A 72,089-nucleotide genomic window follows, 5' to 3' on the forward strand; every position below is an offset into this window, starting at 1 on the left:
AATATTTTTAAAAACCCAACCCGATCGGGTCGGGTCAGAACCCGTCGGGTTCAGGTCCCATGCCCATCCCTGCCACAAACCTTGTTGAGGCGATTATTCATTACTAAAAGGTACACATCATCTCCCAATAGCGAGTGTGTGAATGAGACTATTTTAGGTTGGCTAAGGTTTGGTCCGATAAATGTAAGGAGATTGAGTGTCTCATAAATAGAGGTCAAACTTGGGCTCTTACAGTGGTCCAAGCAATGGAAGCAAACGAGCGATTGACAACTTCAATGCTTGTTCATAATTTCGACCGAGTTGGTCATACTTTTGTTGTGTCATGCATACGCCGTAACGAATTAAGAGAATGTCAAACATTTAGAATTGATTTACGACACAAATGGTGTGATTGTGGTCGCTTTCAGACATAGAGATATCCATGTGCTCATGCAGTCGCTGCATGTATGTATGTTGGTGTGAGCGCATATAGTTATGTTGATGAGTGCTTTCACTACATAGGTATTAAATGTGTACATCTATGCATTTAGACAGATCCAAAATGAATCATATTGACCGAAAAGGGATCATGACGAATGGATGCCAAAATCCAATTTTCGTAAAAATCCAAAGGGTCGACCTGAGTCCAGTCATATTCATACTAATATGGATTTCTATGCTAGAGAGAAAGCTCAACCAAAGAGATTTGAATTATGTAGGGGTGAAAGTCATTCAAAAAATAAATGTCCAAATCTACCAAGATATAGGTCTCATCAGTAATTATATATGTAATTGTATGTACGTATATATTTGAATTTTTATAATAATTAACTTGATTTTATAATATGCTTACATGGGTTGATTTTTTTAGATAATACATTTGGTTTTTTTTAATTCGTAAAATAATGCTTACATGTATTAATATATTTGATTTTATAATATTAACTTAATTAACTTGATTTTATAATAATTTATGTATAGTACTAGTAATTAACTAGGATCTAACTTTATTTATAATAATATATGTATTTTTTGTATAAATTAACTAGTAATTAAGGCAAAATGCTTTTGGACTTGATTGAATTTGTTCAAAGTTTTCAAAATTAATTCAAAGTCTATTAAACTAGAATTTGAACACAAAACAGTTTTCTGGTACGTAGTATCGATATGTTCTTACGTATCGATATTGTTCACGAGGTATCGATACCAAAGGTAAGAGAAATATTAATATTCTCAGGTAGTATCGATACTACCAGTTGTTTTCCAAATTGCTCAATTCCAGAATGCAAAATAGGTACCGATACTACTTTACACAGTGGTACGATACCATGAAGCATAGTATCGATATTGTACAAGCCCAATGGTCTCCACGGCTAGTTTATTTAAATATTACAAAAGGTAGTATCGATACCACACTACAGCAAAATGGGTTTATAGCGGCATTTTAGCGGCGTTTTTTGAACAAACGCCGTAAAAAAACCTAACTTTGGCGTTTGTATACAAACGCCGCAAAAGATCTTACTTTAGTGGCATTTGTATACAACGCTGCTAAAGATTAGTATTTTAGTGGCGTTTTACACAAACGCCGGTATAGAATCGTTCTTTAGTGGCGTTTTTATACAAACGCCGCTAAAGACTCATACTTTAGTGGCGTTTTTATAAAAGCGCTGCTATAACTCATACTTTAGTGGCATTTTTATAAAAACACTGCTATAACTCATACTTTAGTGGCGTTTTTGTTTACAAACGCCGCTATAGACTTGTACTTTAGTGGCGTTTTTGTTTACAAACGTCGCTATAGACTTGTACTTTAGTGGCGTTTTTATAAAAATGCCGCAAAAGACTCGTACTTTAGTGGCGTTTGTATCACAAATTTATAGTTTTAAGACCCCTTTAACCCTTTTTCATTTTTTTCCCTTCACCTATTTTTTCATTCCCGCCGTTTACTAAAACCCATCTGCTGCTTCTTCTCCAATGGGGGGCTCTTCTTCTCAACGCTTCGTTCAAACAAATTCTCACTACAAAAAGGTTGCAAATGCAAGTCTTCAGTCTAGAACTGTTTGGCATGACGTTATCGAAAAACATTGCCCCATTTTTGTTGTTAATCGCGAGGTATTTGGCATGATATTCACTGTTTCTCTCCCTCACTGTCGAAGAAAGAAACCAAAAAAAAAACTTGTTAGATATTTTCTTTTTTCTTTAGCAAATCACAGTGTATTCGAGGACTCTCATATTTATCTGCAGAAATCAGGTTTAAGTTAAACCTCTCTTCCATATAATTTTTCTTCGCCTCTCATTATTGCCCTTTTCATTTGTATTCAATGTTTAGATTCAGATCCACGCAGTTTTATCTGACTATCTATTATGTTATAAATTATTATTTGATTTCTCCTTTAGATTATTGAGTTTTGCGTTTAGCTTCTGGATAGCGGTGATGTTGGGCGCTTTATGGAGAAAAGTTACGACCGGAGGTTCATCAGCTTCGGTTAAAACTGTTAACCTCTTTTTATTTTAATTGTGGTTTGTTCAGCTAAAGGATAAAGCACTTGGATTTTATTGAATTGTTTTTTTCCATTTCTTTTACATGTATTAGGGAAGTCCTTGCAGGTGATTCGGCCGAGCGTTTCAGCATCTAGAGTGTCTTCAAATGTTGGAAAAGAGGTAAATAGTTCAGTTGAAATTGAATATGATTCGATAACCATGCTAGTGGTTCGGTTTCTCTTGAATTTTTATTGATGTTGTTATTTGTTGCTATTAAACCTTTAATTTATGTAGAAGATGTTTGGATTTTTATCATACATTGGTAACCATTCTCACGAGAATTAAATTTAAGTGTTTGAACAGATTATGTTTCTTCAGCCGAGGGGAATTGTCCATGTCCGCAACTTCTCTCATCTTGTTCTACCAGGTAAATCGTTGGCTTTGTTTTGTTCTCATTTTGGTAAAATTCTATTGATTGTCGTTGTTATTAATTGAAATTATTTCTTCATTATTTCAGGCTCTTCTGCTGGCTTGACAAAGACAAGGTTAGTTGGTAGTGAACTTTTGTAACCCACATCAATTTTTGGAATTGTACTGTCACTTGTTTGTCATTTCTTATCACGGTGAGGATATGAGTGAACTGCAAGAGTGATATGATTTATGTAGGGTGATTAGCATATCTATCATTACCAGAAGGTCCATTTCAGTGTTAATTAGTCCACCTCATTTTTGTTTATCCAGAAACTATATTAGGCAGGGAAATTAGAAAGGAAATTCCAATGCCCGTGCTTTTTTTGTTCTTTAGATCAGTTTACCGCTCCTTGGCACTTCTTTCCCCTGACAGCTTTTCTTATGTGCAGGGATGTCATCTCTAGCATTCAGTCGGAGACTATCATGCAAAAGTCATGCAAGGCTTTCTCTTCTGGCGATGGTATGATATTGATCAACGTCCTCTATGATATTAATTTTACCAAATGCCTATTAGCATTTTTTCCTTGTTTAAACTGGTTACTATTATTAAAACATGGGTGTGGCATTTGGGGTTTTATTAGAATTTAGTTCCTGTATATTCTAATTGTTCATTTGATGAGCAATTTATCTGGATTAGACCATTGGCAACTAAGTACTATCAAGCTCTTTTAGCAGTTAGCAATAGGGCCGGCTTACCAAGAGGTACTAGGTCAGGCAGTATGTCAAAATAAGAAAATAATCTTAACCCGGAGGTTGTTTTAAATTCTCTCTGCAAAAGTGTGAATGCAGTAGTATGGAGATTTTGGGTGTAATTTTGTCGTATAATGAGTTGGAGTAACACTATTGTGGTACTAGACTAGCAGGTCCTTGGCTTCCACGTTTTTTTTTCTGCTTGGTACAATCATATATTCCTTTTTTATGTTAGTTTAAAAATTTTATTAACTTCCACATATTACTTTTGGTGAAGGTGATCTGGTTGATGCTGTTTAAAATGAACAATTATGGAGACAAGTTATTTGTTTCATCTTATACTGTATTTGAATATTGATCTAATTCTTATAAATGATATCGATGTAGATGGTTTCCTTTCTTGTAAAGTAGAGCTTGCTATGAAGGCTGTGCCAATCTTAAAGCAGCATTTCTTGTCACAGGAACAGTGCGGAAAATGGCCTTGAAAATGGTTGCAGACAAAGAAAAATGGGAGGAGTTGCAGAAGTTGAATCTCCAAGAAAATTTGGAATAGCTTTTAGGCCAGGAATCCAGCCAAATGGCATTTGTAGCTTATATTATATGCATACTAATTTATTTTTCTTTCCATATGTGGACTTGAACTCAATATTTTCGATGTAATGAACATCAAAGCTATATTACATTTAATTTTAATGTTTATAAATTTTAATTTATTTTGTTGTTAAAATTTATATAAAATTACATGATATTGAATTTAGGTGATGTATACAAAATTAAATATGCAAAATATCAATTAATCTTAGCTAAAGAATGGTAATTAGCGGCGTTTGTATCAAAAAACGCCGCTATATATCCGACCTTTTACGGCGTTTGTGTCCAAAAACGCCGCTATAGATCTGACCTTTTGCGGCGTTTGTATCAAAAAACGCCACTATATATCTGACCTTTTGCGGCGTTTGTGTGCAAAAACGCCGCTATAGGTCTGACATTTTGCAGCGTTTTTTTCTAGAAACGCCGCTATATATCATAACTTTTTGCGGCGTTTATTCCAAAAATGCCGCTATAGATATCAACCTTTTGCGGCGTTTGTTTAAAAAATGCCGTAATAGATATTGACCTATTGCGGCGTTTTTTGTTCTCAAACGCCGCTAACTTTAGCGGCGCTGGTATTGCCGGCGCTTCTTGCGGCGTTTTTCCTATCGCCGCAAATACTTTTAGCGGCGCTTAAAAACGCCGCTATAAGACTAAAAAAGCACCGCTAAAACTCTGTTTTGCTGTAGTGTCATTAAAGTAGTACCGATACTCTTTACTCCCTAAACTCAAAATAATATTTACTTATGTTAACAAAATAAAATACTCATATAATTTAAATATTTAATTTTAACATATAATAACATTTTATATATTATTAATTTTTATACAAATAATAATTGAGTTTATAATTCTTGTCGATGCCGGGGTGTTGTGGAATGATAATGCGAGGCAGACGTCTAATGTGTTATGGCCTTTGCGCTTGCTTAGGAGTATGATACTCATCCTCCTCATTCATTAGGGGCATATCAGTTAGTGTTGTAAATATATGCCACAGCTATGCTATCCCATTCCACCACTTTACTTTTCCATCCCTACTGGAAACGTAAACTGACAAACAGTCGTATTTGACATCATAGATGTCATTTGTTCAAAGTTATACGTCGATTGAGGCTGCATCAACTTCGGCATGTATGTCGAAACAGAAGAATCATCAAATTGTTGTGCTGCTTCCGCTTCATGTTGTTGAGATTAGCTCCCACTTCTACTCAGTATAAAATTATCTGATGTACCAAATCTTTTCTTATATATTTTTTTAAAATGTTGCCTTTCTCCTAACGTCGTCAGGTACAGCTTTCCATGATCCCAATAATACTAAAGGTAAGCCGAATTCTCAAAATTAAATTCATCCTCTTGCATTGGATCAAGAGGTGGCACGTATGAAGCTATGTTGTTCCAATCATTAATATAGTCTGCGTGGTTCGTAACCCAATTCACGTTGTGCTTACCCCGTCCATCTAATATGTGCAAGGGGTAATGATCTCATGGAATGGGCGGAATAGGTTTGTGGCACCCGAACTGCCTCTACACTCGATCCGCAAACAGTATCTCAATAATACCAAAATTAATTAATAGTGTAATAGTACCCCAATTTTGATAACCCTCCAAAAACTCTGGCGGCACACACGCTAAAACTTTTACCTCCATGTACGTCCTCCAATTAAACTGTAAAATTAACATTTATAAAAATTAATTAGACGTGAAATTATAAAATTATAAATAAATCAATAAATATTATTTTATATTATATTATAAATTACATCCAAAAATTAATTCATTAGGCAACTTATAAAATTACAAATAAAGAAATAAATATAAATAAATAACTTAATTTAAATAAATCCAAATAAATTTAATTATATAGTATTATAAAATATACATTATTTTTGCTATAAATGTTGATCTTCAACCAAAACCCTCTTGACATTATTATGCATTAGCCTGCCATTTCTATTTTTTGCCTCCATCTGTAAATCAAAAAAAAATTGTTACTTCTTTTTAATCACAGTAAATAAATTCTAATTAATAATTTAAATTAAAATAGAGAAAAGGAATATTACCTTCTGGTGAGAGGAAAGTCAATCGATGTTCGACTAATCGGTGTTAAAAATGGAAATCTGTGCCAAACCCAAGATTGTAGCAACATCAGACATCCACCGATTTCACAGATCTTCATCAGTACGGTACAAGAACACCAATATCACAGATCTTCAACTGTACTGACAAGTATCCTCAAAATTTCACAAAAATGGGAGATACTACGTGTGAACCACATTACCGGATTTATCCGGCATCAAAACTCCCCCAATCAACTACAAGATATATGCTCGAGTTGCATATACAATTTCTTCTTGGGTACTATTTTCTTGGAGTTGAAATTGATCCTCCAACCACGATAGCCTCAAACACCACCCTTTTAAATATGGGTTTATTGTCGTCTGCCCAAGAAACTCATTGTAAAGTGCTTTCACGGTATTGTAATCATTTTTCATTACCACTGACATCCCATTTGTTGGAACCTCGAGTTGGAAGGTCACATCTTCTAGGGTTATCGTGCATTCTCTGTACGGAAAACAAAATGTATGTGTTTCTGGCCTCCAACGTTCAATCAATGCACTTATCAAAACCGGAACCAACTTATACTCCCAAAAAATGTAACATAAAAAAATTCAACCTCTTCTAGATGATCTTCAATCAAAGGGTGTGGCATATCAGGAATATTGATCCGATGACGGAGAACTCACTGTTTGTCTTCCTACAATTATAATATTCATGATTAATCATAAAATAAACTTCTACCATTTACTAATAATATGTTGTCTCAAATAATAATATTTTATTAAATAGTAATAACATCATCACTCCCAAATGGCTAGAAATATGTTGAGCGTCGAGGCGAAGTAGTTGATTTTGTTATGTCATTTCAGCGAATCTGTAGAAAAAAAATAATTTTAATAACATTAACAATTTAATATAAACATTATTATAAACGAAACTAATTTAACCTAAACTCAGTAAGAGATTAAAACATAAAATATAATTTACTTTATATTTTTTTTTTTTTTCCTTTCTTCTTCTTCTTTTTTTTCTTCTTCCTTTGTTCATTTTTCTTTTCTTCTTCTTCCCCCTTTCTTTCTTCATTCTCATATTTTTCTTTCTTCTCCTGGTGACTCCTCCCTCCCATACACTCCCCTATATAAGTCTCAACCCAACCCCATTATTACTCAACCAACCCAACTAACCTGATTGCAACATATTGTTGCTCTTATTGCAGCTGCAGAAGATGCACGCATACAACATGCGGACTGCCATGCAGGGCAGTGTCACGGGCGGGGGAGAGACGCATGGGAACCAATCCAACTAACCTGATTGCAGTTGTAAAAGCTGCATGCATGGAGCATGCAGACTGCCATGCAGGGCGGTGTCACGGGAGGGGGGTAGACGCATGGAGTGCAATGCGTCTTCGGAGGAGGGAGAGACGCTTGAAGTGCATTACGCATGGAGTGCAATGCGTCTTCGGGGGAAAGGGAGAGACTCATGAGTGTAATGCGTCTTTTGTGTGCATTGTAGCAATCACCCATTTGAAGAAATAATTCTGAGAGTAAATTATTTTACTAATTAAAAAACAAAATGCATTATCTAAAAAAATCAGCCGACAAAATAGGACAAATAAAAATATTAAATTTAACTTTCGAAATCATTAGTTAAAATAAGACAAACCAAAAATAAAATAGATCACCAGAATAATTTACCTAATTTTTAAACATAAATAACACAAAAAATATACAAAATAATATTTAAATTAGCAAATATATTAATAAAAAATACAATATATTGAATTCTTGAAGCGGTCGATTGGTTAATTTTTTATTCTCTTTTTATTATTTAGGTTTGAACAATATAAATTTTAGGGTAAAGTATAGTATTGGTCACTAAACTTTTCTAAAGCTTTCATTTAGGTCCCCCAACTTTTAAAACTTGCAATACAATACTCTAGCATTTAGTCCGTTTACAATATGGTCCCTGTTGTTACATTGTCGTTAGTACGTTTACAATATGGTCACTGAACTTTTCAGGCGCTTACATTAAAGTCCCTTAACTTTTAAAACTTGCAACACATCCCTCAATTCCATTAAAAACCCCAAATTTCTTTTCAATCTCGAATTTCCTTTTTCGCTCCTATCTTCTCATTTCCAGCCTAACTTTTCAGTCGGGGATGCATGGGAACTTCTAATATAACTTTAAATTATGTGGAGGTATTGACTTGAATAAATGTCCATTGAGAGAAGACTCGACCAAGGGACTATCGGGACCATCAACGATTCAAGGTGTAATGTTAGATACACGTAATCTCAGGTGAAGCGTAGATGTTCGATGAAATACTTGTGAGAAAAAAATGGAGTTAGAAATACAGAGTTGATAAATACTACTAAGATAAACTAAGTATCATTGTTGAAAGTCACCAACAAATCTGGAATTATTTTGTATAAATGGCATATAATAATTTCTTCGTTTGATCCTTGTAGTTAAAGATTTTTCAACATCTGATCAAATATGATGAAATCCTAAACAACGCATTCACCTCTCAGTCTCTTTCACTCACATGCACTCTCGTTTGGTTTTTGTTCTTCAATTTTCCGCCATGTAAAATTGTAAACCCAAGCAGTGCTCTATCTTTTAGCTTTTTATTTACAAAGAAAAAATGGAGGAAGAATTGATGGAACACAACACCGATTGCGTTTATTTCTTAGCTTCTCCCCACTCTTACAAAAAGGTATTATTTTCTCTTTTGGGCTATCCGGAAGTAAGCTTTTCCTCTTTCGCACTTTCCCATTTTCAGCTCGCATTGTGTTTTTTGTTGAAATTTTTATGTTTCTGGAACTGTATGTCAATGATCTGGATATTCAGTGTTAGTTTTGAACCACAACCATCTAATTTTCTTTCTTTCTTTCTTCTTAATCAAAACTTTAGTACTCCTTAGAAAGATATTCATTCTATTAGAATAAAGTGAAATATCCTAGGCTAATTTTTTTTGATCTTATTGTTTTGTTTTTCTTTAAATCAGAGAATTGGTTGTGAGTATCGACATAGTGAAATCGTCAGGCTCAATCTGAGAGACTGTTGGTACTAGTTTATTGGGAATTGTATTGATTCGACCTATGGTTTTGGGCGTCCTGTGAGCTCGTATTCTTTTTATAAGTTCATGTTGATTATGGGGCTGATATATCGTGAACGAATTGATTTTTTTACATGTTTTGGAAATTTTACAGTTGAATTGTATTGAATTATAGCTTTAGAAGACAGTTTTGCATGCACGTAACTCGAAAGGCATCATAACAGGTAGTATATTTGGAGCAACTACTTGACATTGTCATGATGCCTTTCGAGTTGCGAAAGAGACTGAGAGATGAATGCGCTGTTTGGGATTTCATTATATTTGATCATCTGTTGGAAAATCTTTAACCACAAGGATTAAACGAAGAAATTATCATATGCCATTTATACAAAATAATTTCAGCTTTGTTGGTGACTTTCAACAATGATATTTAGTTCATCTTAGTAGTATTTATCAACTCTGTATTTCTAACCCTATTTTTTCTCACAAGCATTTCAACGAACATCTATGCTTCACCTGAGATGACTTGTATCTAACATTACACCTTGAGTCATTGATGGTCCCGATAGTCCCTTGGTCGAGTATTCTCTCAATGGACCCTGATTCAAGTCAACACCTCCACATAATTCAAAGTTAGATTAGAATTTCCCATACATCCCCGATTGAAAAGTTATGTTGGAAATGAGAAGAGAGGAGCGAAAAAGGAAATTCGAGATCGAAAAGGAATTTAGAGTTTATAGTGAAATTGAGGATTGTGTTACAAGTTTTAAAGTTGGGGACCTAAATGCGAGCGCCTGAAAAGTTTAGTGACCATATTGAAAACGTACTAACGACAGTGTAACGGCGGAGACCATATTGCAAATGGACTAAATATTGGAGGATTGTATTGCAAATTTTAAAAGTTGGAGGACCTAAATGAAGGCTTTAGAAAAGTTCAGTGACCATTACTATATTTTACCCTATTTTTTACATGTACATAAGTTAAGATCTAAGTCTTTTTTTTTTAAAAAACTACCGAATATATTTAACATAATATAAAAGGAATTATATATATTTAATATATTCCATATTTATCTTACAATTTGTATTTAAGATTTATAATTATTTTAGGTTTCAAATCTATTTTAACAAATGGATTATGGATTAAACAAATATAGAGAATTCGCAAATAGCAAAAAAAAAAAAAAACCCCTTTCCGTGTAGAATTTTATGAACCACTCGAATTTCCAGCAAACAAATAGTTTTCAGTTTTAATTTTATGTTATTTTATTGCCGCATGCCCCTTCATCATAACAATGAGACAAACAAGTTTAGTCCTTGCGGCATGACGTGGACATTACTGGTTACCATTGCTTCAGTTAAAAAATTATTAACTCTCCTATTAAAACAGTATAATAAATTAAAAAGTTAATTTTTCCAACTCTCTTGCCATAAATTTGAGTAATCAGTAAATTTACTTTTAAGTTTAAGTTATATGAAAAATATGAATATATCTTATAATTTCATTTTACAATTTATTTGTGATTCTTAATGATTCCTATCAATAATACAGTCCAGTTTTAGTTTTTAATGAATCAAATGGAATCGGAATTATTAAGTTCTCACCCCATTTAGCACATGTTTATACAACGAAGTAAATTATTGGAATTTCCAATTTGTTTAATATTTCATCACAGCCGTGCAGCTTGCCTTGTATTTAAAAAAGAATGTACACCCAGTCTTGGGAGGATTTCACTATTAATTCATTGCTTTCAGGCAAGTTTGACAGGGGCAGCTGCCAGATGGTATAATCAATTGACTCGAGCTAAAATAGGGTCTTGGAAGGATTTGGCCAATGCATTTAAAGAACAGTACCAGCATGTTATTGACATGATGTCTGATCGTGTTACTCTTCAAAACATAGAGATGAAGCACAATGAGACATTTCGTCAATATGCTCAGCGCTGGAGGGACATTGCCGCTCAAGTGCACCTACCACTTATTGAGAGGGAGTTTATAACGATGTTCATTGATACATTAAAATCTCCCTATATTGATCATATGTTAGGAGTGGCGACTGAGAGTTTCTCAAATATTTGATGTGCGGTGAAATGATCGAGAGATTAAAGAATGGACAAATTGCTGATAGTCAAAATCCTGCAAAGAACCTTATATGAAAAAGAAAGAAGGAGAGGTAAATAATGTAAATTTCTCTGTGAGTAAGACAAAGACAGGAAATTTTTTATCGCCAGGAGAAACTAAGCGCGAGTATAACAATGAAAAAATGACATTCACTCCTATACCAATGACCTACAGTGAGTTGTTCCATGGATTAGTCCAAGCTCATGTAGTGTCACCAAGATATGTAGATCCAGTCAAACCACCTTATCCAAGATGGTTCAATGAAACGAGACATGCGAATATCATACAAACCACCGAGGACATAATATTGAGAAACGTCTTACTTTTAAAAGAGTGGTTGAGGATCTGATTAAAAGAAAAGTAGTTCCATTTAATGACTCAAAGACACATTGTGTGACTGCGAACCCACTTCCGAATCATCAAAACCAGGGAGTGAACGCTATTGAAGAAAATCGAAGAATTAAAAGAATGATTGAAGAAGTTTGAACGCCATTGAAGTGGGTATATATTCAAATGAAGAAGAGATGGCTATTAAGTCCTATAAAGAAATGTTCAGTTGAAAGGTCAGAAAATTTCTGTGAATACCATGAGGAAAATGGTCATCAAATTCAGGATTGTCAAGATTCAGGCATATAGTCCAAGAATTGATGGACAAGCATGAGTTGCAGTTCTATGAAGAATGAATGATTGAGAATAAAAGATATATTTGCACTTCTAAAGAAAGTTCAAGAGAAGTTGAGAAGAAATTAAAGAAGCCTGTCCTGGTCATATCCAAACCAAATTATGAGGCAACCTGTGGAAGTACAACATCCAGGGTGGTAATTAAAACCCGATGCCTTTTACCTACAAAAGTGACAAGAGTGTTCCCTGGAATTATACATGCCAAATTAATATCCCGGAGAGCAAGGAGGAATATATTGAAGTTGGATTTTTCACCAAGAGTGGAAGATGTTATGCTCCGGGAAAAGCCGTTAAACCAAGAGCTGTGGTTATTGAAGATCCCGAGGAAAAATTAAATGAACCTGTAAAGATTGAGGAGGCTCAGGAGTTTTTAAATTTTCTGAAACCAACACGAATTTCAATGTTATCTCTCTGATTGCATTCTGAGGTACATCGAAATACCTTGATCAAAGTGCTAAATGAAACTTTTGTGGGGAAGGACATTCTAGTAGAGCTGTGGATAGGATGGTGAACCATATAATGTAGGTAATTTTATTATTTCTATGATGATGAAATACCTGAAGAAGGAAAGGCAGATGCAAGGCACTACACATTATTGCTCATTGCAAGGGGTTATCATATCTGGGGTGTTAATTGACAACAGGTCGGCCTTGAATGTTATGCCATTTGCCACTCTGAATAGACTTCATATAGATGCCTCTCAAATAAAGGTTTATGGAAATACTGTAAGGGCGTTTAATGGGACAGAACGTAAAATAATAGGGAAAATGATTATTCCTCTCAAAGTTGGCCCTACGACATTTGAAATAGAGTTTGTTGTCATGTATATATATATCCAAGTTACAATTGCTTACAAGGAAGACCCTGGATTCACATGGCTGGGACAGTTCCTTCTTCCCTTCACCAAAAGATTCGATTTATCATGACAGGACTCTAGTGACCATCAAGGCGAAGAAGATATCATTTACTCTATCACTACCAATGCACCATATGTAGGGTAGATGAGAATGCATTAGAGTCTTCATTCCAATCCTTGGAATTTGTTAATGCCACATTTATCCCTGAAGGCAAAAGAATTCTTATTCCTCAGCTTTCGAAGAATACAAAGATACAATCAAAGGAAACAATAGCTAGAGGAGCAAAAGTAGGAAAAGGTCTAAGTAAGAGACTACAAGGCATCATTGAAGGTTTGAATCCAATTCCAAAAAGAAATTATTTTGGCCTTGGATACAAGCCAACTTACTACGATAAAGTCAAATATGCATAAACACTTAGGGAAAGAATGAAGACAAGAGTACAAGGTGAAGATGTTGTTTGGGGTCCCATGATTATACCACCACTCTTCAAGTCTTTTGTGTCTGAAGGATTTGTAACTGACACACTACAACAGTCAGGGGAAAGTGAAGAAATTAGAATTGGAAGCTTGAGCATCAATGCCATCACAGATGATTCTACTGGAGAATGCTCATTGGAGTCGATTTGCCATTTCCTCTGATTATGTTGAGAGCAACTACACTATTGAATAACTCCCTGTGTTCTATAGCACTTTTTAGAGTATGCATAATAACAAATCTGTCTTTTAACCCAAGTATAATGAGACTGTTGTTATTTGTCATGGTTTTAATAAAATGATGTTTTCTCTTCATAGAAAATATTGCATTCAATTATTCTAATTCTTTATTGATAATTATTCTTTTAGTAAATAGTAAATAAATTTTCGTCCATAGCCAAATATACTTTTTTTCTCATTCGTAGGTTTTCAGATACAACTGTTCGAATATCATATTTTTGAACCACAAATTGATTTGAAAATGATATGTGTCTTGAAGAATCTAAGGGTTATAAAGTTGATGAGGAATGTGAGTTAAATCCTGAAATTGTTAGAATGATGGAGCAAGAGGACAAGTAAATATTACCCTATAAAGAGAAAACATAAATAATAAATTTGGGAACAGAAGAAGACAGAAAGGAGGTCAAAATAGGCTTCACTCTTACCAGAAACAAGAAGGTATCTCATAAGCCTTCTACAAGAATGTAAAGATGTGTTTGCTTGGTCTTATCAAGACATGCCAGGATTGGATACTGAAATTGTAGTGCATAAACTGCCAATAAAACCAGAGTACAAGCCTGTTCAGCAAAAACTTTGAAGGATGAGACCAGACATGCTATTAAAAATTAAGGAAGAAGTGAAGAAACAATTTGATGTTGGATTTTTACAAGTATCCAAATACCCTGAATGGGTAGCAAACATAGTGCCAGTACCAAAAAAATGGCAAGTTCGGATGTGTGTAGATTACCGAGATCTCACCGAGCAAGTCCCAATGATAATTTTCCACTTCCACTATTGACACTTTGGTTGATAATACAGATATCAAAGAGCCATGGTTTACTTTATTCCATGACTTGATGCATAAAGAAATAGAAGTATATGTGGACGATATGATTGCAAAATTACAAACCGAAGAAGAGCATGTGAAGTCTTGAGGAAGCTTTTTTAAGATTGAGAAAATACCAGCTCAAACTTAATCCAACCAGTGCACTTTCGGAGCTACTTCAGGGAAATTATTGGAATTTGTAGTCAGTGAAAATAGGATAGAGATTGATCCTGATAAAGTCAAAGAAATCTTGGAATTACCAACCCCTAGAACGTAAAAAGAAGTACGAGGATTTTTGGGAAGGTTAAATTATATTGCCAGATTCATCTCTCAGTTAACTGAGAATGTGATCCGTCTTCCGATTATTGAGAAAGCAAACCCGGAGAATGGGATGATAGTTGCCAAGAATGTTTTGATAAAATTAAGAATTACTTGACTAACGCTCCAGTCCTAATGCCACCAACCCCACCAAATAAACCATTGATCTTAACTTGACTGTATTTGAGAAGTCAGATTATTGAGAAAGCAAAACCCAGGAGAATGGGATGATAGTTGCCAAGAATGTTTTGATAAAATTAAGAATTACTTGACTAACGCTCCAGTCCTAATGCCACCAACCCCACCAAATAAACCATTGATCTTAAACTTGACTGTATTTGAGAAGTCAATGGGATGTGTACTGGCACATCATGATGAAACTGGAAGAAGAGAAAGAGCTATTTACTATCTCAGTAAAAAATTCACTGATTGTGAGAGTCGATATTCCTAAATTGAAAAGTTTTGTTGTGCTTTGGTGTGGACTACTAAGATATTGAGACAGTATTTGTTGTATCACACAACCTGGTTAATATCAAGACTGAATCCATTAAAATATCTGATGGAATCAACTGCTTTAACCGGAAGAATGACAAGATGGCAAATGTTGTTGTCCAAATTTGAAATAGTCTATATAAATTAGAAAACAGTAAAAAGAGGTGCTATTGCTGATTTCCTAACAAGCTGAACATTAGAAGACTATGAGCCAGTAAAATTTGATTTTCCAAATGAAGACTTAATGATTATATTTGCGGCGGAAGAAGATACTCCGAATAATGAGGCCTGGAAAATGAACTTTGATGGTGCCTCGAATGCTATGGGATATGGAATTGGGGTAATACTAGTTTCACCAGAAGGAGATCATTATCCTTTTACTAGTAGGCTCTCATTTGAATACAAACAACATGGAAGAATATGAAGCATGTATCTTGGGTATTCAAGCAGCAATTGAGCGTAAAATGAGAATCTTGGAAGTATTTGGTGATTCTGCTTTGGTCATTTATCAACTTCGAGGGGAATGGATGACTCGAGACTCCAAATTGATAGAATACAAGGACTTGTCGATGAATTTGATCAAGGAGTTTGAAGAAATTTATTTCACTTATCTTCATCATGAAGAAAATCAAATGGTGGATGCTCTGGCTACGTTGGCAGCCATGTTTAAGGCTGATGATCAGTCTCGAATGATGCCTATTCAAATGAGTATAAGAGAAATGCCAACTCATTGTTGCAACATTGAGGAAGAGAAGAAAGACGGTCTCGCTTGGTATTACGATATTCTCCAATATGTGAAGTATCGAGCTTATCCAGCTGAGGCAACTGAAAAATGACAAATAAACTTTAAGAAGATTGGCAATAGAGTATGTTCTCGATGGAGACATTTTGTACAAAAAAGAAAATATCAGGTTCTTTTGAGATGTGTGGATAGAATTGAAGCCAAGAAAATACTTTAAGAAGTCCATGGAGGAGTTTGTTGAACATATGCAAACGGATTCACAATGGTTAGACAGATCATGAGGTTCGGATACTATTGGTCCATTATGGAAGAAGATTGCATCAGATTTGCTCGAAGATGTCATAAATGTCAGATCTACAATAACCAAATACAAGTTCCTCCTTCACCACTCCATGTAATGAATGCACCTTAGCCATTTTCAATGTGGGGCATCGATATTATTGGAGTATTTCACCGAAAGCTTCAATGGACATCGTTTTCTTATGGCCATCGACTACTTCACCAAATGGGTTGAAGCTGCCTCTATGCTAATCTCACAAAAGGAGCAGTTTGCAGATTCTTAAAAAAAAGAAATCATTTATAGATATGGAATACCAGAAAGGATCATCACAGATAATGCATTGAATCTGAACAATGATTTAATGAAGGAAGTCTGTACAAAGTTGAAGATCAAACATCATAACTCGACTCCTTATCGCCCAAAAATGAATGGGCCAGTAGAGGCAGTGAATAAAAATATCAAAAAGATCATCACAAAAGCAACTGAAACATATAGAGACTGGCATGAGAAATTACCTTTTGCACTGCTTGCTTATCGCACATCTGTTCATACATCTACTAGGGAAACACCGTTTTCTTTGGCATATGGGATGAAAGCAGATTTACCTATTGAAGTATAAATTACTTCTTTGAGAGTATTGATGGAATTGAAACTTGATGAGGCTGATTGGGTTCAAAGTATTTGATTAATTGAATTTGATTGAAGAGAAAAGACTGAGAGCTATTGTCATAGCCAAATATACCAGAAAAGGATGATGCGGCTTATGAAAGAAGGTTAGACTTCGAGAATTTTATGAAGGTGATTTAGTGCTTAAAAAGATCCTCCCTATGCAAAAGACTTTCGAGGAAAGTGGAAGCCAAACTAAAAGGTCCTTATGTGTAAACAAGGCCTTTTCAGGAGGAGCTTTGATTTGACTGAAATGGATGGAGAAGATTTGCCTAATCCTGTGAATTTTGATTCAGTCAAACGATATTACACTTGAAGAAGAAGAAGAAGAAAAAGAGAAGAAGAAGAAGAAGAAAAAGAAATGAGGGTTCAAGATGAAAACCTAAAATGGGTGTCTTGAAACCAAAGGAGGATTCGAGTTAAAAATCCATAATGGGCGGCTCAAATATTCAAGATTTGAGACGACAGGTTCCCTTGAAAGTCTACTAGTTCAGGGAAATATTCTCATACTCACACATCTTTTGTACGATCTGAATTTTTGAGACACATATCAACTTTCACGGAAAATTTGGATGATGAAATATAACGATTCAACATTTGATATCCATTGTATTTGTTCCTTTATTCTTCATGTAATGTTTACTTGTTTCTTGTTTCAAAGGATTATACTTTTGCCTCTTTTAAATGAAATGTTTTGAATTTAATTAATTACTCATTGCATACAATTACAAAAACAGTGATCAAAAACAACATTGTTTATTATGCTTTACACTGAAAAGTGTCAGAGTACGGGGATTTTAAAACAGGTGTTTATCAGAGAGCACATACAAAAATATGATCATTGAGAAAGAATGGTTAAATTGAGAGTAAATCAGTTTTAACATAATCTTACCTTTCCCAAGCAAAGAAGTCTAAATTTGAAGATGAACAACAAGATAGGCCATTCATTCTGATTGAATTGCTCAGAAAATCAACCAGTGGCCAAAGAATTAACAAAGCAAGATAAACTTTCTCGGGGAGGATCATAGAATCCAAGTTCATGCACAAGAGGTTCAGAAAGTACCACAATCATAACCCAGACATTGGAAAAAGCATAAACTTCATGTGTTATGATCAAAGAGCATCAGAAAACTCAATTTCCAGTCTCGATTTATGCATAACCCTTTAAACATGCATGACAACTCACATACATTTAGATCATCTTTAGGACATATTGCAAATATAAAATCATGGCATATGACATTTGTACAGGATCTTCAAGACCTATCTCATCATTGAATCAATGCATCAATCATCATCAAATATGGCCAGATCTCCTCATCACGTAGGAGCCGTGTCAACTCTGGATAACCAAGATTCATCATAGTATGAGCATTGATAACCAACTGTCCTCATCACATAGGAACTGTGTTATCACCCTTAGATGGCCAAGACTCATGAACAAATGAGCAGTGTTATCACATGACCAGATCTCCTCATTATGTAAGGAGCTGTGTCAACTCAAATAACCGGCCGTCCTCATCACGTAGGAACCGTGTTATCACCCTTAGATGGCCAAGACTCGTGAACAAATGAGCAGTGTCATCACATGACCAGATCTCCTCATTATGTAAGGAGTTGTGTCAACTCAGATAACCAACAGTCCTCATCACATATGAACCGTGTTATCACCCTTAGATGGCCAAGACTCATGAACATATGAGCAGTGTCATCACCTGCCTAGATCTCTTCATTATGTATGAGCTGTGTCAACTCAGATAACCAGCCGTCCTCATCATATAGGAACTGTGTTATCACCCTTAGATGGCCAAGACTCATGAACAGATGAGCAGTGTCATCACTTTACCAGATCTCTTCATCACGTACGAGCTGTGTCGTCTCCCAAATTGAACAACAAATTTCAAAACCAAAAAAAAAGAGAAACGGACAAAATCTGGTTATTTTTTCGTCTTTACCCTATTCTTGTTAACACAAGAATGTACAAAGAGAGGCAGCTGTAAACACCCATTTTTGTCCGGATTTATTATTATTATTATTATTATATTAATAATAAAATTATAATATATTTGTAGGCTTGGACTCAGAGCCCATTACAAGTACCTGAACCAGACCAAAGCCTGAACGGCCCATAACACGACCCAAACTTGGCCCAACTTATCAACCTAACAACAATTAGGGTTTCTAAACCCTAAAATACTAAACAGCTACCACAACAGTGAAGACTCTTCAGCTCCCATCGGCGCCGCTCTTCTTCGTGAATGGACCACTGCTGAATGACCCCAAGCTTTCGTCGATCAACATGGACGTCATCACTTACGTCAAACATCACTCAAAAGCACACACAAAAAATCTGACAGGATATTAGTGCTCCATTAAACATATTTTTAAATAAAATAAAATCTTGAAAAATCAGTAGAATACCCTACTCACTATTCGATATCAGTGGAAGATCCACTACACAACAACTATAAATGGAGGCTTGAAAGAAAGAAAAGGGGGAAGGCAATTTTCGCAGAGAGATTCGAACAGTGAGGTGCTCGAACAAGAAAAAGAGAGAAAATTATAGTTTGAAAAAATAGAGAAGGAAAGAGAGTGCTTACCGAGGAGTGTGGTCATTGGAGGCTGTGGACACCGGAATCACCTAGTCTCACCGGTTCTTCGAGAGGTAAACTTGTAGATCTACAAATCTAGGAGGGTTTTTCGTGTAAACTAGCTTGAGATTTGTTAAGGAGGGAAAGACGAATTTTTGATAAGGGTAAGGTTGCTCCGGCCACCGTGAACCGCCGTGGGTCGGCGCCGGTGAACGACGGTCTTCTACCCTCACCGATGAGAGTTGAGAGAAAATGTCTCTCTCTCTCATCCTTCAGTTTAAAACCGAATAAAATGAAGTGTTTAGCCGATTTTTGGCTTTTTTTAGAGTTATATAACATATCCAAACGAATTAGTTTTGGAAAAGGATTTGTTTGTAATTTTATTGTGGTTAATTACATTTAAGAGGCTTCTGTGTTTGTATATTTATTTATAGTCACCTAACACGTTTTATTTATATTGTATTCATGCATCATATTTTTAAATAGCATATTTTGGCCACCTTAAATTATATATGAATTTTGTATATATATAAATTGTTATCTTGATTTATGAAATTTGCATTTTAGTCACTATTTTGTATTTTACATTAAACCTTAAATTGACTATATGTTTTAATTGCATTATATTTTAGCCTTTAATATTAATGGATTATTTATATTTTCAATACTTACAATATTTAATATTTTAATTTTGGTTTTGGTTTATTGTTCATTTAGTCTTAATTATTTTGTTTTTGTTAAAATGAAATCTTGTAATTATGTTATGAAATTAGGTATATTTTTCTCCCATTATTACTACACATATGTGCATATTATATTATTATATATGTTTTATTACTTATTTGTATACTTTTCATGTAAATTATTAGTTTTTTTAGTTAAAGGATTATTTTAATTAATTAATTTGAAGTAAATTAATTAAATTCAATAAATAGATCATAATTTAACTTTATATTCAATTCATAATTTTCACCATTTATGACAACGTGTAAGCGACACAATACTGATTTTGGGCGCTGTGAGGGTGTTAATCCTTCCCCACGCGTAATCGACTCCCGAACCCGCTTTAATCGAATCTTTGTAAACGCAGACCAGCTTTTGTCTTAAAAATAATTTTTCTTAAAATTGTTTTTAAAAGACTTTTTTAGGTATTCGACCTACCTAACCCAAAGGTCGATGGCGATTCTTTTTCAATTTAATTCCAATTAATCCAAAATCACCAAATTTTCCAAATTAAAAATCGTAACTGTTTTTAAAACAACATTTAATTGTTAATATTTAATTGTTCCACCTAAAAATGGTTATGACATAGAGGATTGGCCCAACATAGTCCACATTCCGCACACTGAAATCCGGTGATTTTCTACTTTAGAATTTTATGATAATTTCATGCAACACAATTTCTTATTCTGGTTGATTGAGTTTGAGTAATCTTGCAATTATCAAACAACAGTTAAGAATACTGACAGCACAAAGGAGCCATGGTTAAGTCTCTTACAAACGTCATTCATCCGTGTCTGTTATTAATGTTATCTGCTGCATAGAATTCATCAGTCATTCACGAATGATTTTGATTTGATGAATTTAGAATATAATCCTTTAAAAACATTTTCAGGTCCTGCTGTCGTGGCATAATGTACCGCGCCTCAATCTGAAAGCTCAGTTCTGTTCACAACCCTGTTGGGACTGGAAGAGAAGAGGATCAATTCAGCGACGTGAAAGAAGCAATTTCTACTACCCCATAAGACAAGGTAATAAATAGATGACAGATAATTCTAGATTCATACATCGTATGTTCATTACATATCAGGGTATCAAATAACGTTTCGAAAATACTATAGCGGCCGTGATATTGCAGTCGCGCCACCGTCCGAAACCGCTATTTGTGGTTTTTGTGGTGGGTCACGGATTCACACCGATCGCGGTGAATTGCGTCCGAAATTTAACGGGAAACGGATGATTGCGCCGATAACGGGACACAATCACCGTTATTCAACTGTGATTCCAAGACAAATACAAAATTCAAAATGCACTGCAATCATCAACTCATCGTATAGAAAACAAAAAAGAAAATGAAGGGAATATATTCCGTGCAACTTGTGAGCCCACAAGCATAGTGAAAAGTGAACTGAAAACTGAAAAGAAAGAAAAATTACTTACAAGTTACAACCAGAGTAGGGAGTGGGACAAAACAAAATAGGTTATTTAATCAACCGTGAACTCAAATACCCACACAATACACATCTTACCAAAAATCAACCGAGAAGGGGAAGAGCCAGAAAAACAAAGCCCAGTCAGTAGGAAGTCTTCTGTCCGTCGAGCTTCGCCGCCGGTGAAGGAGTAGATCAAGGCATCAAGCTTCCCGCTTCCATTTAAGAAGGTTTTTTTTCTGCTTAGTTTAGGAAGATTGAAGATGAAATCTTCACTAGGGGATTTGAGGTTTTGATTTTGAACATGCAAGACTGAAATAGGTGGGGGTGAAAAATGAAAAATATTTAACTGGGGAATGTAAATGAGAAGAAACGAAGAAGATGGCTTTGAGAGAAGTGAGAACTGAGAACTGAGAGTGGGAATAGCTGAGAAACTTCTCGGGACATCTCTTGGAAGTTGGATACTTGGATATTTGATTTGTTTTTCTTGATAATAATGATAATATGTAAAAAAAAATTACACATTTGATTAGACAGGAATCATCCAAATATCTAATAAAAAATGGACCATTAAAATAATTTACAAAGAGCCAAACAGTCCGTCCCCAACTAAAAAATTAAAATATCCAATGCCCCAGTCACTAGCCAGTTAGCTTGTAAATTGAAATGGTCAACGCCTAACCACTACCCAATTGGCCTTAAAATTAGAATGTCTTAATACTTGCAGATTGAATAATTGAATCCAATGAGTTCTTTCTTCTTCCTTTTAAACCTTTTAAATTATTTATTTTTTTAAGCTTTGAAATGACATAATAAGAATTTTTTTTATTTTGTTCAAGCATATTTTGATAAATATATATAATATAGATATATAATAAATTGTATAAAATCACAAATTATTAAATTTAAAATTATTTTTTGTTAAATTAAAGTTTATATTTAGATTTAGATATCCGATCCGAAAATTTGAATATTCGATTTTTTCAGATTGAATACAAATCACGGTTTTAATAATCCAAATTTGAGAACAATATTATAAAAATCCACATATATTAAAAAAATTCATCATAATTTTTATATGTTTACTTGATCATGCGTGCACTCTACCGTCGTGTTACTTGGGATGGGCATGAAACTCGAACCTGACCGACCCGATCGAGTCAATTTTTTTTTTAAAAAAAATTCAGGGTCGGATCGGGTCGTGTTGGGTTTTATATTAAAATATTCAGAGTCAGGTCAGAGTCGGGTTTAAGATTAAAATAATCCTATCTGATTCGACCTGAATAGTTAATGCATAATAATAATTATTATTTTACTTTTTTTGCTTTCCTGGTAATGCTAATGCGTAGCATTTTCTATCATTTCAAAATATAAAAGAAAAAGATGAAGGAACCATCAAAACAAAACTAAGCTTGTCGGCAACTTTCATGGTTCCCGATGGAGGTGAATATAATAGGCAAGCATGATATTAGGGCGTGGCTTCCAAGTTATTTAACATCTGCAAATATTGGCCTGAAACCAGTGGATTGTCTTCACTTTTTGTTTGTTTAATAAATGAGATAGGGTTATCTTATTTGTACTTGGTCTGCATTTTTAATTGTTTATTTAATGAGGCTAGTGTGATTGCTTAACTGTCACTAAATTTTTTTTCAGTTCCAACGATTATTTTAGCTATTTAACTCATTTTAATGTTTTTTACGCTTTTAACTCCTTTTTATTTACCAAACGTCAATGCAATCCACGTGGAACGCATGCGAGCAAATGGGGTCTTTGGGGCTATTGTTGGGTCTGGTTTTCAAAGTGTAGAAGCAAGCGACAACTTTTTATGGCAGAGTCATCGAGGCAGACCAATTGATATTAGGGTGTGGCTTCTAACGATTATTTTAAGTATTTTTTATTTTAAATTAAAAAATTTGTGGATTTTAAAAAAAAATAAATCGGTTCGGCGGGTCGGGTCAAATTTTTAAATTGTCTATCGGGTCGGATCGAGTCGGGAAAAATCAATTTCGTCGGGTCGGGTCATAGGTAGAGGCTCCTTCTTCTCGAGTCGGTCGGGTGGACCAAAAACCTGACCCAACCTGACCCATACACATCCTACTGTTACTACTGCCTGTGAACTGGAGCCATAGTAAATAATTTTTATTCCTTTTCTCATTGATTATCTGACAAATTAGATGCCACAATAATTACTACTTTACTTTTGTAAGCAAAAATTCTCTGTCACACTTCAAATATTTTATTTCTATTTTATTATATAGTTTTGAAATTAAATAACAGCTAACTACATTCAATGAGTGTGATTATATAAAAAAAAAATAGGTACAATTATTTCATGCACCACTTATGAAATTTTGTTTTGCAAGCTAGTTCTAAACTTCTAAATTTTTAATATTGTCATATATTAATTTCAGTTTAACTTATATTTGTGTTTACAAGCTAGGAAAATTATATTTTGTTTAACTTTACGTATATATTAATTTTAGTTTTATTGAAGTGAAGCATGCCACCACGTATTGAAAAGTTTCCGACTGAAGGATTAGAAGGTGCACCGGTAGAGATATAGGTTGGCACTTTGGAGATCCAGTTCCAAATACGAAGGAAATGTTGTGTAAACTTTGTGGCAAAGTTGTGAAAGGAGGAATAACACGGTTTAAAGAGCACATTGCTCATAAAACTGGTGAAGTCGCACCATGTCCTAATGTCACTGGTATGTGAATATGTGATAGTGATACTTTATAATTTCTTTAGAAAAAGAACTTTATAATATTTTTAAATATTAATATAAAATTATACATTATTATAGTGTGAATTATATTTATTTGATACAAGTATCATTAGAGAAAGCATAGAAATTACTTAAAGAAGCAAGGAAAAGAAAATGGACAAAAAAGGAGAACATATGAATTCTTATCACAATTAAGGGAAGAAGAGGATGAATTCGTAGATGATGTTTCTGCTATGAGACAATCCACTCAAAAGATTCAATCACAACACGAATGGCATAGAAGAGAAGAAGTCAGGCGGAGTACAGGTGTGGGATAACATTTATGAAGAAGGGATCTTCTTCTCTTGGATCACGTGGAAGATATCGTGAAGAAATAGTTGATTTTAGTTTAAGGGGAACTATACCTGAATTGCTTAAGCAAAAGCTCAAGACAACCAAGGTTAGCGAGTCTATTTTAAAGACATTGCGTAAAAGATTGGTGAAGCGGTCTCGAAATTATAATATACGATCGCCTTCCTTTCGATTAGCAAGCTCGCCTTGGTTGTATAACTTAATTCAAGTATCAATGGAAGTTGGAAAAGGTGTAAAGCTCCCAACACCTTATGAGATTTCAGATGTGTATTTGACATCGGAGTATGAACAAGTTCGTGAATGGGTAAATGAATTGAAGATGCATTGGAAAACTGGATGCAACTCTGATGTGATGGTTGGACCAATAGTTTAAATCAAATGCACATCATCACTTCCTTGTTTATTGTAGTAAAGGAACCGTATTTTGGAAATCTGTGGATGTCAGCGTTCGTAGTAGAGATGTTGAATTCTACTATAATTTGTAGACAAAGTTGTTGAAGAAATTGGGGAAGAATACATTACCAAATAGTGACCGACAATGAGGCAGCAATAAAGCCGCTGGGAAAAGATTATGTTGAAAAGAAACCATCTTTATTGGACCTCATGTGCAGCTCACTGCTTAGATTTATGTCTTGAGGATATTGGAAAAAAATCTAGTGTAGCAAAAGTGTTAGAGGAAGCGAAGAATGACATGCTTCATATATAATCACATTTGGACCGTTGATTTGATGAAGAGTATACTCACAGTAAGCAAATTCTTCGCCTGCTCTTACTCGATTCGCTACTCATTTCATACAGCTTGAGGAGATACAAGGCAAAAACAAGGTTTGAGAGAGATGTTTAAGTCAAAGGTCAGTATTTTATAATTAGTTAATACAGTTACTGATTACTCAAATATAACAATATTTAATGATTTATTAGTTCCAATTTTAAATAAGTTGAATTATTATTGATTTTTTTCTTATTAAAATTTAGGAATTCAGAGAATCAAAATGGGGACAACAGAAATCAGGCCTGTTTATGAAGCAAAAAATTGTTTGGGAAATTTTTTTTGAAAAAAGCCGTTGATATCATAAAAGTTTACGAACCCCTAGTCAAAGTGCTAAGGCTTGTTGACGGTGGAAAAACCAACAATTGGTTTTATTTATGAGGCCATTGATAGAGCTAAACGAGAAATTAAGGAAAATTGTCGATATCCATCGAGTATGAAAAATTATTGATAATAGATGGAATTTATGCATTCCGACTTGCATTCAGCTGGTAAGATAAAATATATCATATTAAGAGTTATTTTTATTTTTTATTTTAAGTTTATAATTTATATTATTATCATTTGAGCATAAATTATGATTAGGTTTTTTCTCAATCCTCAATTTCAATTTGGGGTGGAGCATTCTGAATGTATTAACAGAAACATAGAAGGAATAGATCAGTGATTGAAAGATTATAACCTTCTATTGATAATCAAATCAGAATGGTTAATCATGTTAGATTCATTCAAGTGCTATTATTTGTAACTTAGTTAAATAATTTGAAATTGAAATATTTTTCTCATTTTAACTTAAACTTTATTTATGCAGTTGTTACTATTCGAAGTAAACACGAGACATTTGGTACTCCAGGCACAAGGAGCTTGGAATCAAATGAATCCAGGTAATAGTTAATTATATTATTTACTTTATTATTTATTATATTTGTACATTTTGATGTTAGTTTGAAATTTAAATATATTATGCACTGAGTGGTGGATGATATATGGCACATGTACTCCTGAATTACAACGATTAGCAATTAAAGTGCTTAGTCAAACAACTTCTGCATCAAATTATGAACGAAATTGGAGCACATTCAGTTATATTCACACCAAAGCAAGAAACAAGTTGAAGTAAAAAAAACTTGAGAAACTAGTGTTTACCTATTATATATGAGACTTAAAATGAGGCATCAAAAAAGAATGAGTATTGATGATATAACGCTAGTTACAATCCTATCAGCCTTGATAACATCTTTGAAGATATTGATTCACTATCAGAATGGCTTCAAGAGAAAGAGAATCCATTATTAGATGGTGAAAATGCTGGTGTGTTGCATGTGGATACCTCAGATGATGAAATGAATGTTGATGATCAATCTCAACAACAAAATTTATCTCATTCAAGCTCTAGTGCAACACCAAGTCAAAGTGGTGATGGACCCGATGGTGGTGGTTTAAGTCCAATTGATGACGATGATAGACAGAGTGGTGATGGAGCTGAATTTAGATCTTCTAATCGGTGTGGAGAAGAATATGTTTATACAGGCAGGATATTTTCGTGCTTCATCTAGTAGAGAAATAACCAAGAGCTCGATCAAAAGGAAAAGGGAAAGACACCAGAAAACATACTTCTGAAGGTTCTTCTTCCGTAGAAGATCGATTTCTAGTAATCCTGGGTATAGCAATTCATCTACTAGCACTCATGGTTTTTATCCACACGGACAATCTTCATATTTTCAACCTCCATATGGTTTTTATCCACCATATCCTAATTATGGTGTGCCATATCAGCCTCAAATATACCCTCAGCCACCAATGTATCACCCACCTCCACTTCACATGTATCCTCCTCCTCAAGTATATCCTCCGTCTCAATTATTTGAAAATCAAGGTGAAAATGTTACATTTTTTGGATATATTTTTGGACAAAGACCACAGAGATCAAGTGGAGATCACTCTCAAAGTGAAGGTGAAGGATCTGATCTTCCTCGTTATTCCACTAATTGGTGAACTGTTACCACCCCATTTCTAAGGTGTGTTTGGCCTACCAAAAGAATCTATGTTTCTATGACATTTAATTAGTTAGCATTTTTTTGGATTTTAATTTACGTTGTTTGATTGGTTTTAGATTAAAAGAGAGACATCCATAATGAAGATTGTTGAACATCTTGACATAGTTAGGTTGCTTGCAAGAGGAATGTGTTGTTTTAAGTATGTACATCTTAACAGTTATGTACATGAGGTATGTGTTGTTTTAATTATTGTACATCGTACTTTTATGCTTTTGCTTTAATGAAGATTGTTTTCTTACTTTAATTATTGCATGAGATATGTGTTGTTCTTTTGCTTACATTTGAGATATATACATACATTATTCTTGAGTTTTCAGTGAAGGAACTTTTTGATAAAATGGTAAATAATTTCTTATCTCATAGTTTAGCAAAACTTATTTTTATCCATTTTAATTATTAGATTTTCATATGTTGATAGTATTATTTGTTTTAAATAATAATGTATTCACAATGTCATCATTAATTAATTATCTATCCTATCATCGGATTTTTAAAGTCTTCTATTTGGTTAAACTATTTTATATATGTTAATTTCGCTTAGAAAATTTTAAAAATCTATAAAAATGATTATTTATAATTATATTATTTTTATTATGTTTTAAGATAAGTTGTGCAAAATTTTAAAAAATTCACGACCGCGACACCCGCAGTGAACGCGATGGCATCCGTTATTTCCGCAACCGCGATAAACGCGACGCGACCGAAAACGTGACCGCGAACGCTATTTAAAACCCTGCACTCGAGTTTCTTCTCTGAAATCATCGAGCAAATCTTCCAGATCATAAGCAGCATGTTTGAGCTTGCGAAACCAATCATGGATGGCTGCTTCCTTCAACTGTCTCTGCTCGGCATCAAGGAGCACAGCTTGGATTTTAGTAAGAGTGCTGTGCAGACTCTCGAGATCTGTTTTGAGGCTCCCAGCAAGTCCGATGCCCTCCAGGAATAAGGAGTTCAAGTTCTCCAAGATGGTATTCACAACAGCTGAAAGAAGTACGTCCGCCATTTCCACTCTCTCAAATTTCACAACCAGCAAAGCAAAGATTGGCAAGTGTAAGAAGAATTTAGCAACGAAAGGAACAAGGATGAATATATGGACTACTGAAGTAACGATGGCCACATAAATTTGGACCAGCAGCCTCTGTATGAAAAGTAAACAAAGAAGAGTAGCGTTTTAGTATGAATAAGACGTGTCTTTATAGCAACAAATTAGGGGCAAGTAGAAATAATTGTGTAATATGGACATATAGTACACCAAGACAACCACCCACCACGCTATTATGTGGAAAAAAGATTAAAGAAGGAAGAATTTGGGGAAAATACAATTCATTGTGTTGTCTTATTGGAAAAAAAGAGTAAAAGTTATCATTTTTATTAGAGGATGAGTTCAAGTAATTATAATTAACTACCGCCTCACTCGCTCCCCTCGATTTATCACTATTTAAAATTTTTTATGTTATCTATCATATGACATTTGATTGATGCCATTAAAATCTGTCATAAGTAAACTGATTCTTCCTCTGGAAATGAGGGAACGACACAAAAATCTCCTATGCTCATCCTTTGATAATCATCAGTTGTCTTCAGCTTTAAACATTGGATGTATCTCTCTCTTTTAAATTTAAGGTGTTTATGGAGTAGGAAAAATCTCTGTTACTCGAATTTGGGAATTGATTGGCGCAAGTATTTTTTTATTAATTTTAGACATTCCATATATTCTGTGGGTCCTTGAAGGATCATTATCCTTATAAACATGTTTGAATATGTGTTGAAGACGAGTATTTAAAATGGAAAGCTGGAGTAGTATTTAGCATGTCATGATTTTCATGTAAACATTATTTAATATTGACCTGAACCATTGAAAATGATCTCTCTTTTATATTTAAGGATCATATGGAACTGATCATATAAGTTTTGCTTCTTTGGTTTCACATAAACTGATATGGATCTAACGAAACTTCCTTTATCATTGTAGAGGCATGCTCCATCTGAGAAATTACATGACTGAAGACGAAGCTCAACAGTGATGGGGAAATTGAGAATCTGGAAAATGTTGCAGAACCACATGCTCCAGTTGACGCTGTTGCATCCTGAAACCTGAATTTTAAAACTCTCAAGGGTCTAGCTGTAACATATTCAAGGACAGGTAAGAAGTTAAAAGTTTTTAACAGATGCATCAATTCCATAAATCATAAACAACTAAACCTGAGTTGGTTCATATTTCCCGTTATACAAAATGATAATTTCCAACATATTCGACAACGTATATAGTTTCTATTCTACTATGCAGAACCGATCAAACATGAATGTATTTTAACTTCAAAAAAAGTTAAACAGTCGGACAAGAACTTAGCACAAGCCATGGTCAGAATGGATATTCCTGTCATTGTATATGTGCAACTTCACCTTAGACCCAAACAGTGTTCTAAGAAGGCTATCCGAAAAATGTGGAAGAATATCAAGACAAATTACGAAAATAGAAAAGGACTTCCAGACACCAACACTGCTCCATAGGTTTATATTGTCAAGATGATTGTAAGAAGTGTGATGTCAACAGTTTCTATCAATTGTCCTTGCAAAGATGAAAACGCCATACATGTAACATCTTGATCCCTCTGCTACATGTTTTCCCTTTCTAACAAAGCAAATCATTAGTACAGCTCCGAAGCTGAGTTAATTTGCTGTAGACTACCATATTTTCTGTATTCTCACCATGCTTCACCTCATGATTACTATAATACATATCCAGTGACTTGTTGAAATCTCCATGAATTTTCTCAAGTATGGATGCAACATAGATTCATTGACCTTTACTATCTGAATAAACTTGTTTTCTCAAATATGATTTAGTCAAATAACGAGGCAAAATGTTTTACATCTTAAGGGCATTCTTCATTTTTTTTATCAGTCTTACCACCTCTAGAGTCATCCACCAAAAGTTTACTGAAGAAGCTAGTTATTGTAGGTTGCTTTGAACTAGCAGATTCCAATTTTGATTTACTTTTTACTTTCTTATTCGACTTCTTCTCTGTGTTTTTCTTCCTTTACCAGGAGATACGTCGCTCCAAGTAAGTTTCAAACTAGAGGTCCCGCTGGTCTGACTTGAATAAGTACTTATACTTTCATCAGTGCTACTATGGAAAGGTCCTGAATTCGAAGTGATATAGAGCTGTTTGATGAACTGACATGGGATGCAGAAACAGAAGTTCTAACCACAGAGACTTGCTCGTAGAACTCAATTTCATGTTCATAAAAATTAGAAACTGCATCAACAATATTCCACCTTGAGCTGCTAATCAAATCTAATATCTGGTCCCTGGTCACCCATTTGGGTAAAGAATCCCCGATTTCCTCAACGATCCTCCCTCTTTCCTCCTTGCTTGGTATGGTTGACTCTTGTGAATCAGGTTTGCGCACACGATATATCATTAGATGAAGCATCAATGTCATTAATCTCAACTGTGTTTATTTTAAACCTATTTTGATTTCTCTCCATGTCCCTTTCCCCATTAGCATCTGTCTCAACTTTTACTACAACTCACGATTGCCACGATCACAACCTGTCGGCAAGTCCTTGTTATTGGCCATTTCATAAATCAGTTCATCAAAGTGCTTTCTCCGTTATCAGCATGTTCACTTTCACACTTCTCAATTTCCATACTAACTGTAGGAATAACCCTCTTTGGATTAAAAAACTTCACATATTCTCTAAGTTCATCATAATTAGAATGCTCACTATAAGGGACTAGATGTACCTCAAATGTATCCTTGGATTGCACAGAAAATTTATTCCGTTTGATTTCATAAGTCCACCCCGTCGGCACAAATCCAACAACCTTTTCATACCCTTTTTCCACCATAATCTCTTCCATTATCCCGAATTCGGCCTAAAGTATGGCCAAGTCTCACCTAACAAACTCCAACCAACGACATGAACATCACTCTCACTCTCATTTTCCGTAAAAATGACATCGTCACCGTGTCCCAATACATGTAAAATCTCCATTTGCCTCCCATCAACACATATCTTCGTCTTACATCTCCGTGCAACCTCAACCAAAATCTTCTCTTTCCCAACACATAAGTAGCAATAAGAAACAAAACCCTCTTTTCCCAAATTCCTTACCTATCCTATCTACCACACTAACCACATAATCAGCCGATTCTTCTTGAGAAGGAAACACAAATTTCGGATCACAATATGTAGTCTAGAAAAATCACATCACAGCCAACAAATCCAATCAAATAGCTATTCAATTTCATTGAATTGCAATAACGAAAATCACCAGTGTGAACATACCTTTCAAAGATCCCATTTTTAGTGGGAACTTTGAATAAGCATTGGACTGCCCCAGGGCAATGATTGGCGTCAATGAGAACGACCTCGCAGCCATCAATTACAACGGGGTCGTTTAAAGGCAAAGGGAAGACGAAACGGGGTGGAATTTTAAGGGTTTGGATGAGGAGGAGGGAAGTGAGGTGGGAACAAAAGATGATGCCTTTGGACCAGGAAGGCGAGAGGCCGGAGTAGTGATCGGAGTGGAAGTGGAGAGGAAGTAAGAGGCGGAGAGGGTGTGGAGGGGTGGGAAGCAATCGATGACGAAGCGGGTGTGGGGTATGAGTTTGGAGGGAGGGAAAGTGGGGGAATTGGGCGAAAAGAAAGCGTTGAATTGGAGGAGTTTAGGGCAGTGAGGTAGAGCTGGTGGAGTCCACGGTCAAGGGTTTGGCTGTGGCGCGGATTGGGCGGACATTGGCGTTGTTTCGCAAGGTGGTGTAAGGGTTAATTGGGGTGGGGGGGGGGGGGAGATGGCATATTTTCTTTAATAGATTTGCGTGTGCAACGGTTGCCACTTGCTAGTTGGTGAGGTTCACCGGCGCCAAAGCGCAGTTTTTTCCTGATGTTTCCATTTGGTTTAAAATAAAATTAAATGTTAAAATTATACTTAAGTTAACTTTAATTGTTTAAAGATTTTTCGTTAAAATATATAATATTTTTTATATTTTTAGTTGTCTAATATTTTGTATTTATACTTTTAAGTGCCTACAAAGTAACGGTCGTTAAAATATCATTAGTGAGGCGTGTTATGTTTATATTTTAGCTTACTGTAAAATAAATGTTCAACTATACCTTAAGTTAACTTTAGGTATTTAAAGAATGTTTTGCTAAGAATATGTGTATAATGTTTCAAACGTTACAATTTTAAGTCCCTAGGTTGTAAGACAATTAAATTTGCTCGTTTTTTAAAAAGTTAAAATATTATTTTTAAAAACATTTTTAAAAAAAATAATTTTCCCTCTGGCCCGTGTAAATATTTCCCTCACTCGGTTACGTTCAAAAATACCTCTTTATTGTCTCCATAAATTCTTAAAGTTAATTTAAAGTGAGAATGATAAATATGGGATTAAGGTTAGTGATTTAGGTATTAAGTTAGGGATTTAATTTTAGATTTATGAATTTAAGGGAATTGAGACAATAACAAAATGAATGATAGTAATGGACGTCAGCAATAGGTGAGTGGTCATTGATGACGATGACTGCAGTGGTGACAGAAGATAATTTAATGAGTTGAAATAAGATTTTAGGGTCACATGTTTTTTTCGTAATTTTAGAAAAAATGTTTTTAAAAAAATAATAATATTATTAAGTTTTTTTAAATGTATATATAAACACGCACGTATCACTAATGGGTTTTTAACGATCATTATTGCATATGCACTTAAAAGTGTACCGTTGGAAACGTTAGACACATTTTTAACAAAAAATTTTAGGCACTTAAAGTTAACTTAGGTATAATTTAGGACTTACTTTTTTATTAAGTCAAAATATAAGCATGACACGCAATGGCGGAACAAAGAAGAACTAGTGGGGCCATGGCCCCCTAAAAAACATTTTAAAAATAAAGGATAAATTATATATTAATACATAAATTATTACTTTTATTACATTTTGATACCTAAACTTTATTTTTTCAAAATCATACATAATGTTTAATCTAGGTTTCAATTTGGTACCCTTTTTAAAAACTTAATGGTGTAAAAAATATGATGTAAGTGGTTTATGTAATTTTTAAATGATGAGTACCAAATTGAAACCTAAACTAAATGTTAGATATGATTTTGAATAAAAAAAGTTTAGATACTAAAAAAAAAAAGTACTAATTTAAGCACTAATCATGTAGCTTACCCAAATAAAATGTATATTTTGATTATTAAATTTGGTCCTTTCACAAAATGTATAATAAAATATTAAATTTATTCAAAAATAGTATATATTATTTTAGAATTTGAAAACCACTTAAATATCATTATTATAAAAGTTAACATCCATTTTTTGTACTAACTTTTTAAAATGAAAATAAATTTCCTTTATTATTTATAATTTCAATATACAAACTATCATATATTTTTTTCATGTTTGATTATTTGTCTTCTTTAACATGTTTACCTCATCAGTTATCAAGTATTTTACTTTAATTTCATTTCAATTGAAAGTACTTTTAAAAAAAATATTTTTTAATTCAATTTATGTTTATGATTTATTAGAAATATGAATTTATTATGTGAGTTCCTCAATCTTTATCTCTAAAATAAAAATTTAGACACAATTCTAAATATTATTGTCGATATATTTTTTTCTTTAAATCTTTATGTGAACAAATGAATTTTAAGATTTATAATCTTTTACTAATACAATACTTTAATATATAATTTACATCGACAAAATATTAAACATTTTAATTAGTATATACATTTTTTAAGACGGTCCCCTCAACTATAATGTTGAGTTCCGCCACTGATGATACGGTCACTTAACGATTTTTCAACGGTCGTTACTACGTAGACACCTAAAGTATAATAGAAAAAAATTTAGACACCTAAAAGTATAACGTCAGAAACTTAGACGCCTACTTTTAATAAAAAAATAAAAACCTAAAGTTACCTTAGGGTATAGCTTAGGGTATAGTTTGAGCACTTTTTTTTTTATTAATCCTTTATATATATATATATATATATATATATATATATATATATATATATATATGTCTTTTCTTCCAAATATACGGCCTATATTTTTAGAGAAAATTATTTGTTCACCCATTTATTATTTAATTTATTATTTAGTATTTAATTATTATTGAACAATCACATTTGATCATGAGTCAAGCTGCTCATTTTATTTCTCATATTTTTTTAGGTCATGAGTTATAGACTCACGAAGAATACTCCTCTTCCTTCTTTTAGAGTTCCCCTTTTTCCTTCCTCCCAGGCAGGTTTAGATTTAAAATTTGTCAAAAAAATTTAACTATTTTTTTAAAATCATATCTAATATATTGTTTTGAATTTGTTTTGTCACTCATCGTTAAAAAATTAACGATGATGATGACGTGTCACCATAGATAATATCACGTCAACATAAAAATAATTAAAATGACATGTCAGTATCACAATTAATTTTTAACGATGGTGATCGAAACAAAACCAAAATGTAACATTAGACATAGTTTTGAAAAAAAAAATTTGTGATCAAAATAAAACAACACCAATTATGGGTATCGATACTCGTAGCAGTATCGATACTAATGCGATACACTAGAATCCAACATCTTACCTCGGTATCGATATCAAAGATAAAATGCGATCGCTACTCACTTCGCAATTTATCCAATTTAAAAAGTGTCTAACCTCATTTTTAGGTCCTAAGACCTTACCTAAGCTTAATCAAAAGTAATTTAGTTATTTCTTCTTACTCGAGAGCACATCAAACATTACATGTCAAGGATGAGAAGCTCAATTATTTAACATGAGAGTCTTGTATTTTTTCATAAAGTATTAGGCTTAAAACATCATAATTTAGGATTAAAAGCAATTTGATAATCTTACTCGCATAGTACCGAACAACACATTATGCATATATACATGACAAGCAAAACATCACATCATGAAAATCATAAAACAATCCAAAATCGGAGGTATTTTAAAATTGGGTATTAAGTATTTGGGCTGTAAATGTATTTTTCTAATTAAAATGAATAACTATAAAATAGACTTGTTGAGGCCCAGACAAAATGGGTTTCTACAACGATCTATTGCTTAAATTGAATTAAAATAAATTTTCAATTTTATATTTGACTCAAAAAAGCTTAGAGGTAAAATCGATACTAACCCAAAAGTTAAGTGATTTTGAGGTCTGTTTTCTGCCACTATCCTTTTGCGGATTAGGTGGTGAACCCTTTGAAGATGGTTGTTGTTGTCTGCTTAGTGAGCACTGCAGTCGCTGTCCGGTGCCCCATGTTGGGTTTTTTTGGCAAGGTGAACTTGTTAAAGCGACGGCAACTTCATGCTTTGTAATTGTTAAGATTCTTTCCATGTAGGGAACTCATAACACTGGTTTTACAGATATATTAATGAATGGGGTTATTCAAAATTGAAAATGGAGGTCTTTGGAATGTGATAGGGCTATTCTCTGACTCCATTTTTCATTCATCCTATTGGCGAGGAAGCAGAGCGGGGGAATAGACAAATGAGTGATAGGTTGAGAATTCAATCGAGTTTAGTTGAATTAATTTTTTTTAATTTAGTCGAGTTGATAAGTGATATTTTATAATTTGAACTTTATTTGAGTTTTGTTGGAGCCGATTTTTTTTTTGAATTCCTGTTTAAATTTAATTGTGAATGTTTATGATACTATTGATTTTAATTTAAATAATTTTTTATAACCATATATAATACATATTTATTTTTTCATAGTATTTCATAAGTGATATACATATCGTGCAGAGTTAAGAGACTGGTTGAACTTAATCAATCTACTAATTACTAAATTTTTTAGTTATTCGAGATCTATTTTATAATTCAATTTTAATTTAATTTTTTGAATCGAGTCAAGTTATGAAATTACGAGTCGAATTAAGTATACTCGATTCGAATTTTTAACGTCGAGTCAAAAAAATATTTTTTTCCGACTCAACTCGTGTTTACATATGATATATAATAATATAAATTAAATTACATATTTCATTAATTTAATTTAAATTTAAATGATTCAATAAATTGATCTTTTATATTTCTAATTTTATCAATTAGTTTATAAACATAAAGAATAAAAACAGTAAATTACTTGAAAATATAATCAAGTTAATAGATATGTAAATGTTAAATAAAAAATATTATACCCATTAAAAATGAGAAGCCAGCAATTTTATTAAGCATTTAACTACTATGATTAAAATAATTAACTTCTTGTAAGATTAGTGTAATCGAGAAATACACTTTTATCATCTAGAAAAAGTAAAATTAAATTATTATTATTTTTAATTAAAATTAATATTATAGAACAATTAAATCAATCCAATTTATTTTTTATAATCAAACTTCCATTCAATTCATGAATACTTATAATTAAAACTAACGAAATTAATATTCTTACAAAAAATTCAAAAATATCTAAATTTGTCTTCAAAATCAGTGTAGGAATCAGGATACAGAGAATTACAATAATCAAAGTAGAAGTAACTATTTTTGTTAAAATGTCATATACACCAAAAGGGTACGATATTAATATAGTTAAAGAGTAATTATAAGTTTAATAGTTAAACTATACTTTTATTATGTTTTGATACTCTAATTTTATTTTATTTTTAATTATACTTAATATTAGTTTAAGTTTTCTTTTGATACTCTACTGGTAAAAACTTAACGGTATGTTGAAGTGTCACCATAAGCTAATGCCACTTGTCGTTGAAAAAAATAAAAAAATATCACGTTAAATAATTCTGTTAATTTTTTAATAGCAAGTTTATGAATCTAAATTAAACTTTATATATGCTTTTAGAAAAAAAATTAAGTACAAAAAATATAAAATATAAGTTGATATTAAAGGTGTAGTTTACCGATTAAATAGGTGGGGTGATTAATTGATGATCCTAACAACTCACAAGCTTTGAACCTGATAATGTTGAGAGTTTGGGAGCTTCTGCAGTGCGGAGTTCAAAAAACGGTTAAAAGGCGGCGTGATCGGTTAAATAAGTGACCGTTAAAATTTAGACCTGTTATGTTATATCATTTAACCGGAAATATTATCAAGTACAATAACATATTAGGTTGAACTTATATAATGTAATAGGTAACGCTTATATAATAAAATCATTTAATCGGAAATATTACAAGTACAATAACATCAGGTAACGCTTATATAATGTAATAGATAGCGCTTATATTGACCTATTTCTAAGTAAACTGATATATTTATACCGGTAACATTGCAAATTTACCTATTACATTATATTATCGGTTTCGATGTTTTTTGGATCGATACAATTTTAAATGTATCGACACTTATGCATGCACCTCGTTGGGCATTCATTATGGAAAAAGGTATCGACACAAACTTAAAAAGTGTCGATACATTATTTAGACTTATTTTCTCATAAAACCGGTATATTTCTATCGGGTACATTGTAATTTTACCTATCGCATTGTAATTATCGGTTTCGATGTTTGTGGGATCATACTTTTAATAAATGTATCGACACTTTATGCGTGCACCCTGTTTGGCATTCATTATGGACAAAAAGTATCGATACAAATTTAAATGGTGTCGATACTTTATGCTGACCTATTTTCTTATAAAACCGATATTTATACCAGTTACATTGTAAATTTACCTATTACATTATATTATCGGTTTCGATGTTATGGGATCGATACTTTTTAATAAATGTTCGGCACTTTATATTATGGACAATAAGTATAGAACAAATTCAAAAATTGTCGATACATTATGTTGACATGTTTTCTAATTAACCGGTATTTTAGTTATATTGTTAATTTACCTATTATATTAAATTATTGGTTTCGATGTTTTTGGGTCGATACTTTTAGAAAATGTATGGACACCTATTAGCTAGTTATGTACATACCTAAATATGTCTTGTGAATTTAATGTTGTACACACCCTTCAACTACCACTACCAATACCACATCATATTGAAAGCACCTAACATGTTCAATGAACATTTACTTACATATTCATCAACTCCGGGACCACTGAACTGCACAACAAATTTTTCCATGGATCATACTGATGCAGACAATGTTAAGCCAACCGAGGAATGCCATGAAGTACATAATGTTGATGAATCTGACAGATTGGTTGATCAGCTATTCTCTTCACGTGATCAAGCTTGTACTTTACAAGGGATTCGCATGGGAACATGGGTTTAGTGCACGTAAGGAACAAGACGCCTTGACGTTGAAGGGAATGTGAAGACACAAGAATTTTGTTGTTCCAAAGAAGGGTTTCGAGTATCAAAGTCAATAATGTTGATCGTCAATGTGCTCATAGGCCAGTCACAAGAACAGGTGCAAGGCTAGAGTCGTAGTTACAACAACAAATACAAACGATCAGTGGGTTATAAGTAAGTTTATCAGAAACATAATCATGCATTGTGCACACCTGCTATGACACCATTTATGCATTCTAATAGAGCTGTAAGTAAGGCTGATATCGATGAGGCAACAACATTAAAGAGGTCAGTGTTGGAACGTCACAAGTAATGAACTATTTAACGCAGCAAGCAGGGGGTATCATAATGTTGGATTTACACAAAGACCTGTACAATGCACTTCAAAAAGGTAAAGCAAAGGAAATCGTCGATGGGGATGTGAATGCGCTTATTGCTTACTTTGATTAAGAAACATGATGATCCCGGTTTTTTGACATACTCGGTAGACGAATCAGGGGTATTGCATAATTTTATTTGTAGATTCTACATCGAGATCAGATTACACATGCTTCGGTGATGTAATTGTATTCGACACAACGTACAAAGATAATTTGTATGGTCGACCAATTATGCCTATTGTAGGTGTCAATCATCCCATAACACAATTGTGTTTGCCACTGCAATAATCGCTGTGAGACGTCCCAATCTTTCAAGTGGGTGCTACAGAATATTTTAGAAGTCATGATGAATAAATCGCTTATTTCAGTTGTCACGATGGGGATAGTGCAATGCAGAGGGCTATCAAATCTGTTATCCCTTATGCTAAGCACAGATTATGTTCTTGGCATCTTTCTCGCAATGCACAAGCTAATTGGTGACCCAATATTTACAGCAACATTCTCAAATGCATGGTTCCTGGTGGACAACCGAGAATTTGATATTCAATGGCGTTCGGTTGTTTCAAAATTCAACGTCGAAAAGCATCCATGGGTGGTTGAGAAGAGAAATACTCGGCACTTATGGGCACAAGCATATCTAACCGGTTATTTCTTTGCCAATATTCACTCACACAAAGGTGCGAGTCTATGAATGATTCACTCACGATTGCACTAAAACACAAGAAGAGTATTTAGATGTTGTTCGTGCAATTGAAGATGGGATTAGTAGAATGCGTATGAACGAGTTGAAAGCGGATACTTAAGTTCCCAGACGAAGCCCTTCCTGATCAAAAAACTGGTCGACCTTTAAAGCCATGCTGTTGAGATTTTTACCCGCGAATCTTTTCGTGCGTTCCAAGATTAACTTCAACGGGAGACATTGTACCTGATTCAAGAAGAGATTCAGTCCTTATCAGATTAATGTCAACATTATATTTTGACAAAGTACAAAGGAAAAAAAATATGACATTTGAAATTAGTTTTGATTCTCGTACGGGAACCTTAAATTGCTCATACAAAAAATTTGAGACCGTTGGACTTCCGTGTCGCCATCAACTTCACATTTTGAAGCACTTGGATTACACATATTTACCCGGGACTTTGATTCAAAGTAGGTGGACTAAGGATGCAAAGGCTTCTGCACCCAGTTTTTTTGACTTGAATGTGCCTCCAAAAGTGATGCAAATGGCAAGGTTCGCTGCTCTACGTTCAACGTCAAGTAGGTTTTGGTACATTGCATCAAAGACAGGCGTGTCTTTCAAAACCGCAAGAGAAGAGATGAAAATACTAACAGAAGAAATTGAAAACTCGTTTGGTTTGAATGATTCAGTCAACTAGAGCAGTGTAGTAAACAACGTTCGCGACCCTCAACGAAAACAAAGCAAGCGAAAAGAAGTACCAAAAAACAAGGTCGAGAAGAAAATTAGGTGATGTAGGTACTGCAACGATGAGGGACATAACAAACTAACAGTCCTCAAGTCAAGCTCAGTTTGAATACAACACATACTACATCAACTGATTTTTCGAAGACGGGATGGAATGGCCATTCAGTCCCACACGTGATGACAATGATCTACATATCGTAAGTATCAACATGACTCCTATTGGTATAAGAAACATGTACAAGAACCTATTGTTAACTTTTCTCATCTCACACATAATTACATTCACATACAAAATTATAAATCGTATACAACATTATAATCTTATACAAAATTAACCCTACATTAACAAAATTTCCTCTCTTAGTCTATTTTGATTGTGGCTTACGAGACTGTTTAATATTTTATCTCACATATAAAGCCAAACAATCTGTAGACTAGAGTCTCCCGTAATCATGCCGGAATCAGTTCTGTAACTTGTATTATCCAGGTTAATCATGTTGACTGCATAGACAAAAAAACCTGCAGGGTCCAAATGGTAAGCTAGGAATTGGTAAGGCAAGCTTTTTGAGGGTTTAGGGTTTAGAGCCCTCAACGTAAATAGTGCATGATTGAACATTCGTATATAGTTGTATTCAGTTGTTGAAGAATGTCTTAATTTATATAAGGATAATTGTTATATATACGTTCAATTTCGGGACCAATTAGTTAGATGCATGCAGTAGCCTATATCCTCAAGGCAGGCATAAGAATTTGGCACTTAAAGATTTACCAAGAGCGGTAGCTTTTGCTCTGCTGAAGACCTAACCTAGAATCAACTTTGCAATTATGCCTATCATGCTGAAGAGAACCTGCTGAATAATGGATTTGCACACAACTGCAAGCATTTTAACGCTAAACCCAACTCCTCGTATGGAAAATTATGCAGCAGAGAGTCAGGATTTCCCATAAAATGATTGACATGTCTGTTGCATAATTTCTATGTGAGTAGTTGGTTTAGGGTTTAAAATGCTTGCAATTGTGTACAAATCCTATTATTCAGGTCTCTTCAGCATGATAGGCATGATTGCAAAGTTGATTCTAGGTTCGGTCTTCATGCAGAGCAAGTACCGATCTTGGTAAATCTTTAAGTGCCAGATTTCTTGTGCTCTGCCTCGAGAATATAGGCTACTGCATGCATCTAACTAATTGGTCCCGAAACGTGAACGTATATCATAACAACTATCCTTATATAAAATTAAGAACAATTCTTACTGGTCGCTTTCGATTTTCTTCAATATTGATATACTGGGGCTCCATTTTAAGGTCATCATCTTCGCGAACAAAGATTGAAATTTCAACCTATAACCATTCAAAAACAGAAAACCTTAAAACCTAACCCCTCTTTTCAAAGACTAATATTCTAAAAAATTAGGGTTTCAACAACATACCTATCGAACATGTGAAGGGAAAAAATATCAAATATGGAAATCAATACCCTAGCATTCGATAAATTTACATGAATAATTGATCGTAACCATTATGAACGCTAGTATTCGTCGGAGTATAAGAGAAGAGAAGCTTTAGGGTTTGTCAATTTGGGGTTTGTATAGTGTTACATACAAATAATGGAAAAAAAACGCGTAATTTAAAAACGTATCGACACAAATTTAAAGTGTCGATACATTATGTTAACATATTTTCTCATAAAACCGGTATATTTATATCGGTTACATTGTAAATTTACCTATTACATTATAAGTTTTGGTTTCAATATTTTTTGGATCGATGCTTTTTATAAATGTATCGACACTTTATGCGTGCACCCCGTTTTGCATTCATTCTGGACAAAATGTATCGACACAAATCTAAAAAGTGTCGATATATTATGTTCACCTATTTTCTCATAAAACTGGTATACTTATACCGGTTACATTGTAAATTTACCTATTACATTATAATTATCGGTTTCGATGTTTTTGAGATCGATACTTTTTAAAAATTTATCGACACTTTATGCGTGCACCCCGTTTGGCATTCATTATGGACAAAATGTATCGACACAAATTTAAACAATGTCGATACATTATGTATACCTATTTTCTCATAAAACCGGTATATTATACCGGTTACATTGTAAATTTACCTATTACATTATAATTTCAGTTTCGATGTTTTTTGGATTGATACAATTTTAAATGTATCGACACTTTTATGCGTGAAGCTCGTTGAGCAAAGTCAGCAAACTGTAATGAAATTCATCTTACCCAAGTGAATAGAAAATGGTTAGACAACAAAGGTAGTTTCTCAAGTACAGGGTCGATATTATGCCTAAGATTGTAATCAAGTTTGAATGTTAACATTTAATTGTATATTAACGATTTCAACTACAGTATTTCAATTGCTCAACAGTTCTAACCTCATCTTAGAAGACCAAATGGTAACAAAAAAATTGACTACACAAAAATGCATAAATTCATATATATAATCATGTTCTGAGGACAACCTACAACATGACAAAATGAGATTAAAGTTCTACGTTTATATGTTAAATAATTGATACAAAAGAACATAATTAAAACCTTTTGGCTATCTTGGGAAGTAGGCAAGGACACCATTGATATAAAAAATTACAAGTTTTCTTGCAGGCGGCGTTGCAGACACGATATACTTGTTTGGATCATCATCATCATCTTTATCGTCATCTTCATCTTCATTTACCTCTTGGTTGTCCACATCTGTTAAAAGAAAATAAAATACATTTCAGAACATGTAAATGTTTAGAAATATAAATAATTAATTACCTAACTCGTTTGATGTCATTGACATAATTCTTCACGCAACATGGAGACTTCATCGCACAATGATGAAATATCGGCTTGCATTCCACTTACAAGGGAATCAATATGCTCCCGAAAATTGACCATGTATTCCATCACTGTCTTAATTGTGGCATCCTCTCCAACTGGAGCTTCTTCCATCATTGCGTCTCCAATTGGTTGGTCGTCTTCATGGCCAATGGGGTCCATTTCCTCCCTCTCTTGATCTAATCCGACATCCTTGACACGCTTCCAACCGACTTTTTCAACAAAATCATATCCCGTTTTTTTAATAAATAACATGTCAATCTTGCGGGTTAATCGAACAGGGGCGTCATACGAAAAATCAACTTCTTTCTTATTCAATAGATTAGTGATGACATATCCATATGGTAGTGAAGTTGAAATTGTCGCTCCCTTTGTGACCATATATACAATTTTATTAAACATCAGTTTAGCAATGTTTGAAGCCGTTTTGGATTTATACTTTGTTATCCACCAATAATCGTTGTCTCGAAGTGTTGAATGTTTTCCCCCAGTAGGCCAGATATACCAAGTGAGCATTTTGTGAAACACTCTCGACTCTACATCTAGGTGAATTGTGCTATTTCTAGCAACCCGTTGTATTGTAGTATCTAAATCATTTCATCTGAATCCCCTTTATTCTCGACACCTAGACCTTCCACAATAGTATCCGGAGATATATATATCCTTCCCCATGACATGGGTATTAATTCCTATTATATTAGTTTTATTAGGCTCGTGCTGTAAGGAAGCATTATTGCAGAAGACTCTAACTAGGTTGGGGTAATATTTTGGTTCTACACCAAGGAATTCAAGCCAACCCCAAGATGTAAATGTGGATTTAAAACTAAATATATATTTATCATCGAACAAGAAACCTAGGTCAATGACACGTTCGAGACGAATCTTCCTTACTTTAAAACTCCTCTACAATCTTTCTTTCTCCGTATCGGATCTAAAGTTCAAAGTTTTGAATGACCTGATTTCCTCAGAAGAAGCGATTGTTTGAGAAGGAGGTTGTGGTTGAGAAAACCTGGGTTGAGAAGAGCTTTGAGAAAGACCGCGCTTCTAACGCTGATGTTTTGGAGCCATTTTGGGTGTGGATGTTGTTACATTGGAACACAAATACATTCAGGAAAAAAAATTCCAATCTGGAAATCAATCAAACCCATAAAATATCGATAAATTTACCTGAATATCTGATCGTCACTGTTATGATAACGCTGGTATTCGTCGGAGAGGAATAGTTATCTTCTGCCTTTAGGTTTAGTGTTTGTCGATTTGGAGTTTGTATCGATTATAATCTATAAATAATGAAGGGAGAAAAACACGCGATATTGAAAATAGTATCGACACAAATTTAACAATTGTTGATACTTTATGCTGACCTATTTTCTCATAAAACCGGTATATTTATACTGGTTACATTTGGAAATTTTCCTATTACATTATAATTATCTGTTTCGATGTTTTTAGGATCGACACATTTTAAAAATGTATCGACACTTTATGAGTGCACCCCTTTTGGGCATTCCTTCTGGACAAAAAGTATTGACACAAATTCAACAAGTATCGACACAAATTCAACAAGTGTCGATACATTTTGTAGAGCTATTCTCTCATAAAACCGGTATATTTATACCGATTATATTGAAATTTACCTATTACATTATAATTATCTGTTTCGATGTTTTTGGGATCGACATTTTTTAAAAATGTATCAACACTTTATGCGTGCACCATTTTTTTGGGCATTCATTCTGGACAAAATGTATCGACACAAAATTAAAAAGTGTCGATACATTATGTTGACCTATTCTCACATAAAACCGATATATTTATACCGGTTACCTTACAAAATTACTTATTACATTATAATTATGGGTTTCGATGTCTCTGGGATCGACACTTTTTAAAAATGTATCGACACTTTATTGGTGCACCTTTTTGGGCATTCCTTCTGGACAAACAGTATCGACACAAATTCCAGAAGTATCGATATATTATGTAGACATATTCTCTCATAAAACCGGTATAGTTATATCGGTTACATTGTAAATTTACCTATTACATTATAATTATGGGTTTCGATGTTTCTGGGATCAATACTTTTTGTAAATGTATCGACACTTTATGCGTTCACCATTTTGGGCATTCATTATGGACAAAAAGTATCGACACCAATTTCAAAAGTGTCGATACATTATGTAGACCTATTCTCACATAAAACTGGTATATTTATACCGGTTATATTACAAAAATTGCATATTACATTATAATTATGGGTTTCGATGTTTTTGGGATCGATACTTTTATAAATGTATCGATACATCTGCTTACCTATTTTTTGGAAACTTTACGTTTGGGAATCATACTGGACAAAATATTGGAAACAAATCTTTGTGTTTATTAATTTTGTCATTAAAAAGTCTATTTTTACCACCTACATTGTAAATTTACCTTTTACTTGAAAGTTATTGAATTTTGAAGTTATTGTACATACCCTCAATATGGAATGGCCATTCAGTGCCACACATGATGACAATTATGATGACATTTAGAATAACGCAGACAACGATCTCTATATATCGTAAGTATCAACATGACTCTGACTGTGTATAAGAAACATGTACAACAACCTACTGCTAACTTTTCTCATCTCATGCATAATTACATTCACATACAAAATTATAAATCGTATAAAAAATTATAAATATTATACAAAATTAACCCTACATTTACATCATCGCTTCCTTTTGTTATTCTTGTGTCTCATGGCAGCTTTTGTTATCTCCTCTTTTAGTTGTGGCTTACGAGATCGTTTAATATTCGCAATCGATCCCACTGTCCAACAACCTATATTCAAATTGTCAGTACGTTAAGTATTATAAACCACAACATTCAATCTACGACTTTTAACAATTTAACCACAAACGAATTTTTAATTCCACTTACAAAATCACCAGTTGCCCTTGTAGAACAAATCGATTCCATCTGCATCATCACATACATGCCACAATCATATCTGGTACAAAATTTGAATACCACACATGTCAATTATGAAACCTGCATAAATTAAGCTTTCTATATATGATAACATCTCATACCCATTCACTTTCTCATTCATCTTATGCTCCACAAATGTGAAAATTTTCAAGGGGAACTTTCCTAGAGATCCACATGCTTCTACCCAATTGTGTTTCTTATTATAACTATCTAATATTTTCATCTGCATTAAAATATGAAGTTATGATCCAAACAAATTATGCATTATAATTTACATAATTTCCTTTCATACATACCAATCTCTTAGCATCATTCACTCTCTGTTTAGCTGCTTCAGATGTAAACAAACTATCATATATTGTTGTAACACGATCTATCATATCCAACACCAATAGATACCAATGTGAATTATGGTAGTTTATTGTGATCATGATCTGCAAAAAATTTCACACCCAATTTGACAAAATTCAACATTCTATATCCGAAAACATCATTTGCAATTTGTATGGTGTCTTACCTTCTCACAGTCGGTGAATTTCACATAGTTACCCAATATGGGACCCCCAAAAGGCAGCAATACCCTCAACACTTATTTTGTTGTTGGCATCCAACACTTGTTGCTGCAATTACGTGACAATCATTATTAATTTACCGTCTATAACACTACTTTTCAACATTTATTAATTTAACTCACCGCTAAGTGGTATGAAAGGTAGTTAATCCTCTGGAGTGACTTTTTCGAATCGTAGCATATTGTCTAGGCGAGAAAATCAATAACCTAACAAAATTAATTACACAATAAGAACATATTTAATAGGTTTTAACATTTTGTACTTTCTACTTACCACACCGCCAACCCATTCCGTAGGCTTCAATATTGTTACGTCGGATACACTAGCGAATTGATTTCCCATTGAGATTACAGAATATCTGTATGAATCATTAGGATTAATATATTGTCATTAAATATTTAAATAACACTCACAAAGCAATATATTTCACTTACCCCGATTCTACTCACTATTCCATAAATAATCACAAATTGCAGCTTCGAGGTCATCAATTCCGCTTGGAATATCCGCTTTTTCAACCTACAATTTGCATTCAATTTTTGTCACAACAGCATGATAAAGACCAAATTAAGTTTTCTTTTATTCAACTTACATTCTCCTTCTTCTTATGGGGTGCAGGACAATCTGAATCCAAATCTGCATCTATAACACTTTCTGGTGTATATATCACATCGACATCATCCTCCTCATTTCCTCCATCTTTTCTTCATATTTTTTTCAGTTCATCGTATTTTGCTCTACATAGCTTTTCATCTCTTTTATTTCACCCTTAAATTTTTCCCCTTCATCCAATTATTCATCAACCACCCCCTTCACCCCCGTAAGTTCACTCCTCAATTCCATTACCTCCTTCGCCACTCCATCAATTTTTTCACCCGTCACCATCTTAAGTTCACCTCTCAACACCTCAACTTCTTTCACCACTTCACCCCTCAACACCTCAACTTCTTTCACCACTCCATCTAGTTTTACTTCCACTTCCCCCTTATGCCTCTCAAGTGTCTCTTCGAATCTTGATTGTCTTTGCATGATATCAAAAAGGAATTTTTGATATCAACCAATTCAGACATCAAAATGTCAAATTTATTATGTTTTCCCTCACCGTCTTCCCCCAATACAACCATCACTTCTTCCTTCTCCTCTGCCTCCTCTACCTCCTTACTAATAACCTTCAAAATTAAATTACAATATTAAGACATTGATTATATTCTTAATATATTTAATTACATTTATTACCCTTTCTTGCTTCCTCGGTCTATCCAACTTCGTCATCACTCTAACCACTTCTTCCTTCCCCCTACACGGATATGTGCCACTCTGGTTCTTTCATAAACCGGCACTGCCTCACAGCCCGACCAAAAATCGAACAGTGCAACCTGCATTTATAATAAAATTTATAATTTTATATAATAACTATACTATCATTTTATATAAAAAAACAAAAATGTTCTTCAACTCATTTACCTCTAAGATTGTTATGCACCCTTTGAGGTATCTCTGGCTGCCCTTTTTAAAGGTGATTATTAATTCAATCAATCTTGAATGGACATATTCAGCCCAATTGAATTCACCCTTCAAGCCTTCATTGCAAATGAGCTTCATATAGTCCTTGTTCGTTGACGTATCACCCGTTGGACAAAGAAATATCCCGACAAGGTACATTAGAACTCGGGCCTTCGGCTCATCCCCCCGTAAGATCCACTTTTGATTTTCTCTTCAAGTTCAGCATATGTCACCTTTTGCTTCAAACTATATTTGGAGGCAAGTGCTTTCCAGTTCTTACTCTTATAGACTTCTACAACACTTTTGCCTTCATTTCCTACACCCAAGACGGCTGTAGCACATGGGATCCCCAGAGGAAATGAATAATCACCATATTTAGCAATACATTGTTCGACATCAAATTGCTCCATCAAGGATCAACACAATTCCCTCCGAATAGGTCGATCTCTTACTCCTACCAACGATCCAAACCCCATTTCTCCCAGCACATTCAACTGACCCTTCTCCTTAAGGTGTTTAATTAATGAATTCCTTTTAATGATGCACATTATCGACACTTCCTACATTTTTAACAATATATAATGTTATAGTTCTTATATATTTTGTATCAACGTATTTACAAGTTTAATGAATACCTTCTTTTCATGTGTTTTCCTCCATTCTTTCTATTCTTCACTATCAATCTTTGACTGTGCGATGTAAGGTTCCTTCACAGCATCACTCATCAAATTCCATTTCTCCAACACATCATTTCTCACCTAATATTAAGCATAAACGTTTCTTATCAATCACTGCTAAATAATACTCAATGTCAATTTCAATTTACATACCGAACCGATGTGTTCGTCACCTTTCTTCATCCTTTAGCATTCGGTCATACTGTCAACATTTAAAATTTGTAATCAATTTAAAGTTCTTAAATACTTTAATTCAATTTCCATTTCAGCAATAATAATAAAAAGACATTGATACTTACTAGAAGTATATATATCCACTCTTTGGTTACTTTCGAATATTTGCCTCAATTTCAACGTCATCTTCACCACCAATAATTCCAAGATCCTTTGACTTCTTTTTTCCTTCATATATCAGTTTACGCAAATCAAATCAAATACTGGTTACATACACTTTATTCAATATACAAATATCGATAACTACTCTTGTAGTAAAACGGTTTCCTTCAAAATAATTTGAATGGCCACTACAACAAGTGTCGGCACATTTATACAACCTACAATATCATTTTTACATATAATATTATAAACAAGTATCCATATTTATTTTCTACATATAATATTATATAATCGGTTTCAGATCCTTCTTGGTTTCGATTCGAAATCCCCAAACAAAACCCAAAAACCCTATTTTCTTCAAACGAATGTGAACACTCAATACTCCAAGTATCGACACATTTATACAACCTATAATATCATTTTTCTACCATAATATTTAATAAAAGTATCGATATTTATATTTTACCTAGAATATCACTTTATACCTGTAATCGGTCACAAATGCTTCTTTACTCTAAAACCCCAAACAACACATAAAACGCTATTTTTGATTACTGTAATAATAAAAAACTAGGGTTTCAACAACGTACTTTTCGATTCGACTACATCAACAAACAAACAAACTTCGCTTTAGAAACACCTTCTGAAATGCAGCAACAATTACGCTTCGATTTCAAAAACTCGTTCGTTCTATCTATTTTTCAGAGGATATTTAACTATGCCTTTATATTTTCATCGGATGTGTTATTTATATTTAATCGATACAACTACCAAAGTGTCGATACTTTTATGTCTGGTGTCGATACTTTCAATAGTATAATTACCTATTTCTTTGAAAGTATCGATAATTTATTATGCGTACTTATTAAAGTATCGACACTTTCAATATATTCGGTAGCTCTTTACCGGTTTTGTCATTTCGAGACCGGTTTTGTCATATTTTTACCTGTTATATCGTTATGGATCAATATATTTTTATAAAGTATCGATACTTTATAGGCGCTAAAACTGCTTATCTTTTAAATTACAAAGTGTTGATACTTATATTAAGTATCGACACTTTCAATATCCGGTAGCTCTATACGTTTTGTCATTTAGAGACCGGTTTTGTCATATTTTTACTTGTTATATCGTTGTGGACTGATACATTTTTATAAAGTATCGACACTTTATAGGCGCTAAAAATACTTCTCTTTTAAACACACAAAGTGTCGATACTTATATTAAAGTATCGACACTTTCAATATATCCGATAGCGCTTTACCGGTTTTGTCTTTTCGAGATCGGTTTGTCATATTTTTACCTATTATATTGATATGGATCGATACATTTTTATAAAGTATCGACATAAACCGATAAGCTAAGTTTGTTGGTTGCCAAATTTTTTAATATTTCTTTATGATTTAGACCAACTATATTATTATTACTCAATATTTTTGGTAACGCAGAATATTAACCTGATTTTCCTTAGACAATCCATTAGAGTTGACTGGGAGTTGGATGGCCATTTGCCAAATATAAGCAACCAGCTGCCACATCGCTTTCAACTGCACAGCTCCTCCAATCGTATTTATAACTTAATTCATTTATGACGTCAATCACAGATGTGAACAGTGTGTTTCAATCATCTTTTGGGCTTATCTTTCTGCTCTTAACTCTTTCTTGCTCTCTTATCTAGTATTTAATAGTTTTGTTGTGTGATAATTTAATTTAAATTTTAAAAAAATAATTTTAAAATATAATTGAAAATGTGATAAAATCATAATATTTTAGATTGACTGTTGTCGACACACATTTTCGTTTGAATTTTATATATTAATTTATACTATATAGTTGATGTGTTATTATTTATGGTATATATGTATATTATATATATATAATACATACTATGTTATATACTATAATATATAGAATATATTTTATTATGTATACATATTAATTTCATTCATTTATAGAATGAGGTCAAAGCCCAAATACAAGTGTTACACATTCAAACCAAGCAGCCCAAGCACAAGTGGAGCCCCACAGACCCGGATCCGGAGCCTGACTCGATACCCAAGTCCATTGATGTTTGACCCGAAACAATTAGGTGTCGTTCCCGCCGCAACTTCTTCCTTCGAAGACTCCTCGCCCGTTCCTGCCGTTTCCAACAACCCAAAATTTTCGGTACCCACTCAATCAGAAGAACAACCAAGTCAGTAATTTCAGTCCTAATGGGAGTCTAAAACTGGATTGAAATCTATCGCTATAAATATTCATCGAAATACACAAGAGTTCAGGGGGGAAAGGAAAACTACGAGCACGATTCGAACCCAAAAAAAATCCATAGCTAGAAAAATCAAAACCAGAGGGTTTTTCAGAAACGAAAAGGGAAAAACGAGAGCATTTGGGGAAACCAAAAATCAAAAGAGAGGCTATTTTTTCATATTAAAAAGAGAACCATCCGAGGGGATCCATTGGAGAAAACTAGAAACATTTCCTCAAATACAAAGAAGGAAGCAAAGAGCCAAGTAAAAAGCCTGACATTTCCATTCGAAGAAGCAATTTTCGTTCACAACCAAGAACCTTCAAAAGGTAGCCTCTTTCCTTTGTTAAACTGTGTAAACATCTTCTTGTGAGTTTTATATTTTAAGTTATTTAATGAAAAGTGGTGGTGCTTTAATAATGGATGAATCTGTGCATAAAAGTAAAAAAGGAAAATTCCATGCTTGGTCCCTTCCTTTATAAACCACTACGTGTATTTTGTTTTCAACTTTTGGGGCGGGGAAATCATCAGTTTAAGCCCTTATCTTTGTAACATTGTCCTTTGGTCACTGAATAATGTATTACTTTCATTACGTGTTTCAAATATATTTGTATGCACTTTGGTCACTGTTTCAATTTTGAATATCTTAGGTTTAATCATATTTAATCCTCCATGTTTCTATGTAATTTATTTGGTCTTTTATTTTTTCCTCTTTGATTTTTATTATGTTATTATTTATTTATTATTTGATTATTTTTTTCTTTATCTTTTTTCCTTTTAATTTATTTTATCATTTTTATTTTTTATTTTTTTTACATTTTTTCTTTTGATTTATTTAATATATTATTATTTTATTTTATTTTCCCTTTTGATTTTTTCTTTATTTATTTGTTTATTTGTTTATTTATTTTTGTTTTATTATTATTTTTTATTTTCATTCTAAGGTTTTTTTCCTTGATTTTTTATGTAATTATTTATTTATTCTTTTTTCTAACATTTTTGACATTTTTTAAGAATTTCAATCGATCAAAGGTACGCGATCTGAATCGAGTTTTTAATTTAAATTCTAATTTCGCAATTAAAGACAACGATAATTAATTGGTACCGAAAGGGCGGTTCAAGGGTGCTAATCCTTCCTTGACCGTAACCGACTCCCGAACCCGACACATTTTTGGTACAACGCAGATCCGGTAAGATGGTGTCCGACCCACCTAAATTCGTTTTAAACTGGTCGGTGGCGACTCTAACCCAATTATTCAAGTCGAAGCCCAATTCCGGGGCCCAACCGAAAGACGGTTGCGACAGTTTGGCAACTCCGCTGGGGACAGGTAAGTGAGTCAGGCCAGAATTAATTTCCGGTTGTCTTTTTATGCGAAAATTGTAAATTTAAATTTAAATTTATTTATTCGATTCCAATTATTTACCTTTGATTATTTTTCAAATAAATAGTTGTACTAACATTTTTTTCAATGATTTTAGATTTTTTTTATATCTCAGGCTCTGTACCCGAGCTCCGAACCCTTTTAAGTGGGGGAGAAAGCGACGCCTTCGTGTGAATTTATTCACCGTATGGGCCTAGCAAGTAACCTTCGGGATTCATATACCTTATGCCTTCGTGAATTCATTCTCCGTATGGGCATAAGGGAATGTTTCCTCTCGAGTTTAACTTAGTCCACACAAGCTTATAATGGGCTTAGGACTAAGGGTTTGGCAAGCCCAAGGGGGCACCGACAAGGGGAACTCGAGTACCTTTTTAGAACCTAACCGGGAGAGTACAGGGAATTATAGCCCACCCCGAAACCTCATTCCAAACCCTAGGCTGTTTTATTTCCTGCTTTATTTTCTGTTCAAAGCATGCGAACTAGACAAACATGTGGTTAGGTTTGTTTGAAATTAGCATGCGGGATAGAGATCATGTCCGGGTAGGAATAATAAGCATGTGGGGTAGATATCATGGGTAGCATTTTCATTTTTATTATGTTTTGATTTACCTCACTACTCTTTTTTATTTTATTTTTATTTTTTTTCATTTTGTTCTCATCATTTGCATCATTTAAAAATGTGTGATCCACCAAAAATGTGTTTGTTAAACGTAAATAATCTGTATTAACAGACAAAGGGGTTATATACAAAGAGATAAAAAAACTCAGAAGTCCAACCGTGGTCAAAGAATACTCAAAGGCAAAGTTGCAGGGGCAATACAGGAAAGGTCACTGACCCGGTCGCTCCTTTCGAAACTACAAGAACAAGATGGTGAAACCTAGCTGAGCTGGATGCCATTACTGACGAATTCAAGAAGCAAGCTTCGGATAGTTTCTCTCGATGGAGGGCTCCAATGACACTTTCGTTAGAAACAAGCTCGGTAGAAAGTGAAAGTCGGAGATGCAGTCCTTCGAGATCTTTTTTGGGGCAAGCATCTCATTATTTGCACATTTTAGCCAAAGGAGCCGGAATGGTTCGACAGGATATTCAACTAGTGAAAAAGACGAATCAACTTGTCAGAAGCTGTACAGGATTTACCATCAAAAGAGTGTTTTGTCTCCTCAGACGTAACGTAACACTTTTGTCACCAATAAGGGTTATTCAGAATAACAGGCACATTTTTGGATCAATGCCTCGGACATTTCATGCATCATATATTTAGACATTTTGCATTTCTTATTTTCTTTGCATTTTGTTATTTCTTTGCATTCACATTAACTAACATAAACATGTCTCATCAAAGGGAACAAATACTGGATACACCGCCTCAAGCATTGGACACACCCCATCCACATAACACTCGTTTTGAAGAAGAAGAGGATGGAAGCCAAATTACACAAATCGAGGAGAATATGTTAAACTACAGAAAGAGCTAGAAGACAAGATAAACCAGAACAATCGAAATACTCTAGAAACAATCACAAAGAACCAAGAGTCCTTGGTTGATCAGATCGTTGCCAAGTTAGTTGGCCTACAACAGACCAGTGTGCCTGGGGCAGGTTCATCGGAAGGGGTAACTATACAACCTACCCCAAGTGGTTATCTCACCTGAATCTTACCAGAACTTCGAGGGGATCATCTGCGGCAAAAGCAAAGCCCTCGTCCTCTGTATTTAACCCTAAGAACATCCGGGTTATTACCATGTACCGGATTTGGACGAAGAGGACAAAGCGAAGAAGATGGAGGAAAAAATCAAACAATTGGAGGACCAAATGAAGGTAGTCAAAGGAGACCATAACTACCATGAAATCGATATCGCGGAACTTAGTTGTAACACCCCCAACCCGTATCCGACCCGGATACGAGTCCGAAGTGTCACATTGACTTTTCAAACCTTGACTCTTAAGAAAAATCCCGGGAAATTTAAAACTTTATTTAAAACAAAATACAGACTTTATCAGTGCTCGTACTTAATGACTTATTACATGCCAACACTTTATACATAACCAAAAACATACTTTATCAAATATTTCTGATCTGATCTTTTGGTAAGGAAAACTGACCTGTCTTGCTCCCCATCACTCCTTACTCTTCTCGAAACCTACGTGTGAAACAATCACACGCTAAGTCGAAGACTTAGTGAGGCATAACAACTTATAATGCACTTTAAAACCTATATTGATACATGTATGGGTTTCTATCATGTTACAGCAAGTTCATGCATTTTTCATATCGTATAAAATCATATCAGATTAATTGCAGTAAATACATGCATACACATAATTCATCATTAACAGTTTATCATAATCACATACTATTTCAATCAAACACTATACACACCAACATATCCATTTTCTATAGCATTTATCATACCACTAACTTATATTGGTTCATATCTCTGGATTAGCCCATGTACATATGTGAGATCGATATGTGAGTCTATAGAGGTTGTGCACTATGCTGTCACCAGCTCGTATAAATGCACCGAAGTGCCCGTAGAATTGCACCGTAGTGCCCGTAGAATTGCACCGTAGTGCCCGTAGAATGATCCATAAGGACCACGTAGAATTCCTTAAGATCATATACATATACTATGGATCAAGTATGTGTCTTTCAAGACTTCACACAGGTTCCAAAGGATATACATATGTCCTAAAGAACCGAATAAACCCTCGACTCTTGGCATGCCAACTATACCCCTAGCTCTCATGACACATAACATGGGCGTTATCATTTATTTCATTTCAAAATACACATAAACTTGTAATTCGTTTTCACATATCACGTATAGCTTCTTTTCATATGATCACATAGTCACGTAGTTCACTTACCCGTAGATCATTTCTCACCCAATCACCTTTATTCATATAAACATACTTATCATTGTTCACATAAGATCATATACTTCATATAATATATCGAACCACCTAGAACACTTTCACGTAGCTTATAGTCAAAGTTTTGTCTCGTATCATACTTGTTTTCACATATATATTTCCTATCAATTCTTATACCATCAAATTCCTTTAACATACATAACACATCATGTAGCATTATAATAGAAATACTTATAAGTCATATCACTTAAAGCACATATACTTATAGTCACATTGCTTATATTAATCGTATGCCTTCTCTTAAACATATATATTCACATGTTCAGGTAATTCACCATTTCATTACATAATTGGGTATTCATATAACTCATTTCATTTCATTTCATTCTATATATATATATATATATCCTCAAGATTATCCTAATATAAATCATATAGCACTCTATATTTCGTATTCATCTAGGGCAGACTTATAAACATATCTCACTTCTATTATTTCTATATAATCTAATCTGTTACTTAATTCAATTTCATATAGCTCTTATAATCTTCTCATAACTTCCAAATTTCTATCATTTAACCCATGTGTTATAGTTTTATTTAAACCTATGACTCTTTCCCATCTAGCTTATCTTATACGTTCATCTTATCATTTATGTTCAATCCCCTAGTTGGTGTACTATTTTCACTTCATCCTATAGATCAATATATCCAGTTTATTTCACTTATCATGTAAAAAATAATTATATTTTACTATGATCACATAGTTTATATCATTTGCTTTCTCATGTTCACCTATATGTCATATGGCTCATATCTTTCTCATGCGTCACATAGTTCAGTTTCACATATGTATATATATATATATATATACCTTATATAGCACATACTTCTCATAACATTACATTCAAAAGCATGTCACAATATTCATGATACATACAATTCATGTCATTCATATACGTATAAATATATTCATGCATTCTAACATAGGAAATAGACTTGTCGCAAGTCTTGTTTCCATTTAGCACCATCAACTAACTAATATGCACTCACCTGGCCTCACTAGCCAATTCCAATCTTATCTTTCCCTTGATCGATCTTACTTGCCAACCGTTCCGGAATTTCTTTATGCGTAGATCTACATAAATGTACATTTCGTGACAATCATATATACTTACACCTCTAATTGGATACTAGCAACTTAAACGAACTTATTAAACCCATATTCCCAATTTCCTTTAGGGGGAATCGGTTCCCCCCCTATGGGGGTATCGGTTCCCCATGACATACTGGAAATTCTTGTTCGTTTGAAGGGGTATCGGTTCCCCTTGAATGGGTACCGATTCCTTGCCCAGAAATCATTTTGAGCTCGAAAATCCTTCTTTCAGCTCAACACATCATACTTCATTCCCTTTAATATTCCTAACTTTCATACACATACTTAAACTCATTTCTACTCCATATCCTTCTTTAAACTCAAAATTCTATCTTCCATAAGATTCAAAAATCATACCAAATTTCCAATGTGTTCTAATTCCAATTCTAACACTTCCTACCTCTTAATTTAATCCTTGACAAGTCAATTCAACTTCACAATCTATTAACTCCTTCCATATCAAAAATTCACTTAAAAACTCATTTTTCTTAATTTCTCATAACTTGTTAATCTTTGAGGTTTAAGCCCCCTAAGCTTTCCTTAATCTTTCTTAATATCCCAAGAATCAAACAAGCTTAAAACGAAAGAATTAACCAACTAAAGACTCACTTACCTTATACCAAGCTTCACGGTGGAGAGGAGGAAAGAAGACTGAAGAATGCTCTGGACTCTTCTTCATACGGCTTATTACCCTTAAAAAAATTATAAAAATCTTTCTGGTCAAATGACCATAATACCCTTAATTTCCTTTAATAATTACCAAATAACCTTCAATATATTCAAATAATCATTGAATTCTTTCATTCTTCTACTTTAGTCAAATTCTGAAACTTTACAATTGGTCACTACCCGGTATTGCGGATGTTACAAATCTCCCCTCCTAAAAAAAATTCGTCCTCGAATTTTTCACTAAACTTAGTAAGAATATATCTTCTAATGTTCTTATGTTACTTCTTTTACTTAATCCTTCTTTCTCTTAGTTCTTCAACTACCTTTTTCCTTATACATCCTTATCATGTTACTTATCATATAACCAATCATCAGTTCTTATCACCCAAAATCCTTAATCAATCAAATTCTTTATCAATCTTTAATTACCTTATAACCATACCAAACTTGTATTTCGTCATCATTGACCAAAACACAACTTTAAATCTTTTTCAATGTGTCTATATCAAAAATTGTCCTCTGTACTCCATAGTAATCGTATCTGATCCTTTAAATCAATCCCTTCCATTTCTTACTCCTTATTCCTTATACATAAATCATATATTTCCTTTCATATTCACATACTCTTGTCTTATCACTTATACCATCTTTATGTACCAATCTTCATTGCATCCTCACTTTAATAACCCTTTTCTTATACATAACTCATTCTTTATCATTCTTATACTTGTATTTTTCTTCCTGAAGATTCCATGCAAATACTTATCTCAGTTTCTACATCATAGCTATCTGCTCAGAATATACAATCATATTCAATTTCACATCATAATCAATTACTCAACTTTACCCTTTCTTCAATCTTATATTCTATCACTTTTTCTGACAGCTAGTCAATAATATATGTTCAATCTAGGGTACAAACCCTAATCCACCAAACATACATCCTGTCAAATCGAATTATCTTAAAAAAAATTCACTTACTCAACTTATCAATTTCACCTCTATTCTCTTATATCCCGAAATTTCTTTTATTCAAACTCAACATTCTGACTTCCTGTGTCCTATAATTTGATCATCGATATACACATTCTCCAACTCTTCTTATCAATCCTCAGCTTTACTTAGATATACAAATTCTTACTTCCTTTTTCCTTTACTATACCTCATTATTATGATCCAAATATGCAACTGTATCCAGATCCATTGCAGATCTGGTTATCATATCCAGACAATATCTTATAATCTTATAATTCCAGTACATTTCTATCACATACTCTAGTTAGCCAATGCTAATTCTTTCCATCTTAACCGCAAACCCTTATCATAAACATACTCTTGTTTATGCGCAATATTATCACTTCGTTCCAAACTCATAAACTCTGACATACATCTTATACGCTTGTCACTGAGCACTTATCCTTGAGTTCTTCTATAGTAATCATCACGTCATTAGATCTTTTAACATTCTTATGGTGTTAAAGGTAACACCCGTTCACCATATTCTATCTTATCACATAATAGCAAAACTACTCTAAATCTTTTTCCGATTCCAACCGATGAAAATTTTCTATCATCATTCAGATATATTTTAGCTTTCTGAAATCAACTTTTGATCTTACTAGGCATTCCCTGAGGTGTCCGCTCTTCGTCCTGCCTGGCCAGGGCAAGTGAATAGCTATCACCATCAGGAATATCACCTTTCACTTACTTCGAAATTATCACGATCGGATTTCTACTGTATTAAACTATTCTTATTTTATTAGCAAGACAACGTATTCCTTACACTATCAGATCAGAAATTTTTTTCAATCTATGTTGGCATGTACACCTTTTATGACCTTGGACTTCGGTTTATGCCGAGAACGGCTAAACCATAGCTCTGATACCATTAAATGTAACACCCCCAACCCGTATCCGACCCGGATACGAGTCCGAAGTGTCACATTGACTTTTCAAACCTGACTCTTAAGAAAAATCCCGGGAAATTTAAAACTTTATTTAAAACAAATACAGACTTTATCAGAGTGCTCGTACTTAATGACTTATTACATGCCAACACTTTATACAACCAAAAACATACTTTATCAATATTTCTGATCTGATCTTTTGGTAAGGAAAACTGACCTGTCTTGCTCCCCATCACTCCTTACTCTTCTCGAAACCTACGTGTGAAACAATCACACGCTAAGTCGAAGACTTAGTGAGGCATAACAACTTATAATGCACTTTAAAACCTATATTGATACATGTATGGGTTGTTCTATCATGTTACAGCAAGTTCATGCATTTTTCATATCGTATAAAATCATATCAGATTAATTGCAGTAAATACATGCATACACATAATTCATCATTACAGTTTATCATATATCACATACTATTTCAATCAAACACTACACACAACATCATATCATTTCTATAGCATTTCATACCACTAACTTATTGGTTCATATCTCTGGATTAGCCCATGTACATATTGAGAACTATCGATAGGAGTCTATAGAGGTTGTGCACTATGCTGTCACCACAGCTCGTATAAATGCACCGAAGTGCCCGTAGAATTGCACCGTAGTGCCCTAGAATTGCACCGTAGTGCCCGTAGAATGATGTCCATAAGGACCACGTAGAATTCCTTAAGAATCATATACATATACTATGGATCAAGTATGTGTCTTTCAGACTTCACACAGGTTCCAAAGGATATACATATGTCCTAAAGAATCGAATAAACCCTCGACTCTTGGCATGCCAACTATACCCCTAGCTCTCATGACACATAACATGGGCGTTATCATTTATTTCATTTCAAAAATACACATAAACTTGTAATTCGTTTTCACATATCACGTATCATATAGCTTCTTTTCATATGATCACATAGTCACGTAGTTCACTTACCCGTAGATCATTTCTCACCCAATCACCTTTATTCATATAAACATACTTATCATATCTTGTTCACATAAGATCATATACTTCATATAATATATCGAACCACCTAGAACACTTTCACGTAGCTTATAGTCATAAGTTTTGTCTCGTATCATATACTTGTTTTCACATATATATTTCCTATCAATTCTTATACCATCACATAATTCCTTTAACATACATAACACATCATGTAGCATTATAATAGAAAACTTATAAGTCATATCACTTAAAGCACATATACTTATAGTCACATTGCTTATATCTTAATCGTATGCCTTCTCTTAAACATATATATTCACATGTTCAGGTAATTCACCATTTCATTACATAATTGGGTATTCATATAACTCATTTCATTTCATTTCATTTCATATCTATCTATATATATATATATATATCCTCAAGATTATCCTAATATAAATCATATAGCACTCTTATATTTCGTATTCATCTAGGGCAGACTTATAAACATCTCACTTCTATTATTTCTATATATAATCTAATCTGTTACTTAATTCAATTTCATATAGCTTTATCTTCTCATATAACTTCACAATTTCTATCATTTAACCCATGTGTTATAGTTTTATTTAAACCTATGACTCTTTCCCATCTAGCTTATCTTATACGTTCATCTTATCATTTATGTTCAAATCCCCTAGTGGGTACTATTTTCACTTCATCCTATAGATCAATATTATCCAGTTTATTTCACTTATCATGTAAAAATATATATTTTTACTATGATCACATAGTTTATATCTCATACTTTGCTTTCTCATGTTCACCTATATCATGTCATATGGCTCATATCTTTCTCATGCAGTCACATAGTTCAGTTTCACATATGTATATATATATATATATATATATATATACCTTATATAGCACATACTCTCATAACATTACATTCAAAAATGTCAACACATATATTCATGCATACATAATTCATGTCATTCATATACGTATAATCATATATTCATGCATTCTAACATAGGAATAGACTTGTCGCAAGTCTTGTTTCCATTTAGCACCATCAACTAACTATATGCACTCACCTGGCCTCACTAGCCATTCCAATCTCTTATCTTTCCCTTGATCGATCTTACTTGCCAACCGTTCCGGAATTTCTTTATGCGTAGAATCTACATAAATGTACATTTCGTGACAATCATTATACTTACACCTTCTAATTGGATACTAGCAACTTAAACGACTTATTAAACCCATATTCCCATTTTCCTTTAGGGGGAATCGGTTCCCCCCCTATGGGGTATCGTTCCCCCATGACATACTGGAAATTCTTGTTCGTTTGAAGGGGTATCGGTTCCCTTGAATGGGTACCGATTCCCCTTGCCCAGAAATCATATTTTGAGCTCGAAAATCCTTCATTTTCAGCTCAACACATCATACTTCATTCCCTTTAATATTCCTAACTTCATACACACTTAAACTCATTTCTACTCCATAATCCCTTCTTTAACTCAAAATTCTATCTTCCATATAAGATTCAAAAATCATACCAAATTTCCAATGTGTTCTAATTCCAATTCTAACACTTCCTACCTCTTAATTTAATCCTTGACAAGTCAAATTCAACTTCACAATCTATTAACTCCTTCCATATCAAAATTCACTTAAAAACTCATTTTTCTTAATTTCTCTAACTTGTTAATCTTTGAGGTTTAAGCCCCCTAAAGCTTTCCTTAATCTTTCTTAATATCCCAAGAATCAAACAGCTTTAAACGAAAGAATTAACCAACTAAAGACTCACTTACCTTATACCAGCTTCACGGTGGAGAGGAGGAAGAAGAAGACTGAAGAATGCTCTGGACTCTTCTTCATACGTGCTTATTACCCTTAAAAAATTATAAAATCTTTCTGGTCAAATGACCATAATACCCTTAATTTCCTTTAATAATTACCAAATAACCTTCAATATATATTCAAATAATCATTGAATTCTTTCATTCTTCTACTTTAGTCACCAAATTCTGAAACTTTACAATTTGGTCACTAACCCGGTATTGCGGATGTTACATTAGTCTAGTCCCAGACTTGGTTCTTCCTCCGAAATTTAAGTCCCCAGAATTCGAGAAGTTTGACGGGAACAGTTGTCCATCTGCTCACATCACCATGTTCTGCAGAAAGATGACATGATATGGAGGAAACGACCAGCTCCTGATTCACTGCTTCCAGGAGAGTCTGTCGGGCTCAGCCATTCGGTGGTACAACCAGCTAAGCCGATCAAATATCAAGACTTGGAAGGACTTGGCTAAGTCATTTCTAGAAAAATACAAGCATGTCAATGACATAAGGCCAGATCGAGTTACGCTACAAAGCATGGAAAAAGCATAACGAGAGTTTCAGCAATACGCACAAAAGTGGAGGGACTTAGCTGTGCAAGTTCATCCACCGTTGGATGAAATAGAAACCCGAAAACTTTTCGTACAGACCCTGAAGACCCCATACTTTGGACACCTGGTTGCGATCACGTCAGGGAGCTTTTCAGACTTGGTTATGACTGGAGAAATGGTCGAGTCGGCCATAAAGCAAGGCAAAATTAAGGATGGGGAGGCCAGTAGGAAACCTCCTATGCGAGAGCGGGAGGGAGATTAACAACATCAAACCTTCAGCAAAGGTGTTACAATCTCCAGCCCAAAATCAATTGCAGCTGTACCGTCAGGTACTTCTAAAAAGATTCCAGGAGGGAAAGGGAACATTTCGACCCTATTCCATGACCTACAAAGAGCTTTACCAGCATTTCTTGACACCCATGTGGTGTCACCATATCCAGTAGAACCCATGAAGCCCCCATACCCCAAGTGGTATGACGATAATGCGTATTGTGATATCACGGCGGAGTCCCAGGGCACACATTGAGAACTGTTACGCATTTAGAGGGTCGTACAAAGATGCGTAACCAGAACTGGATCGACTTCAACAACTGGGGGCATCCAAGTGAGGAATATCATTTCATCATTTGAGGCATACTGTTTGACTTTGTTTTTCTTCCATTTTCTCAAGTTTTTGTAAGAACATTTTAATCAATTTATGTTACTTTAAAAGATGTTAAGCAATGGATCATATTGCAAATTTGCAATTCTTGCATATCATTTGAATTAAGAAACTCTATAACGATTCAAAGTTACGAATCTTTGACGAAGTAACATGATTTAAAAACGAGGACTTTGACCTTACCCAGAATATACACTCAAACACCATACCCTACTCTTGCAATTAACCAATATAACATTTTCCTTTCATAAGGTGCGGATAACATGGGGCATCGTTTGCATATGACATTACTATGTTTTTTATTTAAGAAGTTCAATGATGATCATTATCTTTACAGATGGAATAGTCGAGTAAGTGAATCTAGTTTAGGTCAGTTGCTTGAAAATTGAGCTCTAAAAATGAATTTTTTTTACTTTTAACAACACCTAGACTATAACAGGTTCTTCTTGACAATCTTAAGAAATTAAATCCGTAAAAACTGAGCTATTCCGCTAAGGCAATTGGTTATAGAGGAAACTTGAAAGCCCTGGCGTTATGGGTAGATTACGTTCAAACCATGACATTGCTCGGACACTTGGCAATTCGGTGTTTGCTCCACTGCTCTTGTCAGGCGGAAGACTCTGTGATGAAATGAACCCTTCAGTTAACTTGATAAGAGTGATTATAATATTAAGTTGTCCCTCTAAAGCAATTGGTTAAATGCCCCGGCTTTATGGATTCAGCTAGCCAGATAATGACAAGTTAAATCAAATTATCAAGAAATTTTCGGTAAAATGGACTAAGGGAGTTAAGGAACACCGTTATAGTCAACTACACACGAGCACTCAAGAATTTCATTTTTAGACCGATGTTTTTGCACTGTCTTTGTTAGAGGATCCTACAAAGCTTGAGCAAATAGAAGATTTCAGAGGACTGAAATAAAAGGTCTAGTAAGTGATCATGCTAGTTGCGTCATTTTGTCCGCACCCAATTGAAGTGCCAAAGCATGTTGCGATATTTCAAAAAAAAATGACATTAGAAAGGAGGCCAAGCTAGAGCCAACCCATCCATTTGAACATTTGTCAACGAGCTGTAACTCTGAAAACATTAAAAGAGCTATTGATTCATTTGATATACTTTGAACTCATGTTTACAATTTGATTCAACTGCGAACAATATTTACAGAATTTTCATCCTTTTCCCTCCTAAAACAAGAAAAAGGAGAAAAACATTTTCAAACAGGACAGTCTCAGATATGAAAGGTCTGTAAAGCCAAAGCTCGGAAAAGAAAATGGGGCACGATCGATTCCAAGGACCAGATTGGCAGGCAAAGCACGAGACTCCATCCAAGAAATAATACATAATTTATTCACGTTGCATGCATCTTAGACATACTTAGGTGCATCACATTCATCATTTTAGCATACATAATTTTGCAGCTTTCAGAGTCAAGCTTCGACTTCAGGATGAAGGCTACTCGACTTGCAAGCACCTTTAAAGAACGATGGTATAACTCAGCAGCAAGAAGCTACACCTCAACCGACTTTACAATTTCAGATGGGTTTAAGAACCAATTCAGATCAAATTCAGTTCAGCTCAACTCAACAATGAGCAACATGTTTCCAGTTTATGTCTTCAAGCCAGATTTCAATTCCACAACGGAAGATATTTGGTTGTCAGAATTCATCAACGGGTTTTCTCATAAAATGGGAGTCATCCAAAGATTGTCTTACTTGGTTCTCGCTCAGAGGAACCACCTGAAGAATCATGACCGGCTTCGACCCGTTAAGGGAAGCCATTTTTTTAAACAAACTATTTGCAGCATAGCTTAAGTCGAGAAAGGTTATCTGCCAAAGACCCCCGAGTTCGATTACACTCAGCTTCGAGGGCACATTATTTGCAGCATAACTTAAGTCGAGAAGGGTTATCTGCCAACCAAAGACCTTTGAGCTTGACTACGCTCAGCTCCAAGGCACATCATTTGCAGCATAGCTTAAGTCGAGAAGGGCTATCTGCCAAAGACCCCCAAGTTCGATTACACTCAGCTTCGAGGGCACATCATTTGCAGCATAAACTTAAGTCGAGAAGGGTTATCTACCAACCAAAGACCTTCGAGTTCGACTACGCTCAGCTCCAAGGCATATCATTTGCAGCACAACTTAAGTCTACAAGGGTTGTCTGCCAACAAAAGACCTTTGAGCTCGACTACGCTCAGCTCCAAGGCACATCATTTGCAGCATAGCTTAAGTCGAGAAAAGTTATCTGTCAACAAAGACCCCCAAGTTCGATTACATTCAGCTTCGAGGGCACATCATTTGCAGCATAACTTAAGTCGAGAAGGGTTATCTGCCAACCAAAGACCTTCGAGTTCGACTACGCTCAGCTCCAAGGCATATCATTTGCAGCACAACTTAAGTCTACAAGGGTTGTCTGCCAACAAAAGACCTTTGAGTTCGACTACGCTCAGCTCAACGACACATCATTTACAGCATAACTCAAGGCTAGAAGGGTTATCTGTGACCAAAAGACCTTCGAGTTCGACTACGCTCAGCTCAACGACACATCATTTACAGCATAGCTCAAGGCAAGAAGGGTTATATGTCAATAAAATTACCGAGTTCGATTCCATTCAGCTCGATGACACCTCAATCACACTACTGTCCGGTTGTAGTCGGGATTTTCAAGTCAAGGAAAAGACCTGGGTTAGCCGTGCCTTAGTGACAAGAAACCATTTTCCGGCAGCATAGCTTAAGTCGAGAAAAGTTATCTGTCAACAAAGACCTTTCGAGTTCTATTTCGTTCAGCTCGAGGGCCTATCAACCACATGATGGAGTCAATGAACTACTTTCCAGTCGAATTTCCAACCAGAGTCTTTAAACCGGGGAAAAGACCGAGGCGGACTACAACGAGAAGCCACATCCCGATTCAAATCCCGAACTACGGCTTCAATTCTATATCAGTTCGAGATGGACTCGACTTCGCGACGGAGGAGCCATCCGCAACCCAATTCGACAGGGAGTTATTTTTCAACTCCACCGAACGAAAATTTGTGTCTTGTTATCTTTGTCCTATTTTTCGTTCCACGAAAAAGGACAAAGAGGGGCAACTGTCGACACACATTTTCATTTGAATTTTATATATTAATTTATACTATATAGTTGATGTGTTATTATTTATGGTATATAATGTATATGTATTATATTATAAATATACATACTATGTTATATACTATAATTATATAGCATATTTTTATTATGTATACATATTAATTTCATTCATTTACAGAATGAGGTCAAAGCCCAAATACAAGTGTTACACATTCAAACCAAGCAGCCCAAGCACAAGTGGAGCCCCACAGACCCGGATCCGGAGCCTGACTCGATACCCAAGTCCATTGATGTTTGACCCGAAACAGTTAGGTTCGTTTCCGCCGTAACTTTCCTTCGAAGACTCCTCCGTTCCTGCCGTTCCAACAACCAAAATTTCCGGCACCCATCAATCAGAAGAACAACCAAGTCAGTAATTTCAGTCCTAATGGGAGTCTAAAACTGGATTGAAATCTATCGATATAAATATTCATCGAAATACACAAGAGTTCAGGGGGGAAAGGAAAACTACGAGCACGATTCGAACCCAAAAAAAATCCATAGCTAGAAAAATCAAAACCAGGGGGTTTTCAGAAACGAAAAGGGAAAAACGAGCATTTGGGGGAAACCAAAAATCAAAAGAGCTATTTTTTCATATTAAAAAAGAGAACCATCCGAGGGGATCCATTGGAGAAAACTAGAAATATTTCCTCAATACAAAGAAGGAAGCAAAGAGCCAAGTAAAAAAGCTGACATTTCCATTCGAAGAAGCAATTTTCGTTCACAACCAAGAACCTTCAAAGGGTAGCCTCTTTCCTTTGTTAAACTGTGTAAACATCTTCTTGTGAGTTTTATATTTTAAGTTATTTAATGAAAAGTGGTGGTGCTTTAATAATGGATGAATCTGTGCATAAAAGTAAAAAAGGAAAATTCCATGCTTGGTCCCTTCCTTTATAAACTACTACGTGTATTTTGTTTTCAACTTTTGGGGGGGGAAAATCAGTTTAAGCCCTTATCTTTGTAACATTGTCCTTTGGTCACTGAATAATGTATTACTTTCATTACGTGTTTCAAATATATTGTATGCACTTTGGTCACTGTTTCAATTTTGAATATCTTAGGTTTAATCATATTTAATCTCCATGTTATGAATTTTTTTTTTTTTTTTTTTTCCTCTTTGATTTATTTATTATGTTATTTATTTATTATTCTTTGATTTATTTTTCTTTATCTTTTTCCTTTTAATTATTTTATCATTTTTATTTTATCATTTTTTTACATTTTTCTTTTGATTTATTTAATATATTATTATTTTATTTTATTTTCCCTTTTGATTTTTCTTTATTTATTTATTTATTTGTTTATTTTTGTTTTATTATTATTTTTTATTTTCATTCTCAGGTTTTTTTTCCTTGATTTTTTATGTAATTATTTATTTATTCTTTTTTCTAACATTTTTAACATTTTTTAAGAATTTCAATCGATCAAAGGTACGCGATCTGAATCGGGTTTTTAATTTAAATTCTAATTTTCGCAATTAAAGACAACCGATAAATTAATTGGTACCGAAAGGGCGGTTCAAGGGTGCTAATCCTTCCTTGACCGTAACCGACTCCCGAACCCGACACATTTTTGGTACAACGCAGATCCGGTAAGATGGTGTCCGACCCACCTAAATTCGTTTTAAACTGGTCGGTGGCGACTCTAACCCAATTATTCAAGTCGAAGCCCAATTCCGGGGCCCAACCGAAAGACGGTTGCGACATCTGTAATTTAATGTTATATTTTAATTATTATTTTTATTAATTTTAAAATATTATAAAAAATATAATATTTTCAAATTTAATTCTAAACATGTGCTCTAAGGTTTATAGATGCGTATTTATAAATGGAAACTTCGAAATTTCGCCCCATGAGTTGATGTTATGGAGGTAAAATTTAAATCACCCCATAAATTCCACGTAGATTTGTTTTAAATGGAATTGATTTAAAAAAACAACCTAAATGAATATACAAATTTAAAAAATATTTTAAAATTGAACACATAATAGCATAAAATTTTGTATGTGGATGAACACAATTAACATCTTAAAATAGACACAAACAATAAAATAAATAATTAACAGACTGAAATTAAACTCAAATTTGAATCATATTTCAATACATGACACATATTTGTAAGACGTCCTTAAATTGAACATATTTCACAAGCTTTTACTACTTGTAGTTGTCCTACAATCATTTGACGAACCAAATAGTTAAATAAAAAATTGATTTTCTAGAGAATTAAACTTAAGTCATTAACTCGCCTAATAGATCCATATATTATTTTTTCCGAATTGTTGAGAATTCCGGCCTTATTCAAATTAACTCTTGGCTTTTTCAAGTGTTTTGTTTACCAAAATTCCTCCTTTTGTTAAATCCATTGTACTATCAATTAGTACCAGTCCTTCGTAGAAGTATTGTATAAGAGTCTGTTTAAATTTAATGATGGAGAAAACTAGCACACGATCGTTTAACTTTATCTTAATATTTATACAATGTTCTCTCATAAGTTGTGTTGACAGTTTTGGATGTATGAAAGAATTTCTTTAAGGATGATCTTTTCATCTTATTCCTTGCTATTAATACGAGAGATAAATAATAAAGCCAATCTTTTGCTTGATCCTTGAAGGTATAGGTATATTCTCATTGATCACTCCATGTAATTTCATATCGGAGCATGTAATATAGAATTCTTTAAGTGTTTATGAGGATCTTCACACTGTTGGGAAAATAGACCCCTTGTAATCCAACAATCCATTTAGATCACAACATTAACAAAAATACTTGAAAAATAAAAGAGATAAAAACACAATAATTTAACGTGAAAAACTCCCAAATGGAGAAAAACCACAGGCGTTGTCAAAAGACAACCAAGAGAAAAAAAATATTTACTTTGTGGAAAATTATTACAACCACACTACAAAATATTTAACTCTCACACATGCCCAAAAGCTAAAGTACACCCCAAGAGAATTTCCCTTTAAATTCTCTACTAGTATAGCTAATAGCTTTCTAGTACACCACTTGTATTTTGGTGATTGACATACATTTAACCAAAGGGAAATGTTCTATTTATAGGCTAAAATGTTTTCCATCCTTTGTTAATTTCTAATGTGGGATTTGGCCAATTTTTACCAAAAACTAACAAATCTCCACCTTGGCAAAAATTCTATACAATTATTCACCATAAAACACAGCTACCTCAATAGCACCATCAGCTATGATAGTCACAATTCTAAAAACAAGAATTGTCATACTCCACCATAAGAGTATACACACTTGGAATTCACTAACTCCAAGAATTTTTACCTCGACCAGTTCATGTTGAAAAACTGCTAATAAGTTATGGTGCAACTTCCAATGTTGACTTTCTAGGAAGTTCATTAGCCATCGACATCAATTCCACCACACACCTTGCATCAACTGTCAACCAATGCCCATGTGTAAACGTGGACATGCTACCTTTTCATACATCCTTTTCCATGGCAACTCAATTGCTAGCTATCATGCCATGAGGATATATATCTTTCTTTACAAAGCAAATTCATCGTCTTCATTTTCAAAGACGGCTACATTAGTAGCATCACTTTTGGAGCCATTAGTCGAATTAGCTCCACCGTTTTTGCAATCCTTCTTTAGATGTCCAGGTTGCCCACATCCCCAGCATATAATTTTCCTTTTGGAGCCTTTATACTTCTTCCTATTTCCACAAACCGACAATGCTCCACTTTCAGAAGATTTGTTCTCTCCATTTTTCAGCCTTCTTTCTTTCGAAATCAGCTTACTTGTCACTTCTGAAAAATTCACATTCTCTTTCCCGTACATTAAAACGGTTTGCATGTGCTCATAGGAAGATAGAAGAGACCAAATAAGTCTCAATGCTTTATCTTCATCATCAATCTCCACTCCAATAGATTCCAGTTCAGAAACAATCCCATTGAGTGCACTAAGGTGGTCAGAAATTTTTGTACCTTCTTCCATTTGCAATTTGTGAAATTTCTCCTTCAAATATAACCTATTTGAAAGACTTTTAGCTTGGTACATTTCCTCAAGCTTTTCCCAAAGCTCCTTTGTTGATGACCATCTAGCAACATTAGCAAGAACATTTTTGGCTAGATAGAGACGAATCTGACTTGCTGCTCTCATGTCTAACTCCTCCCATTCTTCTTCACTCATCTTGGATTTTCCCTTGTCTCCACTGCTGTCACTAGGTTTATCTGGTTCCTTTCATTCGGACAAAGAAGCTGGCTTTCCCTTTAAGGCCTTATACAATCCAGACTGGATTAGTATATCCTTGACTTGTACTTGCCACAACCCAAAATTAATTCTCCCATCAAATTTCTCAATATCAAATCTGAAACTCATTTTTGCTCAACAATGCTACAGTGATCTCACACGTGAATAATGAGTGAACAATTGTGTCTACAAAATGCACTAAGAAAGTTTCCAGGAAAGATTGGGGGGGACACAAATGGTACCGCTAAAGTCCCAACCTCCTTAGGTGATTATAGCCTTTGTGACAAAACTTTCTTGACTGCACTTACTTACACAATACTACACTCAATAAACACAATAACGTATTTAAAGGACCTCCAGTTGGACCACAACAATTTCTAAAAAATCTTTTCTGATGTAGAAGATTGGACAAAGCCGCAACCACAGAGCATAGTAAGAATTTTAAAGAAATTCCTACACCGCCTTAAAGTTTATCTTTTACCAAACCATTGACTCCGATACCAATTGTTGGGAAAATAGACACCTTGTAATCCAACAATCCCTTTAGATCACAACATTAACAAAAATACTTGAAAAATAAAAGAGAGAAAAACACAATAATTTAACGTGGAAAACTCCTAAATAGAGAAAAACCACAGGCGTTGTCAAAAGACAACCAAGAGAAAAAAATATTTACTATATGGAAAATTATTACAACTACACTACAAAATATTTAACTCTCACACATGCCCAAAAGCTAAAGTACACCCCAAGAGAATTTCCCTTTAAATTCTCTACTAATATAGCTAATAGCTTTCTAGTACACCACTTGTATTTTGGTGATTGACATACATTTAACCAAAGGAAAATGTTCTATTTA

At 34.0% G+C, this 72,089-nt stretch overlaps 1 protein-coding gene, 1 long non-coding RNA gene and 1 pseudogene across 2 annotated transcripts; 2 read left to right on the plus strand and 1 right to left on the minus strand.

Moving 5' to 3' along the window:
- The first annotated feature begins 2,565 nt into the window (after positions 1-2,565).
- LOC120196641 lies at positions 2,566-3,918 on the plus strand. The gene is made up of 5 exons (XR_005523190.1): positions 2,566-2,640; positions 2,824-2,887; positions 2,978-3,005; positions 3,321-3,391; positions 3,899-3,918. It is a non-coding gene; the product is annotated as an uncharacterized LOC120196641 (long non-coding RNA).
- Positions 3,919-15,725: 11,807 nt separating this feature from the next.
- Positions 15,726-16,151, plus strand: LOC120196872. The gene has a single exon (XM_039198564.1). It carries the CDS (start codon positions 15,726-15,728, stop codon positions 16,149-16,151), a length of 426 nt encoding a protein of 141 aa, XP_039054495.1.
- Positions 16,152-28,367: 12,216 nt separating this feature from the next.
- Positions 28,368-36,011, minus strand: LOC120196873 (annotated as a pseudogene).
- Positions 36,012-72,089: the final 36,078 nt, after the last annotated feature.

Source organism: Hibiscus syriacus, unplaced genomic scaffold (assembly GCF_006381635.1).
Source record: "Hibiscus syriacus cultivar Baekdansim isolate YM2019G1 unplaced genomic scaffold, ASM638163v2 tig00117034_pilon, whole genome shotgun sequence".
Lineage (NCBI taxonomy): Eukaryota > Viridiplantae > Streptophyta > Magnoliopsida > Malvales > Malvaceae > Hibiscus > Hibiscus syriacus.

Excerpts from the sequence above, each read along its gene's own strand:
- LOC120196872 (XM_039198564.1), top strand. The coding sequence starts at position 15,726 with ATGGAAGAATATGAAGCATGTATCTTGGGTATTCAAGCAGCAATTGAG.